The sequence below is a fragment of the Alosa pseudoharengus genome, unplaced genomic scaffold (assembly GCF_046254945.1).
Source record: "Alosa pseudoharengus isolate Yale_2024_CS ecotype anadromous, Long Island Sound unplaced genomic scaffold, YU_APseudo_1.1 YU_APseudo_1.1_scf_5, whole genome shotgun sequence".
Classification (NCBI taxonomy): Eukaryota; Metazoa; Chordata; class Actinopteri; order Clupeiformes; family Clupeidae; genus Alosa; species Alosa pseudoharengus.
The window spans coordinates 17,977,397-18,049,485 of NW_027468837.1; the positions used below are offsets into that span (position 1 = coordinate 17,977,397).

General features: G+C 41.3%; 4 protein-coding genes across 6 annotated transcripts in view; 1 reads left to right on the forward strand and 3 right to left on the reverse strand.

Moving 5' to 3' along the window:
* Positions 1-12,840: 12,840 nt before the first annotated feature.
* Positions 12,841-32,339, forward strand: lamb3 (laminin subunit beta 3). Its single transcript, XM_076268242.1, has 23 exons — positions 12,841-12,912; positions 13,114-13,157; positions 13,673-13,827; positions 19,293-19,407; positions 19,660-19,733; positions 19,927-20,136; positions 20,428-20,491; positions 22,088-22,275; positions 24,537-24,657; positions 24,869-25,057; positions 25,451-25,606; positions 25,866-26,059; positions 26,363-26,459; positions 26,614-26,986; positions 27,339-27,499; positions 27,799-28,010; positions 28,170-28,373; positions 28,824-28,968; positions 29,424-29,631; positions 30,145-30,280; positions 30,598-30,777; positions 30,928-31,081; positions 31,486-32,339. The coding sequence occupies exons 2-23, from the start codon at positions 13,124-13,126 to the stop codon at positions 31,623-31,625; spliced, it is 3,510 nt and encodes a 1,169-aa protein (XP_076124357.1). The 5' UTR covers positions 12,841-12,912; positions 13,114-13,123; the 3' UTR covers positions 31,626-32,339.
* A 3,846-nt stretch (positions 32,340-36,185) lies between these two features.
* Positions 36,186-42,748, reverse strand: camk1ga (calcium/calmodulin-dependent protein kinase IGa). The gene is made up of 9 exons (XM_076269164.1): positions 42,663-42,748; positions 38,976-39,101; positions 38,760-38,834; positions 38,083-38,345; positions 37,751-37,826; positions 37,435-37,547; positions 37,051-37,129; positions 36,770-36,857; positions 36,186-36,497 (listed from the first exon to the last, which is right to left on the reverse strand). The coding sequence occupies exons 1-9, from the start codon at positions 42,746-42,748 to the stop codon at positions 36,186-36,188; spliced, it is 1,218 nt and encodes a 405-aa protein (XP_076125279.1).
* An 8,954-nt stretch (positions 42,749-51,702) lies between these two features.
* On the reverse strand, positions 51,703-66,295 carry LOC143104414 (inositol 1,4,5-triphosphate receptor associated 1). Of its 2 annotated transcripts, XM_076268462.1 has the most exons (14): positions 66,020-66,295; positions 64,591-65,024; positions 63,698-63,761; positions 63,509-63,581; positions 63,229-63,259; positions 62,457-62,597; positions 61,765-61,896; positions 54,974-55,118; positions 54,767-54,807; positions 54,403-54,453; positions 54,122-54,204; positions 53,771-53,896; positions 53,251-53,391; positions 51,703-52,885 (listed from the first exon to the last, which is right to left on the reverse strand). In XM_076268462.1, the coding sequence occupies exons 2-14, from the start codon at positions 64,603-64,605 to the stop codon at positions 52,744-52,746; spliced, it is 1,185 nt and encodes a 394-aa protein (XP_076124577.1). In that variant the 5' UTR covers positions 64,606-65,024; positions 66,020-66,295; the 3' UTR covers positions 51,703-52,743. The 2 variants fall into 2 exon arrangements, with proteins under 2 accessions (XP_076124577.1, XP_076124578.1); XM_076268463.1 differs by lacking the exons at positions 63,229-63,259; positions 64,591-65,024; positions 66,020-66,295 and having other exon boundaries at positions 63,698-63,743.
* A 3,972-nt stretch (positions 66,296-70,267) lies between these two features.
* Positions 70,268-72,089, reverse strand: part of pparda (peroxisome proliferator-activated receptor delta a) — a 24,987-nt gene continuing 23,165 nt past the window's right edge. For both annotated transcript variants that reach the window (XM_076269034.1, XM_076269033.1), the window contains exon 8: positions 70,268-72,089. This exon is cut by the window's right edge and continues 1,281 nt beyond it. The gene's annotated coding sequence lies outside the window, so the exon portion shown is untranslated.

Below are 72,089 nucleotides of genomic sequence, written 5' to 3' on the forward strand. Positions count from 1 at the left end.
AATACATGTCTTAACTGGTATTATAGGGTATATGCTTATAGAAAATATATGGTTTATGGTGTTTAATTTGTTTTCCCTGGACAGTATAGGCCAAAATGCATCCACTTTACACTAGATTCGCCTTTACCGAATAGAGGGCAATGTATTGTGCATGGCATAGAGGAAGATGGGAAATGTCTTAAATGGTGTTATATCTCCTCCAGAGGGTATATGCTTATAGAAAATATATAGTTTAGGGTGTTTAATTTGTTTCCCTTAATAGTGCAGGCCAAAATGTATCAGCTGTTCACTTGATTTGCCTATACAGAATAGAGGAGTATGTGTTATGCATGGTATGGAGGAAGATGGGACATAAGTTGATTGATGCTATATTTCATGTACAGTGCATATACTTTTAGAATATGTATAGTTTTGACTGTTTTATGACTTCGGTAAAACCATGACCCATGCATAGGCATGCATTGTTAATTATTAATCTTAAACTATATTTATTAGTATAGCATTTTTGCCAGATGTCACAACAATAGAGTCACTTGGAGGCTAACTGCAGTTATCCCATCTGCACCCTTCTGTCGAATTAGGACATGATCATGTCCATCTTCAACTTTGCCTTCACAATTTTCCTGCATTCACTAACATAAACATACTGTGCTGTCCGATTATTGTTTTAGACAAAAATTGTGCAAAGTAAAGGGGCATCATACAGCCCCCTCTGATTGGACAGACATTATATCAGTCACCCCTGGGCAAGAGGTCAATTACTATAAGACTTGCAAAATGATGGACTGATACTTTAGTGTGATATACTGTATGTTTCAGTGACCTCTAAATCAGATTACGTAAACACCAAACCTTTCCTAGGCTGAATAATGCCTATGTGTTTGTACAGATTACACATTGTGGAACACTTAAATGCAAAAAACCCACTTGGCTCTATTTAAAGATTCAACAACCATTTCCATTGATTCAAAGGGCCACAATGTAAAAATAGACACCAATTTTGCAACAAACCAGTCTGAAATAAGCCAAAGGAATTCACTCTTTGAAAATAAAAGAATGTTCCTCAACAATGCAAGATTCTATAATTCCATGTTAAGTTAGATGGGGTCAGATATTCTTTAGAATGTGTATTCTACAACATTCTAATTACAGTTTTGTCAGTATTTGCTGAAGAATAATGCATAAAACAACCCTCATTTTAACATATTTCCACCAACTGGATTTTCATGGTCTTTTACTATGGTGTAAAGATCACCAATTGAAATATAAAAATGTGAAAATAAATTCTGTTGCAATTAGTTTTGGGTCAGACCTTTGCCTGGACTATTAGCTCCGTTGTGATATTTATACAAACTAGATGTACCGCGTAGCGGTACAAAATATGACCGCCGCTCAGTCCTGCACATCCATTCCGCGAAAATAAATCATATTAATGAATTTGTCTCCATCTTCTACTCCATTCCCCACTCTTGAAACTTTTGTGTATGCTTGTTTGAAATGTGTGTTTGCACACATTCCGCACACAAAGTAGCCTACTGGCGCTGCAAAGGTGAATAGATTTGTTTCTGGGCCAAAAAATCTGTAACATTGTTATAAAACCTTTAAAATCTCTAAACAATCACAAGTAGGGCAGTTCATCACAGTCCATCCATTCCACTGGACTGATGAAAGGTACACCTGTAGGCTACATTGTATTTGGGAAAAGCAGAAGGTAGCAGCATAATGTATTTATTTATTTATTATTAAACAAAACAATCCCTGTCAGTTCCATGCAGTTTTCAACAGCTATCAAGAAGAGAGGTCATGTCATGGATTTTTGTGAATGTTTCTTCTTCTACATATGCATAAGTTTAGTCATCTAGTTCAAATGATATTCAGCTTTATTGTCAATGCACAAATGAAATACCAGTAGTCTAAAACAAAATGCCGTTTTTCCCAGTGGTGCAAATAACTGACATGTCCAAAGGGCCTTCATGAAATGCGTTGCGAGACTGTTCATACACATTTTAACGGGCAAAGTTGAAGAGCTACTCTCCGTTATTGTTTGTGCAAATAATATGCTGATTCATGTTCCCTTGCATTTTGCAACCATGAGGTCAATGGTTAAGCTCAATCTTTTGACGCAATCTTTTGATTTTCACCCAGCCTAGTCCATGGTAGGCGCCCGATAGAAATATTGTTTAATTTTGCGATTGAGATATCCACGCACTGGCGCCCCCCCTGCGACGTGTTCGCCCCCCGGTTTTAGAGCTATTCTAAATGCAAAAATGCATAGAGGGAGTTATGACAAAACCGTGACTGTTAACAAACTATAAGCTATATAAGGTAGGCCCTATGCTAGGCCTATTACACAACACAAATTGTCGCTGGGCTATGCTGGCGACCCAAATAAAATCTCCGTTGGAACCAATGGCTTACACCTTACAGTATCAAGCTGCCACCTCTTGGCGAAAAAGTTAATAGTTTTGCATATCAGTAGTAATACATTTCACGTAGCTGTGAATCACGGAAAGGGCGAATGAAGTGGACACTTCTAAACGGAACCCAACCCACTGTACAGTAGCTCAAGGTCTGTGGCTAAAGCAGCCATAATGAAAGCGTTATCATTGTTTGGATACTTCACACACACGTGTTTTTTTAATCGCATAGACTACAACTACCAAGCTGGAATCAAAGCACATCGACTCCCCTCTCACACCCTAAACACGCACTTCGAACAAACAAAAAGCGCCTCAGTCTCACGGAATAGCCATAGGCAAAACTGTATCTGACCCTTGTAACGTTGGTACTAAATCATTCATCGCAAAGAATGATTTTTGTAGCACGTGCAACAAATATGTGTAGGTACAGCCCTGCCCTGAATACATCTCAACGTGCGCTCTAAAACATCTGGTTTAAATGGAGATTGTAGATCATCACGGGATCATAGACAGGTTATCTTTCAGGTAGCCTATATATTTTCCATTAAAAACCATCACGTAGCGAACGTGTTGTGGCTAACTCACTTAGCTCCTGTTAGTAGCCTAGGTTATGGTCATAAGCAAATGAGATGACAGTCGAAAGATACAATTAGTGCTGTTATCGATTTGCTTGGTAGCTTATAAACGCATTTATGGTTTTCTACAAATACATCAATAATCAAATTGGCCTCCATCACTCAACCATGCTAACGGTAACATTATTTTACCTACGTTCTGCTATTGATAGGATTAACGTAGCCTACCTGCAGTAAAAAACAAGCATGTCCGATAAACATTCTCAGATTTATTTCGGCTTCAAGAGGAAATGGGAATTACATGTCATGCAGAAATCATCCTACCCTTAGACGTTCTCTGCGGTAAACTACTGTAGCCTACAGTCTTGTCCTTGTAGGAAGCATAGTGTCTTTCCAACCCATTTAAGATTAACTTCCAACAAAATTACGTCTCACTGCAACGATGCGCCATCTAGTGGACAAACGACTACTTATCGCCAATACTGGAAATGCAGCCATGATGATGATGATGAATATTTATTTTGGTTTTCTTTTAATCCTACTGAATTTGTAATTATGTATCGGCCGTTCTAATACCGATAGTATGTGGGTGCCTGTGTGTGTGTGTGCATGTGTATATGTGTGCACCACCATCTACAGGCCAATGAGTGTAGAGTCACTAAATGTACACATAACTTAATTTTTTAGACCCCCCCATGGATGAAATTCTACGAAACTTGGCATACCCCCAGAGAATGTCAGGTTAATCATACACATAAAATTTGGTGCAGTTCTGAACGTCTTTACTGAAGAGAGGGGCGATTAAAGCAGAATGATATTGCATTTTCATTTTTTACCGGGGGGGTGCAAATCACAAATGAGTGATTATGGGCTAAGTTGATGTGGGCCCTTGAGACCAACATACCATAAAAATTTCTTCATCCTCGGTGCCACGGTTCAGGTAGTTATTGAGGAAAAACTGCATTTTTTGGGTTTCGGGGGGCCCAGCGCGGAGGGGGAGTGGCCCCCGGGGACCAAACGAAATTTTTCCGTAAAAGTCTAGTGGGGCTACATACCCACCAAATTTCATGTGCCCTGGTGTTTCGGTGCCCCGGGTATCGTTGACCAAAATTTCAGGAAGTAGATGACGGGGAAAAAAAAAAAAAAAAAAAAAAAAAAAACTTTGACAATCCCTATATGACCGCTTCGCTAGCTTCGCTAGCGGCGGTCATAATTAACTATATGTAGTTACATTATGCCCTGTTTGCCCATGTTAACAAACAATTTCAAAAAACTTATAATACATTTTTTGTTTGTCTTGATGTAAGTAATCAACTCAGTAATTTTCATGGTGATATGTGAAGGTTAATTTTTTTCCCCTATTCACGCGAGAAAAATACTGTATAGGCGCATGGGTCTATTTGGGTCTTTTTCGAAACTTTCCCCTATTGGGATTCTTCGGGGCTTTTTTTCCCTTACTCAGGACATATTGAGGATTCAAAATCAGTTAAGTTTGCTTGTGTTGCAATTTGTTCAACCTTGACCCCTATTTTGGCTTAAAATGACTGGACTAGTTAGGCACATTTCACATTTCAATTCCTCAACTCCATAAGTGCATACGTGAATCCATACTTCAAATATTGAGGGTCGTTTTGCCATAGGCTATTTAGCCTACCAACATGTCATAGCCTAAACATTGTCTAGGTCCGTGGCAACAACTGGTAGGCCTATTCCTATCAAAATGAAGGTCCGATATTTACGGAAGAGTAGCCTAGGCTATATTTTTGAAATTTCCGCTAATTTTCTTTTGAGATAAATCCACACATTTGCGGAAATAATAATAATAACAGAGTAAGTCTCGGAATTTTCTAAAATATTTTCTTTTCATGTGGCCCTAATACTCTTCCGCATCACAACGGCAAATCACAAAACACAAAAGCAAATAATAAAAAAAACCGCAATGACAAACCACAAAGCACAATACCATGCATGTGTAAAAATGCATCAGAAGCAGATCTCTGTACAGTGCATACAGAAAGTATTCACAGCGCTTCACTTTTTCCACATTTTGTTATGTTACAGCCTTATTATGACCGCCGCTAGCGAAGCTAGCGAAGCTAGCGAAGCGGTCATATAGGGATTGTCAAAGTTTTTTTTTTTTTTTTCCCGTCATCTACTTCCTGAAATTTTGGTCAACGATACCTGGGGCACCGAAACACCGGGGCACATGAAATTTGGTGGGTATGTAGCCCCACTAGACTTTTACGGAAAAATTTCGTTTGGTCCCCGGGGGCCACTCCCCCTCCGCGCTGGGCCCCCCGAAACCCAAAAAATGCAGTTTTTCCTAAATAACTACCTGAACCGTGGCACCGAGGATGAAGAAATGTTTATGGTATGTTGGTCTCAAGGGCCCACATCAACCTAGCCCATAATCACTCATTTGTGATTTGCACCCCCCCGGTAAAAAATGAAAATGCAATATCATTCTGCTTTAATCGCCCTTCTCTTCAGTTGAGACGTTCAGAACTGCACCAAATTTTATGTGTATGATTAACCTGACATTCTCTGGGGGTATGCCAAGTTTCGTAGAATTTCATCCATGGGGGGGTCTAAAAAATTAAGTTATGTGTACATTTAGTGACTGTACACTCATTGGCCTGTAGATGGTGGTGCACACATATACACACGCACACACACACACAGACACGTATACCATCAGTATCGGCAATTAGAACGGCCGATACATAATTACAAATTCTGTAGGATTAAAGGAAACCCAAATATTCATCATAATAATAATTTGGCTGCATTTCCAGTATTGGCGTCACGTAGTCGTTTGTCCACTAGATGGCGCATCGTTGCAGTGAGACGTAATTTTGTTGGAAGTTAATCTAAAGTGGGTTGGAAAGACACTATGCTTCCTACAAGGACAAGCCAGTAGGCTACAGTAGTTTACCGCAGAGAAAGTCTAAGGGTAGGATGATTTCTGCATGACATGTAATTCCCATTTCCTCTTGAAGCCGAAATAAATCTGAGAATGTTTATCGGACATGCTTGTTTTTTACTGCAGGTAGGCTACGTTAATCCTATCAATAGCAGAATGTAGGTAAAATAATGTTACCATTGGCATGGTTTAGTGATGGATAAACCATAAATGCGTTTATAGGCTACCAAGCAAATTGATAACAGCAGTAATTGTATCTTTCGACTGCCATCTCATTTGCTTATGACCATAGCCTAGGCTACTAACAGGAGCTAAGTGAGTTAGCCACAATACGTTCGCTACGTGATGGTTTTTTTAATGGAAAATATCAGGGGCGATTCTAGACCTAGAGCTTTGCTGGGGCACAGGCCCCCAACTCCCAATACATTAAAAAAAAGAATGTGCGCGCAATATGAAATAAATGGCTAGCCTACGGGTAGGCTACAAGCTTCAAAATCATTATTGTCACTGTCATACTATAGGACCAGCACTCTCTCCCTCAATTGTTCTAAGAACCACTAGCCAGCAACATCCAAACACATAGGCATAAGTAGGCCTATGCTCACTACATGAATTTAATAGGCTTTCCTACTAACACAAGGGAAAGCTTAGTCAAAATTGAGATATACTTCCCTCCCAGGCAAGGGTCCTATAGTCATCCTGGCAATACTGCAGTTCTTTGTATCTTAATTAGCCTACTAAAGCCTTCATATTGACTTTTGGTGATCATTTCCAAATCCTATAATCTACACAGAGTCTGTGTAGATTATTATAGGCTACATTTGCAAATGCAGCAAACTTATTTAAGTTTGCCATTAAACCCTTGATCAAATCACAGCACTTTAACATAAATGTTAATGTTACCGTTAATGAAGGCAATTATCATACCTCCCTCGTCCTCCTCATCCCTCCTCACTGTTCCTCTCCCTCTGCCTCTGTTCAGGAAGAATTTTCTGATGTCCATCTCTGAATAGTTTATCAGAAGGCTATGTTTAGTTTTACAGTAGGACAGCTTCACAAACAGTATAGGCTACTTTTACAGGACTCTCTACACCAGTGGTCTCCAACACGGTGCCCGCGGGCACCAGGTAGCCCGCGGGACGGCTATGAGGCGCCCCCAGCGCACTTTCTAAAAAATAGCCAACAGGTCACCTGCAGATCACGCTCTAAAAACACGCTCCATTGTGAAGTTTTCAATAGATATTTAAGTCTAGACCAGAACCATTTTAAGAATGTATGTAGCCATACATCTGTAACAATAAATTGATATTGGTGATACCTTATAAATTGTAGCTGCGTTAAAATTTAGCCTTTGGCTTCAAATCCGTTTCCCATTCAATCTTTAAACAACAACGGAAGCGGAGCGCACACGCTGCTCGCACGCATAGACAGTAAAGGGGGAAAAACTTGCTTGTCTGGTGTAGCCAATGAAAGCATATCTTTGCAAAAGTTCTGTGGCCATTCCATGTTCGTCAAATACGGTTCTTGCATGATTGTTCAAGGACTGAAAAACAATTGCTTTAGCTCACAGGCCTTTTCTCCTCCGTAGGCAACTGCCGTATAATAGCGCTAAAAATGTTATAGCATGCATGACTGAGCAGGACTGTGCATTACCCTTTTTTGTCAGATCATGGATCATTTCAGGTGTGCAATAACTTTAAAAGGAGTTTTCATATGTTAGGGTGGTGTGGGCGATTACTATTGAAATGTTAAAACCGAATTGTCCACTGAAATCAGAACTTAAACATCCCCTGAATTCATAATGGTGGGTTGGTATAAATTGGGTACAAATTGTAACCCAAATTATTAATTGCACAAAAAGAAAGTTTTTTTGTAAAAAAAAAAAAAAAAAATAGATTAGATTCCCCATGCAAACTTTGAAATGAACAAACTGAACAAAAATGTTGGTAGTGTTGCATAGGTTATTGATATTAAATTTGAAAATACAGTTGCTTAATATATAAAGACGTATAGGCCTGCACAAATAATGATCATTTAAAAGTAAAAATCACATAGGCCTATTATTTAGGAGGACTACCCTCGCAAAAAAGGGGTGAGGGTATGTTTGTTTTAAATGAGTAGCCCTCCATATGATTTCGGGTCTTCAGGTAGCCCTCATTCCCAAAAAGGTTGGAGACCCCTGCTCTACACTATACGTAAATCATTATTAATTGTCCGCATGTGTGCATGCAGCCTACGCATGGTGTGAGTGTGTGTCAGGGAGAGAGCACAAGCTGGTAAACTGCTAAATTTAGGCTACAAATTTGACGCTAAGCATTAGAACACGGATGCTAATTATGTGGGCAACATTCTCTAACATCGATCAACTTGTCATATTTTCTGTCAAACAAGTTGAGAATTTGTTGTAACATTAAAACAGGGGACGACTTACTCTATGCTCAAAGTGATTCCACAATCCACAGTGTATGTGTGTGCAGTACAACGAAACACTCGGAAGAATCATGTGAATGATTTTCATTGGTTGTTGCGTTCAATCTTACCCAGCTACAGAGGTGCTATTTCCTGATTGGCTATTATGGCCCCTTTCTTTTTTTCCTTGTTTGTTTTTTATTGGCTGGTAAGTGACAGGCTCGAGTCATGACTAAAGCAGGCACGGAGATGCGCTCATGAATGCCGTTTCCAGCGAGAGCAGCGCTAGAATTTTACTGGGGCACTGGAGACTTTTACTAAGGCACGTGCCCCAGTGAATAAGGTCTAGTGACGCCCCTGGAAAATATATAGGCTACCTGAAAGATGCGTGCCAGTGCGTGGATATCTCAATCGCAAAATTAAACAATATTTCTATCGGGCGCCTACCATGGACTAGGCTGGGTGAAAATCAAAAGATTGCGTCAAAAGATTGAGCTTGGTCTGGCGAAAGCCAGACTAACCATGGACCTCATAGTTGCAAAATGCAAGGGAACATGAATCAGCATATTATTTGCACAAACAATAACGGACAGTAGCTCTTCAACTTTGCCCGTTAAAATGTGTATGAACAGTCTCCCAACGCATTTCATGAAGGCCTTTTTGGACATGTCAGTTATTTGCACCACTGGGTAAAACGGCATTTTGTTTTAGACTACTGGTATTTCATTTGTGCATTGACAATAAAGCTGAATATCATATGAACTAGATGACTAAACTTATGCATATGTACAAGAAGAAACATTCACAAAAATCCTTGACATGACCTCTGTTCTTGATAGCTGTTGAAAACTGCATGGAACTGACAGGGATTGTTTTGTTTAATAATAAATAAATAAATACATTATGCTGCTACCTTCTGCTTTTCCCAAATACAATGTAGCCTACAGGTGTACCTTTCATCAGTCTAGTTGCAATGGATGGACTGTGATGAACTGCCCTACTTTTGATTGTTTAGAGATTTTAAAGGTTTTATAACAATGCTGCAAATTTTTTGGCCCAGAAACAAATCTATTCACCTTTGCAGCGCCAGTAGGCTACTTTGTGTGCGGAATGTGTGCACACACACATTCCAAACAAGTATACACAAAAGTTTCAAGAGTGGGGGATGGAGTAGAAGATGGAGATAAATTCATTAATATGATTTATTTTCGCGGAATGGATGTACAGGACTGAGCGGCGGTCATATTTTGTACCGCTATGCGGTACATCTAGTTCCTTATTACATTAATCCCCCCCTCAAAATTCTACCCATAATACCCCATAATGACAACTTTAAAAAAAAGTGTGTTTGAGATTTTTTTCAAATTTATTAAAAATAAAAAACGAAGAATTCACTTGTACAGAAGTAGTCACTGCCTTTGCGATCAACCTCAAAATTGAGCTCAGGTGCATTCTGTTTCCACTGATTAAAGGTAAATTCAGTTGATTGGACATGATTTGGAAAGGCACACACCTGCCTATATAAGGTCCCACAGTGCATGCATGAAGTTGAAGGAATTGTCTATAGACCTCTGAGACAGGATTGTCTCGAGTCATAGATCTGGGGAAGGGTACAGAAAAGATGTCTGCTGCTCTTAATGAGCACAGTGGCCTCCATCATCCGTAAATGGAAGAAGTTTGAACCACCAGGACTCTTCCTAGAGCTGGCCGTCCCTCTGAACTGAGTGATCGGGGGAGAAGGGCTTTAGTTATGGAGGTGACCAATAACCCAATGGTCACTCTGACAGAGCTCCTCTGTGGAGAGAGAAGAACCTTCCAGAAGGACGACCATCGCTGTAGCACTCCACCAATCAGGCCTGTATGGCCAGACGGAAGCACAGTAAAAGGCACATGGTAGCCATCACCTGGCCAATACCATCCCTACAGTGAAGCATGGTGGTGGCAGCATCATGCTATGGGGATGTTTTTTAGCGGCAGGAACTGGGAGACTATTCAGGAATGAGGGAAAGATGAATGCAGCAATGTACAGAGACATCCTGGAAGAAAACCTGCTCCAGAGTGCTCTTAACCTCGGACTGGGGCGATGGTTTATCTTTCAACAGGACAACGACCCTAAGCACACAGCCAAGATATCGAAGGAGTGGCTTCAGGACAACTCTGTGAATGTCCTATAAAGTGGCCCAGCCAGAGCCCAGAATCCCATTGAACCTCTCTGGAGGCATCTGAAAATGGCTGTGCACCGACGCTCCCCATTCAACTTTATAGAGGTCGAGAGGTTCTGTAAAGAGGAATGGGCGAAACTGGCAAAAAAGATAGGTGTGCCAAGTTTGTGGCTTCATATTCCAAAAGACTTGAGGCTGTAATTGCTGCCAAAGGCGCCACAACAAAGTATTGACCAAAGGCTGTGAATACTTATGTACATATTATATTTTCGTTTCATGTTGTCGTTATGGGGTATTGTGTGTAGAATTTTGAGGAAAAAAGGAATTGAATCAATTTTGGAATAAGGCTGTAACATAACGAAATGTGGAAAAAGTGAAGCACTGTGAATACTTTCCGTATGCACTGTATGTTGTCTTCCAAGGTATCAAATAGAATCTATCTATTTATCTATCTATCTAAAAATCAGTAGCCTTTTATTAGTCTAGATATGAACTATTTCCCCAAATTGACCCCTGATCTTGGTAAACTTAGCCCATGCCTGTATAGACCTTTCTGAATTAGTCTACTGGGTCAGACATGTCTTCAATACAAACCAACACACACACACACACACACACACACACACACACGTGATTGGAGATTCCCAATCACCCACAGTCATCCTAAAAGGGTATACTGTGATCAGAGAGATTGAGTGTGATTACAGTTTTATTTTCAGAAAAGGAAAAACGTCCTAGTTCATACGCAGTCCTGGCTGCTTAAATTGGAAGCAAATATACAGTATGTAACTATAATTATAAACATGGCACAGTGGTATTTTTGGCAGAGCTACTGAGCCAGCTCAGTGTTGAATGCCCTTCAGTGATAAGATGTGGCTGGCCATTGTACAAACCATAGAAGTTTGTGCTGAGTAAGACCTGCATAATATGTGATAACACCATGAAGCCAAGTGACTAAGAAATTATTGAGAAAACGGAAAAGATGGTGTCTGTGAAAAGCACTCCAGAGAAGTTTAGACCTCTGTATAATGGTACTCCTCTTGGCATATTGTGTACAGTGGTTGAATATGTCAATCCATGAAATTGTTGTCAGTGTCAATTCACATAAACAAACTCAAAAATCACTTCATTGTCCTTCCAATGACATTCCTGTGTGTGCTTTGTCCTTTATAAAAGTGATGACTTGAGTTTGTGCTACGAGTTGAGGTTTGTGGCTCAATTCTGTAAGAGCATGCTTCAGTTTGGCGTCCTTGGAAATATTTCACAGCACCACCATGGGCGTGTCCAGCCCTGTCTGAGGTTGTGTGTGTGTGTTTGCGCAGACAGCTGTGAGTCAGAAACACACCTTAGACTGCGGCGTTAGTCAAACCAGCATGGAGAAAAACAGTACACAGAATCGATGGCCTGGGGCTACATGGTTTATTACACATGGGATATGATGCAGCGGGTACCACACGCAAAGGGGTGTGGACGTCTAAGACTCAGCCTCTGACCTGTCTTTACAGTCTCTGTGGTTCCTCTGCCTCCAGTTATGTATATTTGACATTCCACAGGAATATATGGATTTAGTTTACGCATGATGTAGCAGAAAGAATAAGCTGTACTGTAGTAACACATGTCAGTACATCTCCTCCATTAAGATAATTAAGGTCTTAAAGTTAACTGGCTTTGGTTCATCATTCTTTGTTCCCAAATCCATCTTCATTTTCACTTGTCATTTCACTTAAGCAGCCTATACCACAGTGGACTTAAAAGACCTACATGTATATTGGTGTTCATGGGAGACTAACTGTGTTGCTGGAGTCCTGTGTCTCATAAGTCCACTTATCTAACCAAAAACCAGGCCCCAGATCAGCCTAGACGTGGCATCTCACATGCTATCAACATCAAAGAACTGTGGACAAAACTGTGGAAATATGATTATGGGGAATATTGTTCACTATAGATTTTTATCAGTGTTTTAATTGTGTGTACACAGATGGGTTTGCAAAGTCTTAAATGTAATTTGCTATATGTATCTCTGTCCATACTAAAACTGAAAGAATCAGATGACATATGACAGTGGTGATTCATTGTGATCACTGTCATTTGTTTTAAATATATAGATTTTACAGATGGCTGTTCTCAGAAAGAGAAAGAGACTGGTTCAGAGAAGTTTTCCCCCCCTATTTCTGTGAAATTCCAGATATGTTACAGTGCGGATGTATTGCAGTGTGTGTGTGAGTGTGTATGTTGTGTGTTGATTCACGTCGTGAAGGGTGTGGCAGCAGCATGGAAGGGTGTGTTTCTCCGACACTTCTCTGACACACACCTCACTCAGCACAGGTGAGCCAGGGCATAAATAGGAGTACTCACAGACTAACACAGCAATTGTTTTCCGAGATTTTCACTGGAACTATCGTGACACAAGGATTTTATTACTGGTATGTTACCCATCTACTTTAAAAGCTGAGTAGACTAAGACCTTTAGCTGTAATGCCATTACTTTTAAATATCTGTATATGAAAATTAATGGAAAATGCTACAACATAGCATGTTTGCAAATATTGCATCCAGCAGTATATTATCACTAATGTAATATACCTGAAACAGTATGTGATCTTAATTTTGATTTTTCTGTAAAGGATTTTGCTTATGATGAAGACATGGATTCTTTTACAAGTGGCAGGTATGAATGTTCACAAATTGCTATTCATTGATGATTATGTTCCATTCTATTGCCTTTTCAGTATTATCAGAATAGTTTAGATAAAACTAAAACTCAGGGGGGGGGGGACGTACAGTCACTGTAAAATCACTGTAGTGCATAGTTATTCAGTATTAAATGTATGAAATTACTTCAATTCAAAATCTCATATCAATGTTCAGTTTCATCCGTTTTCAAGCCTTCACTCTTAAAATGAATGTGTTGAAAACAACACAACTTGTGTTGTATTTAACACATCTCTGTGTCCCGATAGGGACAACACAGTTTGTGTTGTTTCCTTTTTTTATTTGTTACACAATATGTGTTTAAAATAACACAACTTGCGTTGTTTTTTAACACATCTCTGTGTTAGATAGGGGCAACACATTTCTTTTAAGAGTGTTCCTCGAACATTCCTGCCCTATCATTCTCTGAAACTGTATAGTCCATTTTGAATATATATTTGACTTCATCTAACCCGCTGTATCTTCCCCCAGCATTGGCTGCTGTTTGCCTCGCCCAGCAGGACTGCTCCAGGGGAGCCTGCTACCCCCCAATGGGAGATCTGCTCATCGGACGTGAGCAGCAGCTCCACGCCACCTCCACCTGTGGACTCACGGGGACTGAGGTCTTCTGCACACCTTATGGACAGGTAAGCGCTGATTTTTCAAAAGAGCTGTTCAGTCTAGTTGCTGATTGTGTATGGGACTCGCTTGAAGTCTAATGAAAATCCTTAAGGCTTTGGATCAGTTCAAGAAGCTTAGTTTTTGTGTGTGACCTTTATCAAAACAATGGTCACACGACCAAAATGCTTAACTCCTGAAACAAAGGCTTGTGCAGGGATTTAAAACGTCTTTTTGCTTATGTGGGTGGAAATACACCCAATTTATGTGGTGCCGCAGAAATCCTTCGACCAGTGAGACCCTGCATGACAAATGACTGGTTTGAGGAATATTCCATCCATGGATATATTCCATCCAATATCAAAATTAAACATTTGTTTCTTTATGTTATTATTATTATTATTATTATTATGGTTTTGGTACAATTCTTGGAGTTTACAGTACACAGAGTCAAAATCAATATTTGATTAGTATACAGCAACAAATAAACTGTTGACTATGCAGGCCAGTGCAAACAAGAAAGTTGAAGGCAAGAGGGAGGACGAGGGGCAATGTTTGAACAGGCCATCAATGTGCTGGTTGAAATCTCATGAAACTGAATCTTGAGCCAATGGCATATGATGCAACTGTTGTCTCTGACCAAAGTTAAGTTCAATTGGCACTTACAGTGAAAGAGAGGGAGAGGGTGGATAGACAATGCAGATGCTGTCAGTATCCAGTCTGCAACTGATAGAGAAAAAAGATACATGCACTCTTTCAGGTCTAATTATGCATAACAAACAACAGCTGGAGTTCAGGGCTCCACACATGCCCATCCTTGGCCTGGTGCCATGCACAGTGTACAGAAATGGGCATCTGTTATGGTGTTGTCAAGGGCTTTTCAGGTGTGCCCCACCTAGTGACTGGGTGTGGTAGATAGGGTTTATAGACACAGACATGTCTGCACTGGTCAGATCCTGGTCCTCAGCACATCACCACTAGCTAAAGGAATCCTGATGCTGTACTCACTGTATGACTGTCAATAGAGTCACTGAAAGCAAGACAACTCTTGTGTCTATATATCAGCCCTACCTTCATAAGTTAGGTGTTTGCCCCTAAAAGTCTTGTGTGTGCCCTAAAACCATACATATTTTCATGTGTCTGAGAAAGAGTTTTTGCATAACTTGCTGATTATCAATAATGATCATTGTGGCTTCGCTGACTTTACACATTCAACAAGACAACATGCCATTAAATCTATGCTCTAGGCATTATGAAGGGGTTTAGCGGTGAAACATTGCACGATGTGAAATCCCATCTGTATGCCACACACAAGACAGCTTACAGAAACACCATCTGTGTTTACAAAAGCCAGAATTCCCCTCTGTAGCTCTTTTTTAATCAGGGATGTAACATCCAGAGACCATACAGAATGGCAATATGAGGCAATTGGATTTCCCCATTTGTGAAACAGCAAACCAACCAGGCTTGGATTATTATAAGACTTTAAATTGATGGTTCCATCGATTTTTGTGGAATCCACCAAATGACGTATTCGCTTTTGATAGCGTGGAATCATTGGTATACATGGGTGGTGGTTCACCCTTATGTCTAGTTGGATTTGCCTAGTCAGCGCGGGCAAGCTGTAGAGCAGTGTTTCTCAAAGAGAAGTGGTCCGCGAGCAGACGTGGTAAAATTTTTGCAATATTGAACCAAATTGTATGGAAAATGCAGACAGTTCTGCAACACTGCTTATGTAAGCTACGCCAGTTTAAATGGTTCTTCTGACACAATAAGCAAGGTGCAAATACAATAAGCAAGGTGGTTCAGTGAGTAGGCCTACTGTGTAATAGTGTTGAAGTCTACCGTTTGTTTGTTTTTTTAGCTAGGTGGTCCGTGAGGTTTTTTTTATTGGTTAAGTGGTCCTTGGTCTGAAAAAGTTTGAGAAACACTGCTGTAGAGACATGGACAAAATATGTCACAGCTCTCCAAAGCCTTTGGCAAATGGGGTTTCCAAAATAGTTCTATGAGCACTTCATTCCCCTCTGTGTTGATTAATAGGTGAGCAGGCTATTCCTGGCCCCTTGGAGAGGTTTGGTATGGAAATGCCACACACTGACAATGTGGGCTCAGCATTTCCAGACAGGTCCGCCACTGCTTTGCCAAATCTCCCAGGTGCCCTTGAACCGAACTTGATAGTCTCTGATTGGTGGCCTGGATGCCAGTGCAGCAGAGATTCTAGCCAACTCTCATGCAGATTCGACCAATCAGGAGCTAGGAGAGAGAGGCCTGTCCCAGTCCCCTTGGAGACAGCAGGGATGGAGGCAGGGCGGTAGACTAGCCTGTCAAAACCAGACTTGGCTTTTATAGGAAGTTTTTATAAATTTGCCACATATTTCAAATCAAAGAAGTCGTGCCAGGGTCATGCCACAGACAAATGGGTGAAATATTGTTGTGGTGCAACAGTGAAAAAGGCATTTGTCATTTGACATGAAGGACTTCATCCGGCATAATTATGTATCATTGTTCATAATTTATTGCATTTCAGCATCTTTTTGATTATGGTTGGTTGGTCATTGTAGTTGGTTTAGGACCAGGATTCAAGGATAACCCTGAGCAAAGCTTCGCTGGGCACACATTACCTGGTCTGCCCTTGTTTAAAACCCTACCACCCCTTCAATTAGTAGATCTGTAGTTCATTCATTTCACTTTGTGTGAACCACAACTCTCACCTATTCCAGAGTTAAAAATGTAAATTGACTAATAATTACTTTATAACACATTCAGCTTATTCAGTACCAAGTTATGTTCTTTGCACTGCATGGTTGCTCTACTACTTCATATCATAGTTATCTCTGGCTATAAAGCTTTTTTAAATGATATTTCTAAAACAAATAGCTGACTTCACTGATAGCTGGTAGGCTGCAGTGCCTCCTAGTCCCAAGGCATGCAGCATCCCCCTGTGGGGCTTGGTGGTGGGCACGTCCCCCAGGCATGCCCTGCAGTTGCCTGGTCCAGAGAGGTGACTGGCCAGAAGGATCGCTGCTGGCTCGCTGGATGCTGTCCCCCACTTAAACCCTGCGCTTGGGCCAAGCCCAGATAGCATAAGAGTCTGGAGCACATTTGGCAGAAGTCCATTCCACAGCTAGCTGCTGCTGCCAGGCAGGCACAGTCTCTCATACACACACACGCACACACACACACGCACACACACACACACACACACACACACACACACACACACACACGTGCACACACACACACACACACGCACACACACACACACACACACACACACACACGTGCACACACACACACACACACGCACACACACACACACACGCACACACACACACACACACACACACACACACACACGTGCACACAAACACACACACACACACACATATACACACATACACACACACACACACATACACACACATACACACACACACACATATACACACATACACACACACACACACAAACACACAGGTATACACACATACACACACACAGACACACACACCACACACACACACACAGGTATACACATACACAGGTATACACATGCACACAACTTTGAGCAGACACTCTCAAATACGTATTTTTGTTCTCTCTCTCCTTCCCTCTCTATCTCTCTCTCTCATACACATACACACACACACACACAAATACAACTAAAGCACACACACACACACACACACACATACATACACACCAAACCTAACTGTTGCTGAGCTGGCAGAGAAGACTGTGACCTTCACACATCTAATGCTGTGTTTTGGCCATTGTCTCTGGCCTTCCCACTGCCAACATCTTAGCTACTCAAATCTGATACTCTTCTCTCCAATATCAAACACAAAGCTTATCTTGGTGTATTTGTTGTATGGTTGTATCTTATGGGCATTCTTTCAAGCACCGTGTGAAAGTGGCAAATGTTTGTTTCTCTGCTGTAGGCGTATGTTTTGGTCTGAATGCAAATGTGAAGTGATCGGCAGAAACTGTGACTGTGGGGTTCTGATTTGACCCTTGATGATGAAAGCTTTGCTGTTACAGTAATGTCGTAGATGTTCACACCTTAGCAATAGATGTAGACTAAGGAAAAGCCATAATCATCTGGCTTTCTAGGTGTTTTTTCTTTTGGAGAAGGGTGCAATGTCATTGGAATTTCTGTCCAGTATTATATTCTAGACAGTATTTTCACATTCATCACATTTTGATTTGGTTATATATGATAAGTTTTCAAGGTTTTCAATTGCTTTGAACAAACAATCTGTGCTGATCTCTTTGCAAAGTTGACTATCAAGGCAGATAGATAATTGTGACCCTCTGATTTTGTTTCCATGACACTCCTACAAACTCTATAGACGGAGGAGAAGCTGTATGCTAATCTGTAGCCTTTGTGGGGCATCGTGCTCCTGTGGTAGCATCGAAGGTTGTTATGATCGCTATTTCATTTGTTATTGATTAAAGTAGCACATTCGGTCAAGGATTTGGGTTGTTTTCTGTCTCTAACATGAGTCTTCTGAAACAAATGTTTCAACTGGAGATGCCATAGACAGAGAGTCATTGAAATGCTTTAATGTCAAGGTTGTGAACCCTAGGCTACGTGAAGCTCATTTTGGTTTTTCATCACTCTGAGCAGTAGGGTTTCTCTGAGGTCACACACATATTTACATAATCACAGAGACACAGGAAGTGACTCAAACTGTTGTAGATTAGCAGAAGTCTTAAATAAATGAGTCGAAACCTTGATAAACCTCTTTAGCCCAGTGATGTGGCTGATGACTGATGTGACATATATTTTCTCCAGGACGAGTATTTATAAGAATTAATCATTTCTTATCTTATCTTTCTTTAAAGTCTAGCTCTCTTATTGACCGTAAAAAAAAAAAACATCTGTGTGTATGAATCTGTGAGTTGGCAACGGTGCCATTCACACACACTGGCACTTTGTCCAGTTTGTGTAATATTTGCTCTCAGGGAGTGAGCAGACAGATAGTGGTAGAGGTCACTGGATGGTGAAACCACTGGGCTTTGCAGGACCTTTCCCCTGAATTTGTGCTCAGGCCTCCACTGGGCAGTCTGGGCGGTGGCCAACACTGGCCTACACAAAGGGGTGAGGGCAGGGACATGAGGCCGAGAGCTGACTGGCATAGTGCACATAGCCAAGCCATGGGTCAAGTGCATGGGCCTCTTACACAATGAGTTTCCCATCAGCCATGCTATTGCTGGCCTGGCCAGAGGTAGGTCAGCTAATGGCAGCTGATGGCAGTCTCGACAGTGCTTCCTCATCTCTGTCATTTAGAAATTGATCATTCAGATATATAATATAATAAAAAAAAAAGTATGGATATGATCTCCATCATCATGTTTGCTCTCAGTAAAACAGATGTTCTTTTGGTTGTTTTAAAAGTCTGCTCTCTTTTTTTCATGATTTCTTCCACGTTAAAATGTTAACAATGTTAACAGTAATTGAATCCCTCTGTTCCCACTCTCTCGGTCTCAGTGGAAGATGAAGTGCTGCCCATGTGACTCACGCAACCATCAGGCCACACATGCGCACACCATTCAGAACGTTCTCTCCACAGCTGGTGAGCAGCGGTGGTGGATGTCCAGGAAAGGTGAGACAGACTTCCACAGATAGGTCTTATGTCATACAGCTGGATTCATTCAGCTCCATAGATACATCATTCACTCGTCCCTACCAGCATTACACTGTTGAATAATCTAAGAAAGGAAAACACGTGAACCTTAGTGTGTGATAATACTACTTTATTAAAATGCTACTGATGACTCTGAACTGATGATATCCAAAGATTGATGGCCCCCTAAAAACTCATGTGTTATTCCTCCTTCCCATTCCTCCTTTCTAGATACCAGTCCCGTATCTATTCAGTTTGACCTGCCGCACATGTTTCAGCTGGACAACCTCATTATGAGTTTCAAGGTAAGGTACCACATTTCCTGCCATTTTAAATCCTGGGTCTGGACAGCATCTCTACTCCACCAGTGTTTCTTATTCCTTCCTTTTCTGTTCATTGCCTGGATTGTCTGACAATATTGACAGTCGGTACTTATCCAGAAGTGCTGGAAATGCTGGTCTGACACAAATTCACGAATGGTTTTTATTTGCGCTGCAGGGCCCACGGCCTGATGCCTTGGTGATTGAGAGGACCACCGATGGAGGACGCACCTGGCAGCCTGCCCGCTACATGGCCACCGACTGTCGCTCCAGCTTCCCCCAGGCCCTACAGCCCAGGGGCCCCAGGCCTAACCCAGGCCCAGCCCTCGGAGAGGCCTCCTGCTACACACTCTCCCCACCCCCCGCAAACCCATACGTGGACCAGAAGGTGAGAGGGGACAGAGAATTAACCCTAGACACCGAAGCGATTGCATACCAGTGTGATGAAGTAAAGGAAGAGGAGGCACTATTATAGATTAGGTTAACAAAAGAAGATGAAAATTAAGTAAAGATTGTGTGTACATACAGCTCAATCAAACCATTTGATTACACGAGTTGCTATAGAGAAGCTATTCTACAGTAGGGATTAGACTAACTCCTTGACTTACAACATTTTTATTTTATTTTGCTTTATTTAGTCTCTTCTCACTCTTTCTCTTTTTTCTTGTCTCTATTGTAGATATATTTCAGTCCCCTTCGGCAGTATTCTGAACTTAACTACCCCAACAGTTATAAAATTGAAGGTAAGATTTCACCGTTATCCAGTCGGGAACAAAGACAAGCTGAATTGCCCATCTAGGCTGGTACCTTCAAACTCTGGGTTGCCTCCCACACAATGGTTCTCCATGTGCTGTACATTGGTGTGTTAAGGGTGAATGATTGTAATTTTGATATCACAGATTAATGAAGACTGAGTCAGGCAATGGTAGGAAAAATCAGAAACAGAGTTTTATTCACAATGATGCACATCAAGGGAGACAACATTAACCTGACTCCGCCAGATGGATTTGCTCCGCATATCCATCTGGGAACTTTTCATTGAAGAACTTTTGGGAAGGGGCGGACATACTGGTTAGCTGATTGGATAAACCATCTGTCTATCACCACCTTTGTTGGTTATCGACGGGCCAAATCAACCAATTAGATGAACAAAGTATTCTTCTAATGCCGTTTAACATACAATTAAGTTAGGTAACGTGACAAACGTTAAGATGTTTTAACTTACCATTTATGAACCTAATCAACGACAATTCCCATCAAGTTTTCACGGTAGGCCCTACACTTCTGAAGAAAGTATATTCCTCCATTATGAACTGGAATCAGCCGTGGAGGATGTCTGTGTCGTTCATTCCTCCCAGCTGCATGGCTGAGACTCATAGCTTCACAGTTTACCCATGAATACTTTCTAATTTGAATAAAACTTCTCTGTGGATGCCGTCATTTTGTTCGTTGCATCACACCTCAACCCGCCTCAAAGCCAACGCTGATTGGACGTTCGTTTGGTGAACTGCTCCAAATTTTCTTTAACGGAAAGTATCCAGACTGATCTGCGAGTGAAACCCTGAAGCTCGCGAGATCAGGATGGTCTCACGAGGCTAAGACAACATGACTTCCCATAAAGATCCACTAGCTGCCCTAATTAGACAAGGAAATAATCAGGGTTTAAGTATCCTTTCGAGTTGACAGGAGATGGGGTTGGTCATGCCATTTTACGTGGACCACACAGAATCTAATCTGAGTACCCAGAAGTTTGCATCATGCTGAAGGAACTTCTGGGCCAAAACCTTTCACAACCAGAAAACAGCTACTTTCAGAGACGCCCACTGATCTTTTTTTGTGTTCATGGGCAAAACAACAAACGTAACTGAAGCATGTTTAGAGTCTTCGACTTTTGAAGAAATTAAAGTTCGTAACAACAGTCCCTGATTAGTGCCAATCTGGCAATCCGGAGCAGATACAGTTGCTACTGATGCAGGGGATGCACCCATGCAGAATAGTGAAACGCTGCAAAACACAATATTCACCCTTATCTCTAAGGACATAGTCACACAGAGAAATACTCAGGGACAGTACAGGAACAGAATGAAAGAAAAACAGTAGCCTAATCTCAACTGTCGAGGAACACATAACAGCTAACATTAACTAATTCTTCTATCCAACCATAATTCTGACTGTAAACTTAAGGACACAAGAAACATAAAGACATAAACTACTTATGAATAAAAAAATCATTAAGACATTAATTCAGATTTCAATACTCTCACACATGAACTGAATCTTGATGTTGTTAAATCCATACTTAAACTGACTGAATCAACATGCACTCTGTGTGACTGCAGCCGTGTCTGGCTTCAACGGCCTTCGGATTAACCTCACCCAGCTGGGCCAGGTGGCCAATATGCCCGGCCGCTCTCTCAGCCGCTACTTCGCCCTCAGGGAGATGAGAGTGATGGGCACCTGCTTCTGCCACGGCCATGCCAACCGCTGCCTGCCCGTCACCAACAGCAACCAGCTGCCCGAAACACAGGTATGTATTTATGGCAAACTTTACCAACTTTAAAGCCTCTTATAGATACTGTATTCGTGCCCACTGTCTGCCATGTTAGGCTTGAAATTTGTGAGAAACTTTAACCGGGTATACTGTCACAGTGTATAGCAATCAGTTATATTTGATTTACATGCATTACAAATACAATGTGTGTTCTTTTCCCAGTTCATTTCCACTATGCAAATACTAAGCGCTTTCAGATATAACCTCCGGAGTACATGCGGAGGTTTGTCAAACGGAGGTCCTACCCTTCGGATGATTCAGATATGATGCTAACCTGCGGACCTAATACTGACCTTATACGGACGTATGTGTGAACGACATACACGCACATTACAGAATCTCCGTGTGGTTGTCGAGTGAGGGGTGGGGGCTTAGAGTTCACAAGATGCGAGATATATGACGCAAAATATATGCGGCCGCTGCCTGTCACAGCTGCTTTTTACAAAGTGTAGCCTATGCATTATAGGCTAAAGAGAAATATATTGTGCGTAGGCTAATACTTGAAGTAGGATAATCACGTAAGTGCGCACATACAGTATTTGTATGTGTGCTTCGAGTAAACACATTTATCTGTTTTCAACGTTATGTGCCAGAATCTGGTTTGCGTTGGAGAGAGAGCATGCACACACTTTATGGTAGGCTACCAGCCAATTCAGTAGGCTAACTCAAGACTTCAAGGCCATCATACAACGTTTTTAAGCAACAAACAAAATACTACATAACAGTGAAGTTTTTTCATGATTTATTTTTTTCCAAAAGCATACTATCCCCATGCAGGCGCGCTGGGACATATTTTTGACCATGGGTGCTGAATAACAAAATAATGGATGTCCAACGATTTCTCCCCTAGCATGATATGATTTGAATTTAGACAGCTACGCCATTTCAACGCGATGTATGAGTAGGCCTAAGAGCGAGAAGTTTTATAATGCCCTTGCCACTCCGACTCATCAATAAAAACTGCGTGCACACACACCAGACCAGCACTTGACTTTACATCATTAAACTATTTCAGTATATTGCTTTTCTGATTGTCAAAACCACACCTAACTTATGGCGTCTCCACTCCACAGCAAAAGTGTCCTAACCACGTTACAGCTGTTTCTATCTGAGCGACTCCAATAGTGAAAGGATTTCAGTGTCATATTTCGGTGGCACTAGCTAAGCTGTCGTGGAACTCGAGATGACATGTCTACAGGTCTCACCAACACGAAATTGTAATTGCAAAAGATGCATCCTACCTCATCTGTTGTACTGTAGTTATTCGAAATTGGGCTTTTCACAATCCAACGATATATCCAAAGTGCGAACTAGTTGGTGATGGTTTATGAAAACTGCAGTATGCATGCTACACGGAGTTCTGACAGGGCTGTGCATGGCCTAATAAGCAGGCAAGATATAACCCACGATCGCCATGGTTTCGTTGTCAATTCGTGTTTGTGGTAATAATGACAGCAACAATAAAACCATCTGTATCTTACGATCTTCATCATTCTTGACAGATCACCAGCCTCCTCTGGATGGTCATATGCATAATTAGCCTATAGCCTACCTTTAGTTTTCATTTAATTTTAAACACGAATCTACTGTCTTTACTGCCGGGAGAGAAAAAAATCCTGTATTCTTTTCTGTAGCCTAATTCTGCCTAAGGTTATCAATGAACAGAAAACGTGTTGGCTAACAATTTATTAAATACTCCTGTTATTGTCGTCCGTCAACAACGTCGCTGTAGGCTACTGCCTTTTCAGCGCCTTCTGCTTATGATGATTCAGTCTTTTGAATTCGTTTGGCCTTGCCATGCAGTTGTAGGCTACAACGTGCCATTCCCTTCATGTGTTTTATCAAAATGTTGCATGCCCTCATGGACAGTAGCTCCGTGATGTCTGCATCTTTCCATGTCGGAGATTTTCTGGACAGCACTATGCCACTCCATCATAACACTGGCATTTAAGTCAGATTTAACCACATGGACGCACAAAAGAAACGTCACCAACATGCCCTCTCACTAGGTGTGATTTTAACCGCATGTTCTACGCCTCGTTCAGACACAGCACATTTACATAATGTCCGGAGGAAATACTAGGTCGGGGGTAGTATAAACACCGGGTGAATTCGGACTTCCATATGACCGGTTATGTCGTTCAGATATACGGCCCCACCGTTTAACATCGGCAGAACCTCCGGTCTTACACGTATGTCTGAAAGCGCTTACTGTAATGTGTGTGTGTGTGTTACAGGTAAATGCCAGGTGTGAGTGCCAACACAACACTGTGGGCATGAACTGTGAACGCTGTGCTGACCTGTTTAATGACATTCCCTGGAAACCAGCTGGGGAAAACAGTCCTAACATCTGTCAACGTAAGCGCTCCCTAGTCCATATGTGCAGGGAAAAGGGGCTTAGCTACTGTATGTACAGTATTTAGCTAATGTTTTCTTTGTTCCCTTGTCAGCAGTTGTCGTTTATTGAACATACATTTGTTGAAACTTTTCTTATTCTTATCATCACCTTCCAATATTAGATCAGTCTAATCAGTTCACTTTTCTGTTCTCTCACTGTTGCCCCCTGCAGGCTGTGAGTGTAATAACCATGCCCAGCGCTGCCGCTTTGACCCGGTCCGTTACGAGGCCACCAACAGGGTTAGTGGAGGAGTGTGTGAGAACTGTCTGCACCACACCACCGGATCCAACTGTGAGCGCTGCGCACCCAACTACTACCCCAACCCCTACAGCAGTATGGACCGACCGGACGCCTGCCTCCGTAAGCCCGCACAGTGCTCCACTCCACCAAATGTTTTTTTTATATTCTGTAATTTTACTAAGCTTTGTTAAAACCCTCTTACTCCTCTTCTCAATCTGTGTTATTGTGGTGGTGAACATATTTAATCCACTGGCATAAAATCAACGCCATCTAACGAGTTAACGAGATGATAACCAATGATTGGACTGAATAGATAATCCAGTGTGCGTTAACAACTGATATCAGAAAGGTTCCTTTCCTTTGGCAGTGTTGTGACCCAACACCTTCTACTATAGAGTATAGCTAATATAACTTATACTGTACAGCTGTTGTATGTCTGTTGTCTGTCTTTTCTGTTTTGCTGTATTTTATGTTAACCTCTTCAATTCCCCTCCATTCCTCATGGGGGCGCAGGTTGCAGCTGCAATGCAGCAGGCTCTGAGAATGGAGGCCAGTGTGGTGGTAATAATGGTGCCTGCCGCTGCAAGGCCAACGTGGAAGGACCCAACTGTGACCGCTGCAAGAGTGGCTACTACGGTCTGAGTGCCAGTAACCCCCTGGGCTGCTCCAGTGAGTCTCCTTCAATATTCACGAAAAGTCTTTGGTTCTGGGTTGATCTCTCATAGATAGGCCTACTGAGAATCATCTATGTATGTGTGTGTGTGTGTGTGTGTGTGTGTGTGTGTGTGTGTGTGTGTGTGTGTGTTTGACTTCCATAAATGTAATTAATATGTACATGTCTGTACGTTTCCATGTATGTTAGTGCTAGTTTATCTCTATGTACTATATATGTTTGCTTTCATACATTGACACTATTGTTTGTGTTCAGAGTGCGACTGTGCTGTTGCGGGCTCCCGCTATCAGTCCTGTGATCCGGTGACAGGGCAGTGCCCATGCCTGCCCAATGTCCAGGGCATGAACTGCGACCGCTGTGCTGTTGGCTTCTGGAACCCCAACTCCCCCAGCGGCTGCCAGCCCTGCGATTGCCACCCCACCAACGCCATCGGAGACACCTGCAATCAGGTAAGGAGCTGTCTTCACACACACACACACACACACACACACACACACACACACACACACACACACACACACACACACACAGACACAGTATAGTACAGTAAAGTGTGTATAGCACAATAGCTCCATAAAGTGGATGTAAATATTTATCACAGAGTTATGACAGCATATGTCAGTATTCTGTAACTCTACACAAATGTTACGGAAATCAGTAACAGAATGATATAGCAAACAGTATTGCTTGGGTTGAATATCTGTGTTTTGTTGTGATTCCATCTTATTCTTTTTTTGTGTGCTGTCCCACAGCTGACTGGTCAGTGCCAGTGCCGATCAGGTTTTGCCGGCCGCGCCTGCTCAGGTTGCCCAGACTTATACTATGGTGATCCCAACACAGGCTGCCGAGGTTGGTAACTATGTCAACGTTACTTTTGAACGGCTACTTACAACGGCTGAAGTTTACAGCACCTGTGTACTAATTGAATATTGGCCTAGGAGATTGGTAAAAACTCTCTCCCTCTACCTCTCTCTCTCTCTCTCCCTCTCCCTTTTTCCCCCAGCTTGCCAATGTGACCCACAGGGCACTGCCAGCTGTGACCAGCGCACCGGCGCTTGTGTGTGCTTCCCCGGCGTGACTGGCGTGCGCTGCGACTCCTGCAGCCGCGGCCGCTGTGAGAACTTCCCCAACTGCCCCGCCTGTCCCTCCTGTTTCTTTGACCTGGACGCCCAGCTGGGTAACCTCTCCCTGACCGTGCGGCGGCTTTCCGACTCCATCCCTGGCCGAGGTGACAGCTCCGGGCCACTCCCGGGAAACCTGGGTCTGCGCTTCAGTGCCCTGGAGGACTCCCTGAGGGTCATCCGCGAGCAGCTGGCCCTCCCAACCGACTCCACAGACAAACTGGACCGGAACCTCAGAGAGCTGAGCAGACTCAGGTGAGTTCAGTGACTGTAGATAAACTCTGATTAGTTCTAATGAGGTTGGACCTTGTTACCTTGACCTTGCCCCTGGCCATATCATGCAACCCCCACCCAAAAAAAAAATCTAAACAAACTGCTCCTTATTTATTAATTATTACAGGAGAACATGACATTGAAAGGCATTGATTTACTTGAGTTGGTTGCAGTCTCGTTGATGTAGTTGAAGTGCATGAAAAAAAGTTACATTTTGTTTTTACAGATATATGTATATGTTTTTTTCCCCACTGTGGCAGTATGTGTGAGAACACCAACTCCTTTTATAAAACGTCTCTCTAAATCTCTCTCTTCTCCCCTTCACCCTCCCTAGGGACCAGGTGAACAGGCTGACTGGGGACCTCTCTGGCTCCTGGCAGGGCATCGACCTCAAGCCCCAACTGGACGAGCTCCAGCGTCTGCTGGACTCCCTCAGCATCCTCTACAACGCCAAGAAGAACGCCCTGCTGAACTCTGTCACAGACAACAGCAAAGGTCAGCACTGACTGGGCGGTTGCAATGGGGTTTTAACCTTTGGTGAAATGTCTCAGTTTAAACTGTGTGCAACCATTTTGATATTTTAAACTCTTAAACGTAGACATCCTCAAAGCATTTTGTTTGACTGTGGTCAAATTAACCGTAAATACAATAAATGAAAGGAAAAAAAATAGTTGAAATGACGGTAAGAAAAAGGTCTTAGTGACACGATAACTTTCAGTAGTTATGCAGCAGTGTAATTCCAAATAAACAAACGTGCATACCTGTTTACTGAAATTGAGATGCTTCTCTTATAGGTGCTTTTGATGCCATTAAGAAGGCCTATGAGGACTCTAATGATGCTGTAAAGCAAGCCGAAGCCACAGGCAAGACGGTCAAGAACTCATCTGACCTGCGCCAAGACGCTCTGGACATGCAGAACAGGGTCCAACCAGCCAACACCAAGGACCTCAACAAACTGAAGGAGCAGCTGGCTACCAAGCCCAATCTCACCCCGACCGCTGTCCAGGTTAGACCCCTCTTACTATCACTATGGTGACAGTGGTATCAACCCTGTATTTGAACAGATATGTATGTGTGTAGATGAATTCTGCAGGAGGCTCATTTATAGAATAGATCAGAACACTCAGTGGAATGGTACTAATGCCCGTGTGTCTTGTATCTGCAGGTGTGTGGCAGCAAGCGGACTGAGTCCTGTACACCTGAGCAGTGCGATGGCGAGCTTTGCACTCCTGACTCTGCCCGCTCCTGCCTGCTGGGGGAGGTGTGTGTGGGCGCACTGCCCACTGCAGGGAAAGCCCAGAGGGACACCGAGGATGTGAAGGCCAAACTGCAGGAGCTCAGCCAGAACCTCACCGAGGCCAATGCACAGGTGGGACATGCTTCACCTTTACATCGCTGTTGAGTAAAGAGAGTTTGAGGGGTAGCCGTGGCCTACTGGTTAGCGCTTCAGACTTGTAACCGGAGGGTTGCCAGTTCGAATCCCGACCAGTAGGAACGGCTGAAGTGCCCTCACGGGATCAAAAGAGTATTTATACTTATACACACTTAACTATATATATATATATATATATAATAATGAGTGAACCTACACACATTAGATACACAGACCAAATCACTGTGTGACTGAACTAGGAGAGACACCCAGGGAGCCCACATACTGAAGGAAATTTAGAGACAATGCATATGTGACGTGAATGAATGTATGAATGGACTATAGTGTGACCTGTAGAATAAGCTTTGATGTAAATAAGATCAGAAAGATCAGATGTACAGTAGATAAAAGGCAAAATAACAAATCCCTTTTCTTATTGGCTAACAGATGCAAGACACCCAGGAGAAGGCCAATCAGGTGCGACTGACAACTGACGAGATGACTAACCAGATCAAAAAGGCTCGTGACGACCTGGAAGTGGATCTGCAGGAGACCAGAAACTTTGTGAGGCAGCTCAAAGATTTTCTGTCAGGTATGACTTTGTCTTTCTTTGTTTCTGAATTTTCAGAGGAAAATGGCCGAAACGTTAATAAAATATACATTTGGAGCCAGTTCGTGACATTTTATCACCAGAGGTCAGCACCTCGTTAATAGTGTTTTGGTGTGCGTTACACTTTGTCTATATCTGTTTTTGAATCTATCCGTCCATGTGCCATTTTATGATCTATCAATCTATTGATCTGTATGTCTGTCTGTCTGTCTATCAATCCTCTTGCCCAAGAAAAAGAGTCTGTATGTCTGTATGTCTGTCTGTCTGTCTATCAATCCTCTTGCCCAAGAAAAAGAGTCTGTATGTCTGTCTGTCTGTCTATCAATCCTCTTGCCCAAGAAAAAGAGTCTGTATGTCTGTCTGTCTGTCTGCCTCACTGTCTGCCTGCTTTTTCACTCCATTCATGTATCCACCATTGTTCCCTGCTCTCTCTTTAGACCCGAGCATAGACCCCAACCGCATTGACGAGGTCAGTGAGGAGATCCTGAATGCCAAGCTCCCTCTCAGCCTGGACGCCCTGAAGAAGAAGCTGCAGGAGCTCCAGGGTCTGGCCGCCGGCCTGCCCGACAGCTCCAAGGTCCTGGAGAAGAGCCAGCCCCAGCTGGACCAGGCGAAGAAGCTTCTGGAAGAGGCCCAGAATGCCAGGTAATGAGCCAGGCACCGTCTAAGACCCTGCCATGCCACATGTCTTGATATCTTTCCAGTACATGGCAGTGGCTCTGTGGGCCCTTATTTGAATGATGTGCAAAGTGCAAAGTCTGGAGTCTAAGTGAAGTTTTTTAATAACTAGGCTAAATCAATTTTCAAATGTAACACCATAGACAAGACGTTAACCTGACCTTTAACTGACCATTGATCATTAACCATTGAGTCCACTCAATGTTCCCACATTCATGCAATAGAGTTTTGTTGGTTGATGATATTGTACTTTGCCCACTATTTAAATAAGGACCCTATGAGTGAGTCTGTCTGTGTGGGTTGCTGTGATACTAGATGTATACAGAAGTCACACAAACATGTACTATGAGACACGGTACTGTATAGAAAGAATGAATAGAGTTTTTACAGAGATTTTATAGGCCTGAAAGGACTTAAAGGGTTTACAGTAAATGCTTTAGTAAAGTTGGATGTGCTGTTTTTCTGCCTGCTGTAACTCAGGGATGCAGCCCGCGGGGTGAAGGACGATGTGGCTGGGTTGCTGGATGGGCTGGCAGAGGTGGAGAGGTCTCTGGATGAGATGGAGGAGAAAGTTGCACAAACCACGACCATCCTTGACGGTGTCAACCCCGAAAAGGTGAGAGATGGCACCATGATTTTAGTGCACCGACAATTGTACACAGAATTGAGTGAAGATCCTGTTTTTTGATGAGTTTAAAATAAAGTTTTGATATACTTAATTGAGTTCTGTATTCCTATGGCTCAGCTTAAAGATCAACTGGTACTGTATGTACAGTTACCTTAGATGTGTATTTAAGTATATGTCAATATATATTCATAGTGTTAGTGTTTTATTTGTATCTAAGCGTATTATTAGTATAAGTTTTTTTGGATGAGAACGGTTGCTAAATGGATGAATGTTGTAAGTAAATGTGATGTTCAATCCCCTGTCAGGTTAAAGCTGATTTGGATGAGGCTGTTGGTGGCTTAGGAGAAGTGACTGATACTGTCGGCACCAGTATCCCTAAGGAAATGACTGACCTGAAGGATCTGGCCAAGCAGAATGATGAACTGGCACAAAAGGGGCTTGAAGATGCACAGAATGCTCAGGAGGCAGCCGATGACATCACAACGGTAAGGGAGAGGTCACAAGACACAGACATAGTTCACAGGTCAAGCAAATTGCTAAAATAATGTGTGTATTAATTCCTCTGTGTATGTGTGTGTGTGTGTGTGTGTGTGTGTGTGTGTGTGTGTGTGTGTGTGTGTTTGTGCTATGTGCAGAACCTTGTGGTTTTGGAGGACAAACTCAAGGAGCTGTTGAAAGCAACCGAGGATGCTGGGGATGCGGGCGAGGCCGGGAAGACCCTGCAGAAGCTCAAAGAGGACACCAGCAAGCTGCTGAATGAGACGGCCCACATCAAGCAGACCTTAGATGGTAAGCTAGTGCAGCCTGGACAAGCCCCTCTGCATTGCTGTCTGGGAGTCTGAAGCAACACAGAAGAGACTGGTCTTAAGCCACGAGAATATATAATGATTGATGGTGCTTTTTTTGAGGGTGGAATTTGTTTTCCCAAGACTTTTTTCAGAACTTCCTTAATATGATGAATAAATATGGCACAGTCACATACTGTTCTTCTGTATATATAATTCTTACAGATTACAGTGACAAGAGAGGTTATAGTGTCTATGTTATGCATATTTCTTGTAACACTAACCATCTCCTTCTTCTTACCCCCCCCTTTCATTCTCTCTCTCTCTCTCTCTCTCTCTCTCTCTCTCTCTCTCTCTCTCTCTCTCTCTTCTTCACCTGTCCTGTTCCTATCAATCTTCTCCCTCCAGAAAAAGAGTCGTCCATCAAACAGGCTGTGGATGAGTTCAATCAGAAGTCCTTGCTTCTGCCTGATCTGGAAGCAAAGGTCCAGAACCTCATTAAAGAAATCCGGAGTGAGGCCGACCTGCACAGCATATGTATAGCATAAGCTCCACCACACCCGCCCTGCCCTGTCCCATCGTCTTGGGTTGGTTGGTTGGGTTGGTTGCAGTGCTAACCTATGCCCAGTGCAGCCACTACATGGCGCTACTTTGCACACCTACGAGGAGCCATATATAGAGAGAGTTTGGCCAACTGGCGCCATGTTGGATTACCAACGTCAGATGACTTTACAGCGTTACCCTATAGGGGCGAATATGCTATGTTGAAATAAATAGCTTATTTTCACCATTATAACAGCCATATATATGTTATCATCAACGTTTGTCAATGTGTAAAAGGCCCTTACAGAAATATTGGTCTCCAACATGGTGCCCATTCGATTAGTTGGCCAAACTCTCTCTTTAAACGGCTCTGCACCTACGTACACTCTTCTGCCTGTTGTCCTTTGGATGGAAGAATGTGGATTGTGCTGTCTGTTGTTCTGCCATGTTGTCTATAATACTACCATTTATAATAAATAATGTTATCGGTTATTTATGTCACCAAGGTTTTTGGTCAATCTGTCTGGAAAACATTTCATTTGTTATACCATTTTCAGTACTATTGCTGTCACTTTAAACAACCACTGAAACAGAATTCAGATGTTACCTACAGTATTTGTTACTTTTATATGTCCTTGAAATCATTCTAATTAATATATATTCTGTAAATCTGTAATGAGCCTTTTGTGAACTACTCAATAAATGATTATCGTTTGTCATTATGCATATCCTGTCTGTCAGATATTAACATTTTCTCAGTCACTTTGGTGGATTTTTTCAGATGAATCATTATTAACATTTCCAGTAACAGTAAGGGTGCGAGTTTGACAGCGTATTTTGCCAAAAGTGCATGCACACTGGCCAGACCAAGTCAGATTCCCCACTAAACATTAGACGTCTGATGGACGTGCAGATCATGTCTATATTGCGTCCGTCAGTCCAATTCTGGACGTCTACACGACATGCAAACTAGGTCCGCAAAACAATTTGTACACACAGCGCCACACATAACTAGTAGGGCTGCACGATTTGGGCAAAATATCTAATTGCGATTTTTCTGACAGCTATTGCGATTTGCGATAAGATTTTTGAATGTCAATTAATGATTCAGTTTAATATTCCAAATGTCTTTTTAATTTGTGCCACCCCTGACTGGTGAGCACCTGGTGCACAAGAAGCACAGCACCCCTGATCAAATATGAAGCTCACCAATCAGAACTTCTGTGCCCCTCACACACTCACACCCACCAACCAGAAGTGGCATAGTCAGGGAGGATGAAATGAATATAAAAGTAATGTGACAAAATGAACTGTGCACGATTATTTGTAGCTGGTTCATATTGCGATTACGGTTGCGATTGCGACAATCGTGTATTCTCAGCATCCTTCCTCTACTTTAGGCACAAGAAGAGACCTGGGGCTGTATTCACAAAGAATGTTAAGGCTAAAAGTAGCTCCTAACTGGCGAATTTATATATATATTATATAGTTATATAGTTATATAGTTCATTTATATATATATATTATATAGAATTTATATATTAATGAACTGTGCGCGATTATTTGTAGCTTTTGCGATTAGGCAATTGCGCTGGTTCATATTGCGATTACGATTGCGATTGTGACAATCGTGTATTCTCAGCATCCTCTAGGCCTACTTTAGGCACAAGAAGAGACCAGGACGGGAAGTCAGTCAAACATACTCCTCACACTCCTACTCCTCTCACTCCTTAGCCAGTGCATTTCAAGTTAGTCTATAATTAGTTGTACTGATTTATTAGTTTACATATACGTAGTTAAGTATATTGTTCCTCTTTAACCTCTTTAAAATGTAATCTTGCAAGATGCCATGATGGTAGTTAAAATAGAGACTTGTTTGTCTTTTACATTCAGTGGTGAGAGCTGCCAAGAGTACTGCCCAATAGGGCACAGGAAAGGACAAAGAGGGACAGGAGGTAGTTACCTGATTCTGAGATCTCATCCCAGTAAGGAGAATGGAAGGCGTACTCTGCCTTCATGATCGATCTTGGAGAACAGCTTGGTCTCGTTGTCCTCATAAAAAAGAGGATAGCCACAGAGCCTAATATACAAGCAGACAGAGAGAGAGAGAAAAAGAGTGAGAGTAGGAAAAACAAGAATCATTATAAAGTAATTTATCTGAAGTGTTTTATTTTGTGTGTGTGTGTGTGTGTGTGTGTGTGTGTGTGTGTGTGTGTGTGTGTGTGTGTGTGCCATGATAACTAGCTCAAAATGATTAGTTTATGTCTCAAAGGTAAATATATGTGCCAATCAACATGTCAGTGCCATGACCATCAGAATGAAACATTTGTTTGTCACTGAAGATAGTGAAAATACAGGCAGGAATGCATTTCAGGCGTGAAACGTTACTCATTACTGTATGTGGAAGATTGTGTAGAGTCTGTAGAGGACTGTTTGTGCTGGAGTTTGCACAGGCTACTCTTTTACAGTAGTTATACGTATATAATAGTATATACAGGAGTTCTTTATCTTTATCCAAAAATAAAAAAAAAATCCAAAATTATATCTGATGGTTTTACACTTTTGCAAATAATGACTCATGCCATGCAAAAACATACAGTGTATGTTTTGGGGGGACTGTAAAATATATTTGTAAGTGTGAGGCAAGTTTGTAATTTCTTTTTATTTATTTTTTTGTAAATTATTTTCACAGTTGAAAATAATTTCTAGAGTTTCGAGTTGTAATACACAAACACTAAATTGTTACTATAGTACAGTACATGCAGTACCGTTTCCACTTTTTAATGCATCTCAGTGGTGCTACATTGGGTGCTTTAATTAACCAGTATAAAGACACAAGGTATTGGAGATCTGAGAATAAATATGTTTAATGACAACAAAATGAGTCCTTTTGTTCCATACAATACTGGGTTTTTTACACATCACTGTGATCTGTCCACAGTGTAAGGAGGAGTGCTCCAAGACAGGTCCAGCCTTCCGCAGAGTACCACTACAGCAAACATTCTCAGCATCCTCTACTGTTGCACTCCCCCGTTGAAGAGGTCTGTGATAATCTCATATGGAAGCATATGGAAGCCATATGTATTGTGTGCAGTATCTACTGTGCTGTCAGTCACACACACTATACAAAAACACACACAAACAAACACATTCATGCAGAATATAGCCACAGGTTGTCAGCCTGTGCAAAAAACTTGTAAAATTTCTGTACACAGTAGCAAAACTGCAGAAGCCTATCAGCAGTCTTTACTGTAGAAGTGGCACATATATTATCATCCCTCATCCCAAATATGCGGTTAGTTTTTCTCACACGACTATGAATGTTTTCGACCAACACACAGTGGTGTGGCTTACATTTTGCCTTGTTGATGAATTACAAACATTTAGACCATGCTGAAAAAGTAACAGTCACTGCGCTCGGTGTGAGTATACAAATAACATAAATATATATCATAAATAACAAAGAAGACAAATGATAATGATAAAAATACAACATGCAAATGTGTAGCATTATGAAAATAAGGTCACAAGCCCTGGAGGGCCACTGATACTTGGTTAAATGACTGAACATTCAGGCATTTGTGTGCTCTCTTTGTTTGCCCTGTTGCCTGGGAAATGAGCTTACCATCAAGATGTGTGTTACAAGAATGACACACTGTCTGGAACAGACATGAAAACACTCATACAGTAAATAGAGCACCAAAATGTTCTCAGCCATAATATGGATCAACACAGTTCAGTTCAGCCAACCTTGTGTTAAAGACGATTCTTTTTCATTCAAGGCAGCTTCAAACACCTGGCTGACACTGAGCATGCTCTGTTATATTTGGGAATGTTCAGCATTGCAGACAACTTTCCTTCCCTTCTTCGGCATTTACAGTAAAATTCAGTTTATACCGTTTACATTTCTCTAAAAGCAGTGTGACGTGTCACACGTTAAAGTGCATATCTGTGTGAAAGCGTTCAAATGGACTGAGAGTCTTTTGTGGAGCGCCTGAATTCATTCTAGAGTGTTGGGACTGAGCGAACTCCAAATAATTCCTCAAGTTGACTTTCAGTGGATAGTCACTCAGGAGCTTCAACAGCTTAACCACAGGGGCTGCAAAACAGTAAAGAAAATGAATTAAAAACAATAGATGGTGAAGAAAAAAAACTTTGGGTTTAGGGATGGGTGAAAGTGACTTAATAATGTTATTATTCAATTATAAGGTAATGTAGGTAAATTCCAAAGCTAATATGTATTCAGACATGTTAACGTTAACAGGCAACCAACCTGTCAATCAAAAGTCACATGATCCAGTTTTTGATGATCACATAACAGAACATATCCCTGTCTGCAGAGGTTGACCTATTTGATTAGTCCCTCTCTTCCCACTGCAAAAACAGAAAAACACAATTACCAGTTGTTAGAAAATAATTAAGCAAAGGAATATGGTAGACAATGAATTTGAAATATTATACTGGATTTTAAATATAACATTGCAACACCAACTACCATATGTGCAGTCTAGCATGTTACAGGCAAACAGCAATCAAAAGTTAGATATCCAGTAGGGGGTGCAACACTACCTCTGAGCACTGTCCAGTTGAGGCTCAGACTGGTAAGCGTGTTTGCCGGTCTCAGTGACGACCAGGGCATGCATGGGCTCTGTGTGGCTGGGTTTGAGTGGACACAGGCCCTTTGACACTTCCCCGCTCAGCGGCACACTGACGTGTGGGTTGCCGTTGGAGTCCAGGTGGCTGTCGCGTGGGCCGGGACAGCACATGTCCACCACCTCAATGTCGGGGACGTCACCCGTGGGGGACATTGGGGGATCGTTGTGAGCCAGCTGAAGCTTCTTGAGGTGGTTGACGGCTGTCGCTGCATTAAAGGCTTTCTGTGGAGCCCCCCGACACACACACACACACACACACACACAATTCAGTGCACAATAATATGTATACATAATGTAATCCTGCATCAGTAAAAACTGCAAACACACATAAACTTGGTCATGTCTAAAATGTATGCTTTCTGCTTAATTATATAATGCTGTTTTCTTAATGCTTAATGCTTAATTATATCAAACTGATACAGAAGGAAAGAAAGAAAGAAAGAAATTAAGAAAGAAGAAAGAAAGAAAAAAGAAAGAAAAGTTTGCTGTCTTACCCTCCATCGCGACTGAGCAAAGTTTCTCTGTATCTGCTCACAGACTGACTCGTAGATGTCATTAGTACTCGCTGTCTCTCCAATGATCCTGCAAACACACCACAAACCATAAACACACACCATAAACTGGAGGCTTACCATGCTTAAGCCATGCATGAATACATACACACACACACACACACACACACACACACACACACACACACACACACACACACACACACACACACACACACACACACACACACACACACACACACACACCACCACCACCAACTCACCATGGGTGTAACAGAGCCTGTTCTGTGGTATAGCGTTTTTTAGGATTTTTCTCCATCATGTGTCGGATAAAATCCTTTGCTTTAGGCACAAGAAGAGACCAGGACGGGAAGTCAGTCAAACATACATCTCACACTCCTACACCTCTCACACCTTAGCCAGTGCATTTCAAGTTAGTCTATAATTAGTTGTACTGATTTATTATTTTACATATACGTAGCTAAGTATATTGTTCCTCTTTAACCTCTTTAAAATGTAATCTTGCAAGATGCATAATGGTAGTTAAAATAGAGACTTGTTTGTCTTTTACATTCAGTGGTGAGAGCTGCCAAGAGTACTGCCCAATAGGGCACAGGAAAGGACAAAGAGGGACAGGAGGTAGTTACCTGATTCTGAGATCTCATCCCAGTAAGGAGAATGGAAGGCGTACTCTGCCTTCATGATCTTAGAGAACAGCTTGGTCTCGTTGTCCTCATAAAAAGGAGGATAGCCACAGAGCCTAATATACAAGCAGAGAGAGAGAGAAAAAGAGTGAGAGTAGGAAAAACAAGAATCATTATAAAGTAATTTATTTGAAGTGTTTTATTTTGTGTGTGTGTGTGTGTGTGTGTGTGTGTGTGTGTGTGTGTGTGTGTGTGTGTGTGTGTGTGTGTGTGTGTGTGTGTGTGTGTGTATGTGTGAGAGAGGGAGAGAAAGACTCACAAGATGTATGCGATGACTCCAATGGACCAGCAGTCGACTGCCTTATTGTATGGTTTCTGCGCCAAGACCTCTGGGGCTGAAGGGTCAAAAGGTCATGCAGGTCAGATGGTGTAAAACAGCCAGACGGAAATATAAAAATATTCCAAGCAGCAGTGATCCAATATGAACATCCCATGAAATCTTACTCTTAATGTCAGGCCCTTAAATTGTATGTTTATGGTTTGTAATATCTGAAATACTTGTTAAACATAACAACACTCTTTACCGTAGGCGACTATTGAAATCTAAATGCTGCTGCACTCTACATATTTAGTCTCCTAGTGTATTCGTACCAACGTATCCAGGGGTGCCACAGCGAGTAGACATCACGCCGTGGTCAGACATCTTGGACAGACCAAAGTCGCTGATCATGATCTTGGCATCTTCGTCAGGGTTGTGGTACAGCAGGTTCTCTGGTTTCAGATCCCTGTGAACTATGCTGTTCTTGTGAAGGTAGCTGACCGCTTCCAACACTTGTCTGATGACATGACTGGCATCCTTCTCCGTGTACATGCCCCGGTCAATGATCCGGTCAAACAGCTCTCCTCCGGAAACCCTGTGGGATGGACAGAGGGAGACAGAGGGACGGTCACCCCAGAAATATACAGTTAAGATGCTCAGAGTTGCTCAGTTGTCAGTTCTTGACTGCTTAGGTATGAGCTACACCAGGCGCGTAACTGAAGCGTTCCGTTCGCGACGCGTAAAATCCATTTTAGATGAATGGTCTATTTTTTTCGAACGTACGCCCCACTGTCACGTCTGATGTAGCTACATCCATTGATTATAATGGAAGCTAATTGTTGCAGCAGACGCAACGCGAACAGAACGCTTCAGTTACGCGCCTGGTGTAGCTTAGCCCTTAGAGTGATGGCCTTTTGTGGCCACTGCTTAGTGGTCACAGTGTATCCACAAAAAGAGACCTTAAGTGATTCAGAGGCTAAGGAGGGGACTATGATTGAAAAGTACTTACAGCTCCATGACGAGGTAGTAGTGTGTCCGGGTCTCATAGAAGTCATGCAGACCAATGACATTGGAATGCTTGATGCTGAAAAACAGTCAGACAGTGCCTGTCAAGCCTCCACAAATCTGCACCTGTACTCTGTACATTGTGACGCACAAATGTAAATAAGTGTTTTGGGCCCCTTTACAAGACCCATTGTAAGACCCATTTGTTTGTCCTATTTACCTTCTGAGCACGTTGATTTCATTCTCTAGGTTGCTGTGATGGAGCAGCTTCTTTTTCACACACTTCAGTGCGTAGAAATTTCCAGTCTTCTTCTCTCTGACCAGGAACACTTGAGAGAACGAGCCCCTGCACAGACACATTAGGAATGGAGGCAATCAGCGTCTCGTGAAGAACATCAGGCAGACATGCACAAAAAATAGAGACTGATGGATATTAGTCCATTTCAGATTGTATAATAAATTTTATTTGAATGGGGTCAACAGAAATGGATGTTAACTCAGGGTTGGGATAAATCGATTTGTAATCTAAATTTTGAGGGAAGCCAGGCTCAAAAAGAGGTAAGAGAATTAAGGAGAGGTCTGCCTTAGCTGTCCCCATTTTGGTCATATAAAGACATGTAAGCCTTTTAGGACATTCGCTAAGAACACACTGAGGAAAGCCTGTTAAAGGGATACTTCACCGATTAGCATTAAGCTTTGTATCAGTCAAATGATCGTTCTTCCCTCCCTCATGTCCCCCGAGACGAGAGATATCTGTATTTTTTGTCTGGAAAAAAACCTCCAATGATGCAAAAATCATAATTTTGCATCATCTGAGTTTTTTTTGGCCAGAGGCTGGAGACTACATTGGCTACTTTCTGGGGGAGTTGCTTGGTAGGGCAGCGAAGAGCACTGAAAGGCAGGGAATTCTGGGAGTTGTTGGCTTTAATCCGCATGAACCAAAAATACATTTTTGGCTTTATCTCGGTCAAGAAGGCACCGACTTCAATGATGACTCCCCATTTCTAATACATAAATACATCATCTTCCCAACGGTGAAAGTCATCATTGATGACACTAATAGATAGAGTTTAAAAAAACTCTATTAAGCCATAATTTGCATTGATGTGGGAAGTGGACATATAGCACTGGGCAGGCTGCATGCGTGATGACCCTCCCGGGAACATTGTGACATGTTTTCCAGGTAAGTGGGCCAATGAGGCTGGTTCTATCTTTGGTCACGGCTACAAATACCTGTTCTAAGGGCAGGATTAGCGCTCAGGGCATGTCTGTTATACAACGGTAGGCCCTGGTGGGGTCAAGAGTTGCGCATGGGCCATGTTACTCTGAAACTTAGTCATGTTGATTTCATTTTGTTGATCTAAATGCATGAACTGTGAGCCAAAAACGCTAAAAGAGTATTTGGCCCCCTTAAATGTAAAATTAAGAGTGTAGAAAATGCAAAACTCTGAATGAACTGATATCTGTTCATAGATGACTTGACAGGCTTTCAGTTGTCTTCAGCACCACCCTAGTCTTTTCATATGGAGGCATACAAGGTCCTTTGGCCCCAAACAGACCAGCATTCCCTCATACTCTTTCTCATACATAGACACACACACACACACACACACACACACACACACACACACACACACACACACACACACACACACACACACACACACACTCACACACACACACACACACACACACACACATATAGATAAACAATCATGAAAACATCATTTAATACATCTATGATAATGCGGATAGCTATGCATCCTTACAACTGGTATCTTTTTCTCTCTGTCATATGTATACAGTATGTAAACATAGACAAATGCCTGGACAACAAATGGCCTGGTTTCCACAATAACACACTGCCTGCTCCACTGCAGAATCAGCTGCTAACTGACCAGCAGTCAGTTTGTTAGGGTTGTTACCAAGAAAAAGTAACAAATTACTCAATACTAACATAAGAAACAGCAATGCATGACTTTGGCTACTTTCTCCTTGTGGAAAGTAATTTCATTACACTTCCTCTTATATTACTTTTGCATTATTCCACAACATTGGCTAATCGACAATACACAAATTCCATCTTTTATGCTAGTTGGTGAATGAAACCCAGCCCAAAACATAGTAGTGCTCTTACATGTGTATAATTACTAGAGTGATTTTTAAATGAATGTGGCAATGTAAAACAAATGTGATGTGATTAAAGTAATGCATTGCTTTGTAATGTTTTGGCCTACACCCAACACCGACACCAGTGTGTGTGTGCTTCACCTCACTGTGTGTTCACTGTGTGTTCACTGTGTGCTGAGTGTGTTTCACTAATTCACGGATTGGGAAAAATGCTGAGACCAAATTTCCCTCACGGGATCAAAAAAGTATATATACTTATACTTACCACACACACACACACACACAGACTTTCTTTGTTAACTCAGACTTTCTTTAAATTCCTCTGTTTTCACACATACAGATTTGAACACATGCACACACACACACACACACACACACACACACACACACACACAGACTTAGAGACACCTGAGTAATCAGTGCTAGGATGTTCTTCCCTTGCTGGCTGACGTCAGAGCTCACAGGTCCAGGTCATGCCTCTCATTCAAAGACAGACAGACTGGATCTGTGGCCAGCTCTGTCATCTAATTCTCATATCTCGCCAAAAACCAATAATACTTACAGTATTGTATCTCTACTGTATCAATGAATAATCTATACTATTAAAACTAGAATTTCTCAAAAAATGTAATACACTCCTTATAATAATTGAAAAGATTTTTGATCTAAAATCTAAAAACTCTAAAATGATCTCACTATTGTTCTTCAGTGATGCACACACACACACACACACACACAGACAGGGAAATATAATTTGTTCTCGCCATTTGCTACAGCTGAATTCAACACTCATACACACATCCTTAACGACCCATTCCAAACACAAACACAAACACACACAAACACACACACACACACACACACACACACTGCTGTAATCCCCTCGTTTATCAGTGCTAGGATGTTCTTCCCTCCCTGAGTGACGTCAGCCTCCACAGGCACGGGTCAAGCCTCTCATTCATCCCTGAGTACTGTGAGAGGTATGAGCTGTGCTGAAGGCTATAAGCTGCTTGGAAGGGGGCAGAGAGAACCGTCTGCTTGCCCCCAGACAGCATGGATAGCTTTGAGATGGCCTGAACCTGAACACTCTGAGCCTAGAAGGTGTCGGCTGTCCCAGAGGGGTCAAAGTATTTTGTGATGTGTGGCAACAAGGCAACAATCCATTGGTCGTAGTAGTCCTCTTATCTGCCTGTTTTTTCTTCTTTTTTTTCTTTGTTGTTCTTTTAATGTTGATTAAATATGTCTTCTATTAATTAAGTTTTGTTCATCTTGTTTTGAGAAATGTGTTTCATTGGAAAAAGACTTCTTTGAAAGGCTCCTGTACATTCTCAAACTGTTGTGATACATCCAGTACATACTGTACCTACATAACACGGTTACATGTTCCTCTCCACTGGTGTCCCATCAGGACTGTGAATGGATCGATTCAGGGCATCATTGACAAAAATGGCTGATCTGCTAATCCCAATTGTAGCCATGACTAGGGATTATCCAGCTGGCAAAGAAGGCCTCTATCCTGTAAAGAGAAATGGCTCTCACGGACACCCAGCCAATCTGGTAAGGTTCTCTGGCCTTTTGTAGCAGAGTGCAACCTCAAGACTAATCCATGAATTAATTGAATTGAATGACTGAATTTCCAAGAATGTGAGAACAACCAAGTGTCTGAGAAGAGCAGCAGATAAAATACTGCTAAATAGCAGATAAAATATACTGCTTATAACCAAATGTGAATGGCTTTCTATTCAAGGACCCCAAGAGAAAAGAACTTGGTACTTACGATCCCAGAACTTCTCTGAAGTCAAAGAGGTCCTTGATGTTGTTGATGACTTTTTTCCAGTTGCCGTGAATCTCCTTACGACCCATGGTAGCTCAAAGATTAATTTTGACTCCTGCAGTGATTAAACATGGTGTCATGTTGTTGCATTACTGTCCAGATTTAGGCATGTTGTGCCTTATCATGTCTCTGATATACCTGCTAACTACCTGCATTTCAGTGAAACATTATCTTGAGTTACCTGCAGGGTATGACAGTAACAGTGGGCTACCACTAAAATATTCACATCTGGAGGACTATGAAATCTACCATGAAACCCTAGTGTTATATAAAATGTCTTCCATGAGCAGCTAAGGGAAGCTTTTTTTAACCTCTCACTTAGGGAAAGCGGAACGGAGAGGATAAGCCTTTCATATTTGACTCTCCTCCAGTTTCTATGCCTCCCTCCCAGTTTGAAACAAAGATTAGGTGTAATCTGGGTTGCTCTATACTGGCACAACCCCCTGGGTCGATGACCCGAAATCTTCACCAACCAGTCAGTCACTCTTAGTGTTAAATAAGCAACTTATGTCATATTTAGGTATCACCGTCACCATCAAAAGCATATGAACAATATTTGCTGTTATAACCATTTCCTTAAGAGAACTGGCCTTTTGTGACAATCTAACTTATTGGAGGACTGATTATCATTAATTTACACTAGCCTTTCTTTATGCAAAGCTGACATAAAACCTCATAGGCCTATGGAATCTCAGACTATGAAAAAAGACTAGCCCAAACACATTTCAAAGACAACCATTAGCCTACATTGTGGCTTGAATAATAAAACCAAAGCTGACATAATTCCAATAAGAATACAAAAGACATGTAAACTCTCACATCTATCTTGACTATCATTTCTTACTTTAGGCTACTATACTTAAAATAAAAAGAACACTGTACCTGCGGTTGTGAAGGAGCGGCACTGGCTGAGGCAGGCTATAGATGTAACTACCCAATGTTCCAGGGCAGCCGCTGCCTCTTCTCAGCTTGCAGCGGGGAGGAGTCACCTGAGATGATCTTACCACATCGCTTATCAGATGCTGACCTGTCCATTAGCCGTCTAAATCCAGGACAGAAATATCTCTCGCGTGAGAAACATCTGTATCGTGGGAAAGTTTCAGAATTTTGATTAAAGTCATTCTGATTAATGCCTTTACGGATCTGAATGAATAAATACAATTTCACTTTTTCCTAAACATGGTCCTAGAGGAGATATGTATATTCTCATCAAATTGATTAATTATTTCCCTTAATTCATATTTTAAATAATTGACTCGTGGCGTGGCCAATTAGGCCTACACGCGTAGCAATTATCTGTCTCACGCGAGTTATTAGGCCTATTTGCAGACAGGTCAGCACATTTTGCTATCATATCAAGGTTAGGTGCTTATTCATCTAAGCAGTGTCCTTACTTAGATTGAAGTTTCCGGGCAACAAATTGGTCTGTCACGACATTTCCATATTCCCAGTTTTATTCACAAGATGAATTTATACGGTCTAGCCTACTTTATGTAAATATTGACTGCCATGTGTTTTCAGTGAAACCAATTGTGCAAAAATAAAGTGAATCAATCAAAACCGATCCAGTGCAAAAATAAAGTTAGTTGTAGCCTATTGGCTGCACTGTATCACTGCCTAAAGGTCTATAAAGGTTTCAACACACGCAACATCAAAGACCGTCTGTGTGCACGCTCAAGTTAGGTTAGGCTACTTGTCTCTTCTTTACTTCCCTCAGTAATGTAATTTCAGGTCAGGTGTGACAAAAAAATAGGCTACTTTAACCTGCATCTGAGTGCAACAGAGTTTGTTTTCAGTGGACATGCGTCCCAGGGGTTAATGCTGCATTGTTGGAACATTGGCGACGCAATTAGACTCGTGCAGGACATTGATAGCAGGCTTAAGGAGATAATCCTACCCTGGATCAAGATGAGAGCCTCTCGGCACACACTCACTGCTTAAATACAGTATGACAATATCTGATCAGCGTTCTCATTGTGTAATATTAAGTAATGTCAGCTACATCCCACAACTGTGTGATGACTGTGTTTGCAACTGTGCAAAATGTCGATGCGATTGAACAGCGCGTCCTGAAGTGAGACAGTTGGAACCGACTAATAGATCTGTGATGACGGTATGTGCACATGACCCATGGGAAAGGGTGACTTGGCACTTTGGGATGTATGCTCAGACAGTATGTCCATACTGCCGCATTGCTTGATTGCTTGTCTACAGCATGTTGGACAATTAATATTCAGTAAATATACAAACTGCCCCATATCCAGTCCTGCACATGATGCACTGTAGCAACGTGGTAGTGTGTACTGCTGTATGGAGGATTCTTGCATTATCTAGTGACTGTCATTTGGGATGCAAAAGGCCTGTTGAACCACCAACGTTTAGTCATGAAGCAGACATTATTTGTAAAGCTGTTTGGGTAAAAGTGCATGTTATGTTATGTCACCTTAAGTGACATTTTTTGTTTATTTGAGCCTTCATATAAACAAACATGTCCTGTACAATTCTTTATTACCTTTATGCAACAGCACACTGCATATTATACTCTGAAAAAAGGCATTGCATGCATGTTTGCATTTGTTGACATTTGTGTCGATTGCATACTGTATGGACTGCAATGCATCCATATAAAAAAAACTGTAAATGTCCATTTGGTGTTTCTTTACCCTCGGTTTGTGCCGTTTGACAATGCAAAAGACTGGCTCTGCACATGTCCTTGACTTTGTTTACTTCACAGCATGTGCAAGCCAAGCCCCAGCTCACTGAAAGATATCGCCTAAGGTGTTACTGTTTGCTGCCTGTTAAGTTGAAGGCAGCCAAGTTCTGTAGACACCTGCACCTCTCACCCTGACAGTCCAAAGATAAAGAACATCACACATGAGCTGCACTCAGAGTGTGCCTTCTGTGTAATGACCTGTTCTGTAACATTTTCAAAGTGTTGTCCATTGGAATCCCTCTGATTTTAAAGGAACTCACCAACTTTTCGGGAAATTATCTTATTTGCTGTCTACCCCAGCCAGAGTTAGACAATCCATACCATTTTCTTCTCTGTGCATGCAATAACCCAGTCTCTGACACTCCCACCATTATATTAGCCTTGCTGAGCATAGCTCACTGGAAGCGGGTTAGCCCATAGCTCCCAAGAGTGACAAAATAGACTTCTTAAGAACTCCAAAATGTTCTTATTGACATGGTGTGACTTCCGTATTAACCATGTGTAGAACTATGTAAAATGAGACAGTAATTCTCATGTTGGCACGATACCTGGGTGCAGTGATTACACACAGCAGCACTGTTTGCAAAGGTAAAGTCTATGTTATCACCTTTGGGAGTTATAGACTAACTGGCGCAACCCACTTCAGAGGATCATGTTGTCAACACAAGCATTTCAAATACTTATTGCATTCCAAATGAGTGCAACAGATATGTGAAGCAGTCTTTTCACCAGTCTCAGGGACATACCATGATTCTGGGCACAAGATCATGGTCATGATCATACATTTTGGGGTAATTTTTGGAGAAAGAGTTTCGGTCACTATGTAATATGAATGTAAACAATGATTTTATTATATTATTATTTTGTTTAATATAATTTTATTTCATTCAGTCTTCATCCATTCCTCTGTTAATGTAATGGTGAATGCTTAACATATTAGGATTTTAGTTCCCCATACATTTGAGAGTTGGGTGTTTTGGTTCCGGGGGGAGTGATTTCGCCACAGGACAGTTTTTAGAAGAGAGTGAAGCTGGGGAGAAGTGACCGCGCGTTAGGCTGTGTTGTCTGTCTAAGTTGGTTGTGTGAATAAAAGAAGTTATAACCGAAGTGTAACCTGTCTTCGTCTTGCCCACGTCTGAGAGACTGGAGAGTGTGAACTCTGCAAACCCACAAATTATCAGGTTACATGAAAATATAATATAATAGAATAGAATAGAATAGAATAGAATAGAATAGAATAGAATAGAATCAGGCTTTATGCAAGCTACACTTTTGGGTGGGAGTGGGGGGGGTGGGCTGGTTGAAAAAGAAGTGATGATGTAATTGTCTTACATTTGTCAAAGGACTCTGGGGGAAATACTTTAAAACTTAACTAAAGCCTGGGTGGGAATGAGCCCTCTTATCTTCAACAGGCACAACATACAGAATAGAAAGAAGAATATTCCAGATAATTTACTTAACCTCACTGTTGCTAAGCCCATTGTAAAGCTCCATGATCACAAAGTGATCTAAGGGGATGATCCACAGAGGCAGCTAGAGAGAAGAGCTGTGGTTTATGTAACTCTTCTAAGTATTCATCAAGGCAGCAGTAAGGAGCCATGGCTCTTAATCCTGTGAATCAACAGTCTGCTGTGGGCATGCACAGTCAGCTTGGCATACTGTAGCTCCATCTTCTTCCCATATTGCATAAAGAGAGACTAGAGTGACATAAACTAAACTTTCTTTTATGTAATGACATATAGCCCTCCAGCACGTCATTGCACATATCTGAAAATCAGAATGTCTTTATTTGGTAAATATATAATGCACATGGAATGTGGTGATGCTTTGATATACAAAAAGTGTAGGGGGTTCCCCAGTGTCCTGGCTATTCCCAAGATTGTCATCGGATCATTGGATCTGGCCTGCCAATCAACACCCAGTGTTATTGGCTCATTCATTCATTCCCTCAATTTCCACCTCAAGCTGGTTCTTGGTGAGCGATCTGGCACATAATGGCTGCCATTGCAGGGGTAAAACACTAGGTCTGGACTGGTTGTCACCTAAGTGGCCCAGTTAATGCGTGTTCTGTATTATCCGGTGCATTATCCAGAGGTGGTTTTAAATTAGAGTAATCTCTTGACCAATCTCACTCCAAATTTATGGCAATTATCTAAATAATCCAAATAATCAGTAATATGCACCTCCAGAAAATGTTTATTTGAAATCATAGAGTCCAACTACGACAAGCAGTTGTTCTCAGTTCAGTGACTGACGGTATTACACTAAGTTCTACTCAGTGACTCTCTATAGTTTGACTGCGGCTTGTTGGTAAACTTATGTACCTATCTTAGGGACTATACGGTTTGGCTTAGCCTTCAGGGATTCATGCAGTTTAACTAGAACAAAACACTCTGCCCAGTTAGTACCTGATTAACTAGTTCCCTGAAAGCCAATAACCTCTAAAAAGCAACAGATGAATGGCTAACATAACAATTTATTGTAATGCCAGGAGTAATCAGAATACAATCAATCAATCAGTGTTAGAAACAATCAATAAGTCAATTAAAATTGAGCATTACACTGCAATACAACAGCCTATTTAAAAATAGGCTCAATAGAAGTCAAAATAGCAGTATTGCATACCTGGCATATACGGTACACACATAGGATGTGGGAGCTCTGAGAAGCAGATCCACTTAAAGAAACAAAGACACTCTTTACTTACATATCAAATGGAAATATACTGTACATGAAGTCGCTATCAGAGACAAAATGACAACTTACACAACAGCTTCTCACCTCACATTCAGAAACAGAGACACATTAAATACACTCTGGTGGCGGGTGCTACACATTGGTGGTAATTAGTGAGGTTCCCACCTCACTGTAAAGCACTTTGGGTGCCTTGATAAAGCTTCATCAACTGTCAGCACTAACAGTTTTTTCACATAACTATATATTTATTCTCTGCCTACATTTCATCATTGATGTATGGACTTTATTTAGTTTTTCCTTTCTGAATTGTTTTATGTAATGTCTTCTATTCTGATTTGTATTTTGCCAAAAGCTAATAATTGTCAGGGCAAGGAAGGGTATGTCTTCTGGTCTGAACAAAGCAAAAAGCTACTGAGGCATCCACAACATTCCACAAAGAGGCCGATTGTGTAGTAGAGTGTCCATACTAACATCTGTCCATCATCATGCACCACCCTACAGTGACCACACAAGCCTAAAAAATGGGTCTTGGAGAAATGGAAGAGAGTTGGCTATCTGGGCTCATGATTATCAAGCTGATTTCTACACCACTGCACCATTCAGTAGGGGAAGTGAAGGTACTGGGATGCACTCTGTGAAGAAATAAACCAGGGAGCAGGGAGTGAGTCAGTGTGAACCTTGGCTCTGACATTTTCGATGCACAATTCCTTGATAATCATTTTGCAACTCAGCAACGAAAAGAGAAACATAGGCATACTACAGTGGGCATTACTTTGAAATGGCCACTTCAGTCGCGCATTACGTGACGTGAAGCTGCGTGAAACTTTAGTAGCCTACCACTTTCAGCCTCTGTGCGTCGCTCTGCCACTGCACGTCGCTCTGTCAGTAGCCTGCCTGCCGCCCCTTCTGAAAAAGCAGGAGGCTACCTTTAAACATAATTGTTGCAGAGAGGAATCCCAGCCTACGAATTCAATAACAAAATAAATCATGCATAATTAAAAATGACCTCGATTTAGACGGTATGGCATAAGGATTGGCTAGTGGTTAACGAAAATCGAAATCTGCTTTTGAAAGCCTACCAGTGCCGCTCCACAAAACGAAAAAATATCTTAATTTGCTGTCTACTTATTGTCAGTGCAATTCAAATTTCAGTAATTCGTTACAGTTAGGCTACTGAATAACTGTAACGTCCATTCCTGCGTTACTCTTGATATCTCTAATATATTGACTTATTGTTTCCATAGGCATGCAGTGATTGCTTATTGAAAATATAGATTAGCCTAGACACATTATTTCATTGTAGAGATATTCGATAGAGCACGCATTCTCTCCTTGCACCGCTCTCCCTCAAACAGGTTGGCTTCAGCCCGCACCTCCCCTATGCAAATCAAAACAGTGTCTTCAAGAACTGTTCATGCAGACTACAACTGGCGCGGTGTAGCCTACACAACTTTGTTCAGAATTGATGCATTCAAGTTAACTTTGCAAAGCCTACTTATCACAACGTTGTCAATCGCAAACGCTAATTTATTCTAACGTCTCTCTACGGAACTAATTTGCGGAGGACAAAGAGAAAGCACCTTTTTGATAATTTAGCCAGTAGAGAAATAACTGTTCAGAACTAATCTGTAGCCTAGGGTAGGCTTCTGCAGAAAACAATGTTGTTGGCGATTTAATACTATCTAGCGACGTTTTTAACAGGCTATACGGTCGTTTACCGTACTTTGACCCACGTTTTGGTTTCGTAAATTAATTTCCCCTACTTCTTGACTGCAATGTAGTCAATTGACAGCTTGACCGGTTTTTTTTTATTTTTCTGTACAATAAACAAATACATCTGCTTTATGCCGCAGAATTATAGATTACTAAAAGACTTCTGCAGATGCAAACGGGATTAATACATTGTATAAGTGCCAGTAGCCTTAGCAGACCTTGGAAACTGGGATAGCTGGTGTAGGTTAAATCATTACCAGCTTAGTCTGTTATGTCATCATCTCAATAAGAGGCAGAGAGCAGGGGAACGTTGTAATGGATAAACGTGTGAGATCTCCTGTGCAAGAAGTTCATCAAACCTTTAATGTATGAAGTTTCCCTCCAACATCATTCATGGCACATAAGTATAAGAACATGGTTCTGAATTTAGAAAAGCCATCTTGGAACACCTACTCTTGTTCTTTGTGGTATATTTGATATGTCTTTCATATTAACATAACGACGTATAGGAAACCCATGTAGGGTCACTTCATGGTCTCACTTGAGCATTTAGAATAGAACAGAGCATTTTTGAAAGGGATAATCAGTGTATGTCTAATTTTGAGTTTCATTTCCATGTTCCCAATCAGGCTTATAGTTAACAGAAAACACCATCTGTTTCCCATAATTCAAGTGGTTGAAATAAATTATAACAGCCTTCTCAATACAAGAGCCTTTCAAATAATCAGTTGATGAATATTCAGATACCATTGTGTAACTGTTGTATAAAGGAACATTGTCCAATAATATTACCATGTGATAAATATGGATTGAAGAAAAATGAGACCAGGATATAGTGAAATGGATTCTCAAATTATCAGATGTTTACATGTTTTTATGAACAAGACTGTTCAAAAATAGCCTACTTAAAATAGAGGTGATAGGGTCTACTGTACCTGATTTACACTGAAGTAAGCAAAGCACTATAAACCAAAGGACATCCACCAAGTTCACATCCCTACACTGAAACAGAATATAAAGCTACTGTAAAAGAAATTATATCTAGACCGCAGAAGAAAGGAAATTTCATTAAAGGTCATTCAGAGGTCCTAAGTTTCCTTGCAACATGTGCCCACTGCATGGTGTCCTCCACTGCCACCTGTTGGCACTGGGTAAGTAATGCATCTTGAAAATGTAGTCTCTCTCTCTACTTATGACACTGACAGTTATGTTAGTTTGAAACCTGTCACTCAAACACCATAACCCCACACCAAATCTACAAAACCATACAAAACCGCTTTTTGCAAAATACCACACACAACTACCTAACACACAAAATCTAACAGGAAGTTGCTTGATTTCATTCAAAATGCAACACTTATTCACCACTCACAACTACTTTTCTGAATACCATCTGATCATTGTCATATAGACCCTTTCAATCTGTTCCTAGAGGATTTCCAGTTGAAATGGTCAGAATCAATGCACATACTTTGAAATAAAAAGGAATCAGACTTTAGCCGATTTAACCCCCCAACAGTGTGTAGGCTAATGTATCCAAAATGTCAAATTATGACAAAAGTGTTTATACTGTGAGGCGAATGGTTGCTTTAGAGATGTGTTTATGTAATTTTAAATATGTTGGTGTCTGCTGTGTCATTTTGCTGAAGATTTGAGGCATTTTGCATTTTGTGTGAGCAATAGTGGGTTTTGTGTTGCCTGAGCCTGCCCATCCTAGATCTCCTTTGAGGGAGATACTAGTCTGGGACACAATAATTCACTCAGTCAAAAAAAAAGTCAGACCAATCAGTGACGAGAGGGGAAGGTGAAACAGTAAAGATAAACAGTAGCAGCAACACCTGCAAATATCATAAAATGCAGTTGGAAAAATGCAGACATTTATTTACAGAAAAAGTAGACCCATATACATTGTTTCCCGACTGTTGATGCTGTTTATTGTCAGTTTGTAAAGTTTAGGCGAAGTAGGAAGTAATGAGGAATCTCTGATGAATGTGATTGGTAAGGCTATATTGGCTATATAATGTGATTGGTAAGGAGACCAATGATTTGATGAAGTTAGTGCCCACTGCAATGCAGGTGTTGGAAAAGAATCCCAACCATGAGTCACTAGACCCTATTTACTTTATGAATGAGTTTGGATTTTTCCAGGCTAGGTTTTTTCTGTGTGTAGAGTTTTGAAAAATAGTCAGAGTTTTGAAAATGTGTGTAAACAGCACAGTAATATTTGCACAGTGTACATCATCACACTGTGGAAAATAAAGATGTCAACAGGTCAACAGTTCATTATATTTAATATAAGACCAGAACTGTGTTTTTTTTTTGTTTTCTGATGTTTAACAGAGAATGGCATCCTGTTTATTAATGTGCATTTGATTGTTGTCCTAACATGAACTCAAGATGTAACATTCCTATACAAAACTAAAGGTCTTGATATGCCTGGACTACACTGTGCATAATTATTAAAGAACCTGTCATTGATTGACCTGTATATGAACCTGTAATTTTTGACCTTTTCATTGATTGAATTTAACAGCTGTTTATCTTGGGACAGACCAATAAAAACCTATAAACTCCCTACATCTTATGTCCCATTTCACAACCATCACCTGTCATACAAAGACCTGTCAGAAAAAGGCATCCTTAACAACCTTTTATAAAAGCCTTTTAGTTAGTGTATGTCACAGACTGTGCCGTGATGTGCTCTCACAGCACGCAGCCAGACAAATGCCGGCACTAACAAGCTGACTTGCTGCTATTCTCTGTGTCATATCATTATCATTACTGTTACTGTAGGTCTGTGTTATATTCCTGGTTCACTGTTCATAATGTCATTTACCACCGTTTGCCATAAATGAATTATCATCTGACATGCAATGTTGTTTTAAAGTGCAGGGAAGTTGCTCAGCTCAGCTGTATCAGTATCATGAGTAACATCCAGAGGAACACCACACAGAAGATGGCTCCCAGAGTGAGTATGTGGATCACAAAGCGACTGGTGGAGACCCACTGAGGCAGGGAACGTTGGACAGAATATAGACAATGCCTACAGAAGGAAGAAAAAATTGTTTCAGAATTCTATTCTGAGAATTCTGTCCCATAGGCTTTGTCTTTTGCCTTCACCTGGACACAATGCATTATTGTACTTTACGAACAAATACAGTAAGATAGAGTTTCATGGAACTTTAGAATTCAACTTAATTTTTTTAATCAGATCTATCAATTTAAAATGGGCCTTAATTGATTAATGAAATGTTAGGGGACTACATCTACATAAGGTTACACAGCAAACTATTCTGAGAACTGCTGTACACAGAGACAGCCATCTAAAGCTGCCCAAGGATCCTAGTGAAAGTGAAGAGGGGACGGAGGATAACGTTACAGAAATGTATATTGCTGATGCGCTCTTACTGCTCTGGGGTGGGGGGAGCAGAGACAGGGGGGCTCTGCTCACTCGTTTCCCTGGATCCCTCATTCTCCTCCGAGCTTTCTGTCCCCTCCTGCTCGACCAGGGCCGATCTACGACGCAGTCGCAGTGCTGGGGGCACGGGACTGCAGAGGAATGCGAGGACAGTGGGTGAGATCCCTCCACAAACAAACTGATCGACTGGTATCAAAATGCTTTTGTATTACTGAAACGTTTTTACAATTGCACATTGTTTTCTAGAAGATAATACCAAACGTGTGTCATGTGAAGCCATATATTTCGATAATATTTTTTGCCCATAGGAATAAGTCCTTATTCTTAATTGTTTTAATTGTTTTAATCATAACTTGCAGTCAGTTGAACTTCTACAGAATTTGTAGAACACAAACTCTTCATAGTTGCATACAGTACATAAAATAAACATGACATAAATACTGTTTGTAGATACAAAACACATAAAAACGTATAGTTGACTCTTCCAGAGGTTCAAAAAGCCAACTGTACCTGGGGACTGCGGAGGATTCTGAGTCCTCGTCCTGACTCTGGGTTGATGCCTGTCTTAGAAGAGGGTTGCGTCGATGTCGGGGAGGAAAAAAGCTTTCAGGAGAATCGGGTTGGCCATCTTTTTCCCTGATAAAGGAGACATACAGTAGTTTGCGTGTCTAGCATGTTTGAGAGATATATCAGCTGTAAAGAAGGTTACAGAAACACACACACACACACACACACACACACACACACACACACACACAGTGGTCCTCATTGGTAGCAGAGAGTTTGGAGAGAGATTGGAGTTCCCTCTCTATTTTCAATGTCCACACAGTGGTCCAGCTGTGAGCACAGCCACAGGCCTACCTGCTGTCACCTTCTGGTTGTGGGCTTCCAGTGTCCTCGCTGGTCTTTAGCCCCTCTGAGAACTTAGTCTCAAGATCTTTGAGCTGTTGTGGACATTAAGGGGAAATTCAAAATGTTTAGTTGCAGTTTAAGCATTTTTAATTTCGTTGTATAGCCTATGCTTTGTGAGATATATATAAAAACAAAACATTAACAAAATTAGAATTTACTGAATTGAAAGTATGTGTTACCGGATATCACCGTATATTCCCATAATGTAACACAAGTGCTGGTTTCTGTACCTGAGCCAGATTTGGAATGAGAGTCATGCTCACTCTCCTACGGGCAAAGTGCTGCAGATGAGGAGACCAGAGAGAGAGATGGGAGAGATGAGAGTGTGAGGCAGATTGGAAGAAGGGTGAGAAGCAGTCATCGCACACAGGCATTTTTCTTTAGCTCTTTAATGGTTGATAAATGACTCTGCTACACTGGGTTAAGCAACACCTCCAGTATAACCAGATGGCCCTTCTGATGTGCTTGGTGCACTGATACTACTGTATATGGTTCTTATAGCCTTGAACATTCTTTTTTTTTTTTTATCATAGTTCACAGTGATTGCTGTATGTATGTTATTGCTTCTCTCTACATCCATGAAAGCCTGATTACCAGTTGTGCTGAGTGCCTCACAATTCTCACATCACCGTCATCTGCAAGAGAGGAAATGAGGTAGAATCTTAATTCATTAAAGCGGACACTATCCATTTTTGAAGGTAATACTGTACACACAGGTAATGCATTCGATTTGATAGACTTTCACACAGCCATTTGAAAGCAGTGTATGATGCATTGGCATGATTACAGATCCTTCCTGACCAGTGTTGTCACTCAGCAGCCGCCCACGGGTCTTCTGCAGGAGCCTCCTGGCCTCCAGGATCTCAGCGCTATCCAGGGTGTGTCGTCGCTTCAGATGGTCCACGTGGACCGACATCAGTTCCACTGCATGGCTCACGCGGGCCTCCTAAAGTCATGCCAACATAGGTGGCAACAACAACAACAACAACAACAACAACAAGAAACAGTGAGAGGTCACTCACATCTCAAAAGCCAATTTGGATGGGTGCAGGATCTAAAGCATACATGGGCAACATACTTTCCCTGACCGGCCCGCGTAAGGTCCGTGAAAGAGCCTAGCATAGAGATAATGCATGCAAATCAATATCGTTGTTTTTATTTTGAAAGCGACTGCTATTTGTACGCCCATACATTTGTGCGTGGATGCACGACGTAAACACCCTCACTGATGTGCTGGTGAATTTATGCTTCTGCGTCGACACAATGCAGTTGCCTTTACGTCGGCGTAAACCATTCAAAGTTTTGTGTCTCTGCGTCGCTCACCACCGCAAAGGTTGTTAGAACGAACTCCTACTGCTGCTCGTTGGCGATACGAAGTGTTCATTTCAGTTTACAGTTTACAATCGGATAACCCCGTAATTGTAACCAAAATATGTCTGAGTTTATTTGCAAAGCTTATGTTAGCGAACTATGATGCTACTAGGCCTAGTGCTCGTTGGCGATACGAAGTGTTCATTTCAAAAAGTTACTGGCAGATAGACAGTTTACAATCGGATAACCCCGTAATTGTAACCAAAATATGTCTGAGTTTATTTGCAAAGCTTATGTTAGCGAACTAGTATGATGCTACTACCCACAGGTTGCTTGAAGCAGCCGGCTCAACACACAGAGCGAGTTGACCAATCACAGTTATGTGCATAAAGTTAAAGCAAAAACATAGCCTACATTTTTAAAATAGTTGTCTTTGTGCATGTTGATTAACTAATGACAGCCTACTATTGTCTGCTCCACATTTTCGTAGTCTAATTCTGCATAGAGTTAATTTAATGATGGTAATGATTTAATGATGAAATATTGCTGAGTGTTGATGAAATGGTGGCACAGGCCTATCGGTTGTACTGACTCCTTCACATTTTCATGACCTAGCCTAATTATATAGAAATTGTAGTACTTTTTTATATCAGTCTTTGAAAACTGAAAAAAAATGTCAATGTCAAAAAATCATTTTCGAGAATGAGGATTAAATACTGGACATAGATTAAATATTGCTGTTTTTCCTTTGTCTCCCTCACATTTTCATCTGTTCTTACGACTAGTAAACAAAACCATATGATTTACTTAATGTTATAAGAACAGAATAGAATTGAACAGAATTGAGTTCAGACTTGAGTTCGGTATTTTGGGTCCGGCCCTCCTCAACAGTCCCAGTTTGTCATGTGGCCCCTTGGGGAAATTAGTTGCCCACCCCTGATCTAAAGCATAGTGGACAAGAGAGATGAGATGATCTGCACGCTGAGGAGCTCCCATTTAAGGTGTTTATTTTTATTTAGCAGTTTGACGTTTCCAGTCCATGATAGCTTCAGCGAAAGTTCTACTAGAAGACTCGTAGTGTAGCCTTTACTCCTCCTATGCTTACATGGAGCCAATCTTAGCTTTGCCTACTTTTCGGGAAAGCCCTGCAATCTGATCATTCACTCATTCAATCAGCGCTAGCCTATAGAAATTCAGTGGGCTCTTTAAATATGTACCACTAACACTGCTTCTGCTTCTCAGTACGTACGCTGACTTTGACATCCCCTCCACCTCCCCTCCAGCCACCTCTGCCAGCAGTCCACGTCAATTGGGCATGGTCTGCCTACCACATCATCTTCCTTCAGCCACCGCCACCAGTTGGTCCCCGTCTCGTCGTGGAGGGTAGGCTCCCCGCCCCTGCCATCATCCATCGGCAGGAGACGAGATCCGCTCATCGCTGGACGGATCCGAGACGGGGCCTACGCCAAAGACTGTTACCTATTCAGGACTCTATCATGCTTGTATCCAAACCGTTCCTTTACTAATTAAATTGTTAACTGATTCTTTTCTGTCTACTGAGTCTTTCTGGTAGAACTACGGCTCTTCCTCAGGTTTTGAGTCATAGGGGCTCGAAACGTAAAAACTATATCGGAGCTCTTTGGTGTGCAGATTATCTCTAACAACAACAACCAAGTCTGTTATTGGGCAGTTCCAGCGTAATGGATGTGACAATTGGACTCATATTGGTAAACAAAATGCCTTAGAGTGGGGGCAAAATTAGTATCAGTGAATTAATTTGCATAACTTTTAATGCAACCTCTGTCCTCTGAATACTGAGAAATCCTCAAATTTCATATAATCAATTTCATCCTAAGAATACAAGGCATTTTATCAGCATTATGGATGTGACATGAAATGGACACATTTCTGTGATAGATTACAGGTTTTCTACAAACTCTGTGAATTTTGAAGGAAACTTCCGAAACTATGATATATGTACCATGAAGGAGACTTGAATGAACACAAAAAGTGTGTTTTTGAAACTATACGTAATTTTTGTAATGCATTATGTAGGAAAAACTGGCGTTATGGATGTGACGGTTACACGTTATGGATGTGACGTGTCTGAACCAGTCCTCGACAAACTACATAAAACACATAATTAAGTAGTGAATTTTGATATGAAACAATTGAAATAGTAATCATGAAAAACTAGCGATGAAATTATTGCTTCCTCAGTGCCCACTAAGATCCACAGGAAGAATCAGGACAACAAGTAATTTAATTTGACAAGCTTCGGGCTTGCCGATTTGATCCCCGACCAGTAGAAAAAATGTGGGCGGGGGAAATGGTTGAGCACTGCTCTCCCATGCCCACATCCACGGCTGAAGTGCCGTTGGTGTGTGCTTCACCTCACTGTGTGCTCATTGTGTGCTTCACCTCACTGTGTGTTCACTGTGTGCTTCACTAATTCACGGATTGGGAGACCAAATTTCCCTCACGGGATCAAAAGAGTATCTATACTTACGTACTAACTTATTTACTATTGGGGCAGGTCTCTTGGCACACTGCCTGATCTTTTCCTCCTAATCTTAATGTAGCCTCTTGTTTTAGTGTTACCGTTTACTTTGAGAAAGTCACCAGGTCCCCCTGGTTGAAAAACATCCCAAAGGAATAATTTTCTCACCCCCACAATAGAAATGGACATGGTGTCATTCAATCTCAGGCCATGTCCCTGGGTCAAAAAAATCCAGCGAAAGCTAAATGCATTGTCCAGGTGTGCCCTTATAAAGGTTAAGCTGAGTTGTGCATGTTTGGAGAATAGTGATCCATGATCACATCCATGATGACTAAGTGATCAATTTTGGGATGGGGTGAAAATTTCAACCACCAAAACACCACCCCCAAAGTGGAGAATAGGTTTAGAAATGTATAAGTTTTGGGTGTTTTTCAGACAATGGGACCTGGTGACCTCAAAGTAAATGGTAACACTAAAACAAGGGGCTACATTAAGATTTTTGGAGGAAAAGATCAGTTAATTCACACAGGAATGCTTTACTCAGAGCAAAGAGATTTCTTAGATGTAATGAAATAATAAAGAGAAAAATAGAATGAGAATTCTTTCATCAATTCAGTGGTGGTGTCTTTTTCTTAAGGGACATATTTATTGAAGCAATCTTAAAGTAATCCTAAAGTAATCAGATTATGTTACATGTTTTTGGTAATCCAACTGATTACGTTAGCCTACTGATTACAAAAATTGCCAAGTAATTTGTAGTCAGTAATGGATTACATTTTTAAGTAATCTGACCCAACCCTGACAAACACCCACCCACATGAATGCAGATACATAAACACACACACACAGGCACGCATACACATGTGGGCATGCAAACACACACGCACACACACACACACACACACACATAAACACACAAACACAGGCACGCATATGCACAAGCACACACTCAGACACACACACACAGACACACACACACAGACACACACACACACACTCTTATAAACAAAAGCAAACTCACATATGCACACATTTGCATGCACATGAGTTGCAGGAGTAGGAGATAGAGACAAACTGACAAGCGTGATTTATTTTTGCGAAGAGAATATGCAGGACTGAGAGGCGGTCATATTTTGTACCGCTATGCGGTACATCTAGTTTATTGCTGCCCTTACTCATGTTACTCTGTGGGTATTAGCTACAGAGGACCTGACACTTCAAATGCTGTCATATCGCGTCACATTTAAAATTAAACTGTGTTAAGCAGACGTGAACGGCAGGCTGAACAGATCTGCAACAGAACGAGGTTGCTATGTTAACTCCAGCTGTAAAGTCAGCCATCTTCACCAGCTAACACGATAATCCAGTTACTGTACAACAACAGTATGACGGTTACAGGAAGATAATCACTCAGATTTTCGTTATTAGGCCACTTGAAAATAGGCTATGGCTAGGCTAATCACTGGAGGTATTTTAATATTATGTTTGTTTTGCTAATGGTTAGGCAAGGCCTCCCTGTGGTTTTGATCAACCTAATAATCTTTGAAATGTCAATTATAAACACTAAGTTGAAATGCGTTGAAACTGACATGCCACCAGAACAGACGTTTTATCGGCTTTGAGGTACAATATAATAAAGTCCCCAGTCTTGTAAATTCAAATTCAAATTATGTAACATCCATAACGTCACATCCATAACGCACCATTAAAGGTTTTAAAAGTAAGAAAGGGGCACAATTTGGTCATCACACTTTACATTGATATAAATCAGCTTTGCACAGACACTATGGACATTGTCGCATCAACACTGTATGTGTAGCATAAACTTTTCCTATAAAACGTTATGGATGTGACATGGCCATGGAACTTGCTGACTTAAAAACAAAACCCTTACAAATGTAAGGAGTTGTGCTCTTAAAGACAAGCTGAGCATAGACATTTCTCTACCATTCCCTTGTCAATCTGGAATTTGTCAAATGACACAATTTGTTTGAACATTGGGTCCATTTATCCACTTTTGAAATATGTATAATATTACCATGTGAAATATGTTGTTTCTGTATGGTTGCACACAGGGGTGAAAGTAAGCCGGTACTGGCCGGTACGGAGTACCACTAAAATATTTGGAGAGGGTACGCCGTACCGGAAAGAAAACTATACTGCCGCTGAAAAATATAGCACTTTCAGCATGACAACACAACTGCTAACGTCAAATTACCAGAAGCAACACGTTTCCCCCAAAATATATTTCATATTCATCGTTCTGAACTGTATCTGAATTGTGTCTAAACCTCCCGTGCAGCTGGACAGACAACGAGCAAGCTATAGCGCGCGTACAGTAGCCTACAGTAATTGCGCCAACGTGCACTGGTATCCAAAGTGTTTTAGCAGACGGACGTTTCTTGGAAAGTCTCCCAAATAAAAAAAAACATACAGGCTAAAGAAAAATATGTTGATGTTTAATAGCCTATTCTGGTTTTATGTGTGCAGTGTTTTGCTGGAGAGACAAGAGACAGACAGCGCGTGTACGGCTTAACCAGATCTTGCGCAGCAATAATGAAAGTGTTTTAGCGGACAGAAGTATGTTGCAGTCTCCCAAATAAAAAGGCATGACTCAAAGAAACGTGTTTCATGATATACAGTAGTCTATATAAAACAAACGATTGGAAGTGGGAGCGAGCAGAGTAAATAGGCTAAATAAATAAATAAATGTTGAAATTAAGTGCATCAGTGTGCAATTTATTCATAATCAAAAACAGATACAGGTGGGTTAAAGAGTGATACTAGAGTGATAAGAAGTCCTAGTGAATGCTTGATAAGTAGACTATAATACAGTATATAAACAAATAAATAAATAATAAATAATTAGGCTAAGTTAAATTTTCGGCGCGTGCTCTGCGTGCGCATTATAACTCTATATCATGGTACCACCAAGAAATAAAAACTACTTTCACCCCTGGTTGCACACCATATTTATGATGTAAAAAGAGTGTCATTCTCCATCAAATTCAATCAGATCAGTTACAAACAATAAAATATAGACCTAAATGAAGATTTTAACAACAGTTCTATTTGCGTATGCACAACTTTTTTTTTCCATGGTAAGGATGACCTTTGCATGGAATTGCCCTATTTCTATAGAGACACTTTATTAGCCAAAGGCTCTTAAGTAAGTAAGTATAAGTATATATACTCTTTTGATCCCGTGAGGGAAATTTGGTCTCTGCATTTATCCCAATCCGTGAATTAGTGAAACACACACTGCACACAGTGTACACACAGTGAGGTGAAGCACACAAAATTTTAAAGTGATATTTTTGGACTTTTTAGTATTTAATGGAAAAGACAGTAAAGAGAGGACAGGAAATGAGTGGGAGAAAGAGTTCAGGTCAGACTCAAACCTGGGTCCCCATAGGCACTGAGCCTGTTTATAGTACAAGACACTAATGCGACCGCAGCCCTATGGCTCCCCACAAGATGTTTTTAACACTTTATCTTACTTTACTTTATCAAGAGTTTATTGTTATAAATCTAGGCCACTGTTTACTGATCTTACCTCAAGACTTACTGTACATAATTGTTGTCATTTTTGACACCATGAAAAGTACAAACTCTACCTTTAAATGCCCAACACACATTCAGTGAATGATTACATGAAAGTAAACCGACCTATGATTTGAATCCACATTCTATTGATATCACACACACATTATAAACCTATGTCAGTGCCTGTAGGTAGCCTATGGAGGTAGCCTATAGCTTTACGTCCTCATATACATACCTGGTGAGCAGCCCCCAGCGTCTCAGCAGCTGTAATGATGTCATCCATCGCTCTGCACAGAGTGTCCAAGGAGGTCTCCATTTTGTCCAGTATTTCTACCACCTCACTGTCCACACACCGGGCTTTCAGCAGCTGTTTGTCAACACAACTCACGTTAATGGATCATTCAAAAAGACGTCTATCACATCTATTCACATGCAGAAAATCCATGTTTATGTATGTAGGATATATTTGTAATGGCTGAAGAAACATAGATGATATACAATATGCATAAATATTGTGTATATACTGTAAACATTTTAATAGCCTACATTAAGTCAGTTTAAAGTTAACATAACTTAACTAAGTGCCACAATTTAGTTTTTTTTTATTATTGAAAGCACGGTAGAATGTTTTTCTTAAAAGGGTTTTTATGGCCTTTCCCCATCTGTGCCACACTACCACCGCCTATATTTGGAGATAGTCTTCAGTCTCGGGAATTAAGCGAAGCACAAACTAGAATGAAGTAATAGACACTGTTTGCTGCTGAATCCTTTAGTTGCAGGAGATGTGGGGAGGGGACCAAGACAGAAATAAGAGAGACATCACAACATTATAGGATAACTATGCTAGCAACAGTAAGGTGTTGGTCTGACTGTGCAGCTCAAAGTACACAGTGTAATCTCTGGAAATGTCTGCGGTGTAGTATTGACCTGCAGGGTGTCTTTGGTGTGGTTGAGCTCCATCTGCAGGTTCTCCTGTGCCACTGCACGGTCATGCTCCTCTGCCTGGAGCCTCTGGGGAAGGGTGTACTGGTCACAGCGGAACGCCATGGCGAACTGGAAGAAGGCGCTCTGTGCAGAGGAACAGTCATACTGTTATACATGAGGTCAACTCACCATTCTAAAGATCTATTGGCGGCTTTCACAGCAATGCACATTTATCTGGCTAGTCCTATTTGGTGTACTTTCACATATACATCTGAATGGAGTTTCCATAAATGGACACCACATACATGATTGCTTATCTTACCTAATTTGTCCACCTCATACAAACAGCCAGTATGTATTGTGCAGTTCTACACTCTTAAAATGAATGTGTTGAAAACAACACAACTTGTGTTGTTTTTAACACATCTCTGTGTCCCGATAGGGACAACACAGTTTGTGTTGTTTCCTTTTTTTATTTGTTACACAATATGTGTTTAAAATAACACAACTTGCGTTGTTTTTTAACACATCTCTGTGTTAGATAGGGACAACACATTTGAGTGTGTGGATTTGTGATAGTGTGTGTATCTGTGACATACAGTGTAGCTGTCAGAGGTCAAAGTCTAAACAACGTGCAACATTGTACAGAACAACAAAAGTAAAATGTAACAAAAGCATGTTAAATGTGCATGAACAAATTTGATGAGAGAGATTGGCAGGTGGGCTGTTAAAGTGTACGACTCTGAATGGGTGAATAAAGGGGTTAATTTCATACCTCAACTTCTTCTTCTGTCATTTCGTCACAACTATGAGACAAAGATGAAATTAGAAATGGAAGGAAGGAAGGAATGTTTCAATATGTCCTAATTTCACTCTTAAAATGAATGTGTTGGAAATTACACAAACTGTGTTGTCCCTATATGGACACAGATGTGTTAAAAAAAAAGTTGTGTTGTTAAATTTGCTTTGAAGAGTTGGATTGCTGGTTGTTAAATTTTCTATAAAGAGTTGGATTGCAGATCGTTGTGCCGTTTTCAGCGCATCAGCTGACCCACCTGCTGAGACCCAGTCTCTCCATGATGGGCAGGTCCTCCCAGGAGGTGGCCAGCAGCTCCTCTGGCCTCGGCTCTGGGGGGCACAACTCCTCACGGTCATTCCCACACTATACTATTCCATGTGATGTGCAGTTAAAGATTGGTTTTCAGACAGTACATTTTGTAACACCAAGCACAAAAGTAGACTACCTTCATCACTGCTGTCACTGTCGTCCGATAGCCTAAATAATCCAAACGGGCCTGATGCAGGTATCTGTGGAGAGAAGAAGGAGCATGAAAGTCTCATCAAATCTGTCGGAAAGAGCATTTATGAGGGGAATTACAAAAGATTTATACTTAAGGAATGAAGCCTTGAGCCTATCATGTTTTGTGTGACGTCTTAACTTCAAAAAAACAAAATCAATCAACCAAAGTCAGAGACCAATTCAGGATTTAAAAGGTTTATGCTTGTCTAACCACCCTCTCTGCCTTTGCCCTGACACAACCCTATGAACACACTGGATGATGTCAGAGAAGGAGAGCGAGAGAGTGAGGGAGAGAGAGAGAGAGAGAGAATGATACAGGCAGAATGACAGAGACGAAGTGAAAGAGAACCTTTTACGGAAGTTTGGCCACACACTGCATGGTCTTTGTGCACTGTGCCTGTGGGCATGAGTGTATGTGTCATTCCTCTGCCTTGGCTGCTTACACACATAGCCTGTCCAAAAGCCTTCCCTCACTAATCCAGCCACAATTATTGTTATGGACAGACCATAGTCACGTCTGTATTTGTTTACAGGTGTGGGTCCGCAGTCCTCTTAAGTGTCTGTAAATATCTCCGTTATGTGATAGGTCTAATTTACCAAGTCAAGTCAAGACAAGACTGAGATTGAAGCATCTGGGATGGTTTCAGCTGTGCTACAACAACCTCCTATTCATGCCCAGGGAGAAGAGTTAATTGGAGGCTAAAAGAGAGATACACTTAAGACTTAAGTGTGTTTTGCAGCTAGAATGAGCACTAGGAACATCTAGTCTACATCAAAGCATCTTCATATCCTCCAAGGGAAAGGTGAGGTGTGAGGTGCATAAGAGAGGAGACTTACCTGAGCACCCATCATGCTCTGCGTTTACCAGTTAAGCTGGTTCAGCTACTTCCAGGAATAAAGAACCACATTCTACTCAGTACACCACACTACTGTATATGTGGACTACAGCTCGGATTTGCCCATTACTGAACTGAGATTAGCACAACATTTGTATGGAGAAGCCAAAGTTTCCGAAGAGTTGCAGAGAGGGCATTTATCAGAGGCGTTGATATGAGCAGCTCCCTGGACGACAGCGTAAAAAAGTGGCCGTCCCTCATGGTCTTTGCGTCCATCCATGAATTAGCACTCCCTAAGAGGGGTGGCATCAGAGAGGGCTGCTGTTCTGGCAGGCATGGGGCAGCCGGGGATGGCTCACCAAACAAACGACAGCCCCGGTATGCGGTCGAGTATCAATAGCGTCCCTCCTGCTTTGGGTGTGAGGCTCCTGGGTGCTGGGGAGACACACAAGAACACAGAGGAGATGAGAGGAGACTGAGTCTCTGCACACGTTGGAAGGCATTTAAAAAGTAATTTGCTAAGCTGCATTAACAGCCCACAAAACAGACAAATTACTGTATTATGGGCCGAGAAAAAACATCCGTGCAACCACTGAGTCATGCAGAGAGGCTTTTATCAAGGTTGTATACAGCTTTTAAAGAATAAATACTTCACTGAATTAAATTGAAATACAGAAATGCTTTGTTTACACTATATAAAAGTTGAAATTGGAACAGGAGGGCAGTAACGTTAAAGGACTCGAGTAAAAAGCCTGAATTCAACTGTAGTTAGTCACACTGGGAGACAGAAACACACTTAGAGGTGTAAAAGGACCAGTGTGTCTTTGAGACCAGACGACAGTAGAAGTAACAGAGCAGACGAGTCGAAAGACAAACAGAAGCTTGTAAGAGAGCCACTCGAGGAAAAGACACTCAATGACTAATACAGTGGGAACATGCCAGTTCACTTCCCTAGAGGTTAAATGTGATTGTGAATGTGACTAGTGAAGTGAGCTGGCAAATAAATGTATATATATATATATTTGTTCTTGTGGTGTCTAAGTGGTTGGGCAATAGAGAGTACGAGAGGAGAGTATTTGAGTCTTCATTAACAAGGGAGTCATTTCACCAGGGCCTGCTGATTTCCTGAATGCTTTTTCCCACAGAAAAAAACATTTCTAAAACATAACTACATCAGGGTTATAGGCCAAAAAACCTCAATAAGATAGACAAACTCCCGTGTTGTTATAATCTGTATAGTGATAGATAAACATTGAAAGTAATCCACAAAACACAAACGTATACAACAACCATGATCATTTTATATCCACTATTTTGCCTATACATTTCAAGGATTTTTTTTTTTCCAAAACTATAAAATCCCACATTTTGGTTCAACTCATCACAGCAACTGTATTCAAGCTGGAACAGACACAGAACAAATTACTTACCTAGTGAGCTATCATACATATATTTAAGTAAAAATCTTCTTTACTCCACTATATGAACTTCTGTCTAAGGCCCAGTAGTTGTGTTGTGCTGTGGATCAGCATTGCTGCAGCATAGCCCACACGGCAGTCTGACACCATACAGCCACTGCCCCGCTTGGGCTGATCTACACACAGCTGTTTGGTTTCCCACCAGCTGGGAGTTCTCTGAGAGACGCCATCGCTCACCCCAGCAAGCAGACAGGCAGGCAGGCAGCTCTCCCAACCCAGAGAACTCTGTCCAAGATCATGTTGATGTAGAGAATGAGCAGGCAGACAAGTATGCAGAGCTTGAAAACAGAACGTAACCAAGCCCACACACACTCTTCAGATGGGCGTCTACAACTCTACACTTACACACCATCATTTAAAAATGGACCTTTGAAAAGCTGATTTATGATGCTGTTGATTGGTGCATTTAAACTGAGTTTTTAAGAAATAAACAGTAATGTATGTCCTGTATTCAACCTCTAATAATGATGCTATCTGATTTCAAATCGCAGTCAACCCTTATAGGTCAATGTCCATTATGTTATTCAAATGAAATTCATTGTGGAAGGATACTGATACTCTTCCACTTATGGCTGACTTGACTAAGCATAATGCCTTTGAAAAGATTAGTCCAGACTCATATCCACAAGTACGTTAGGGGAACCTGATGCTTTTCTGGTCATTACATGGAGCTCCTGCCAGGACATAGCTGAAGGCAGCGGCTAACACTCCTGCAAGTGAAAGTATGAAAGAAGTACAAACAGAAGTTTTCCTACCTTTGGCTTTCTTGTGTGGACCTCCAATGTTTTTTCTCCTCACGGCATCGACCTCAAGATAAAGAGTCAGCCATCCCATAATCCCATTACGCCTCGTAATCATGGCCACCTGTCAGCCAACCTGTTCCTAAAGGGTGATCTCTCTGCACAGCACCGTTTCTACATGCAAAATGCAAAGGCATAACTCACAGTGATGGCCATAGGAATAACATTCCTGGATATTACCAGCAGACACTTCAAAATGGTTTGCATTGCATTAAATCACTGCAATGTAGACTTTCACTTTGTTTACTTTACTCCTGGTTTTTTAATTGTACAGTGCCATGGTCACTTGATTGGCCCCAAAAGCAGAAGAAATGTATCTTAACTGACCAATGAATGAATGAATGAATGAATGAATGAATGAATTGAATGGGTGGATGGATCAATGGATTGATGAATGGATGGATGACTGGATGAATGAATTAACTCTGTAACCCACAAGATTTTTGCAAGACGTCATATTTAAGTATTAAATGCTGTTTCCTTTCTTGGAAGGACCAAGAGGAAGTTGACAGGCAAACCACGAGGAAGTTGGCTGCCAGATGTTACAACCCTGGCAGACAATGATGTTGCAACCCTGGGTCAATGGATGGATGACTGGATGAATTAATTACCTATGTGGCCCACAAGATTTTTGCAAGACGTCATATTTACGTATTCAATGCTGTTTCCTTTCTTGGAAGGACCAAGTGAAAGTTAACAGGCAAACCAGATGGATGTTGCCTGCCAGATAATGATATTGCATCTCAGCTCTGACTCATGTTGCCATTCAAGCAGCCCCCCAGAAGAGAGAAGTCTGCAAAGATGAAGATGGAGTTGTTTTGAGAAGACAATGCATTTGTAATGTCATTATCTGTCAAATCCAGGTATCTCACACAAACTCACGACACAGATGTATTTTTTTGTCATGCTAATATCTTAGCTGCCTCTGATGTGATTTAATAGTTTGATGAAATAGGAGTTGAACTAAAAACATTTCAATTTTGTACATATAGTTTGCAGGTTACACATGCAGTAACCTAGGATATGCATAGCGTTTCAAGATGCAACAATCCTCTACATCAAAACTAGTCACAATTTCAAATTCAAGCATGGCATGGAATGTTTTATTTGTCAAAGAATAACCGAACAGATAAACTCATTCAAGCTACTGCGCACATTTTTTTTAAGAAAAATTTCCCCGTCGTCAATGTCCTGAATTTTTGGTCAACGATTCCCGGAACACTGAAACACACATAGAACACAAGAATTCACACAAGAATTCAAAGACTACTAGAATAAACCTACATTGATAAAATATTAAAAGATGAAGGGAAACATTTGACATTTTCTGTTCTTTTTGCGTGTGCCTTTTCTTTTTGACATATGAATGTGTTTTTGTCTTTCTCCACTGTGATTTCTAAGTCATTTTAAGTCACTGGAGTTCTTAACCTTCAGATTTTTAATCTCTCTCTTTCTCTCCCTCTCATCTCTCTCTATTCCTCTCCATGTCTCTCTCTCTCTTTCCCTCTCTCTTTGTCTCTCTCTCCTGCACTTAAAACTCATTTATATCTTGGAGGGAAGTCTCTACAAATGAACTAATGCCAAGACCAAACAGGTTCCAGGGGGAAGTAGTGGCAGCTTTCCAGGATGGAAGAAAGAGGGACGTCCCTGACCCCAGGTCAAACTACTAGTCAAATTGTTTCATTGTTCCTATGCAAAGACACATGGCTGTGCTTAAAGCTGTTCCCATCAACCGCCTGAGATGGGAGGGCAAGTCGCTACCAATTCCACAGTCATGAGTTCAACATGTCTCTTTGTACACATACAATTAGTGCATACAGCATCACTCTGGGTACAAATATCTGCCACATGAACAAAACAAAAATGTTTATGTTTCTTATTTCATAATTTCAGTTAGATATGCAAAGTATGCCAATTATTATGAGAGATGGAAATCTATTATGAACTGGATGAACTGGATCCACATTTCTGGAGAAAAGTTCAGAAATCTAATTTATTAGCAATTTCAAGCAGTTTCTACAGTACACATAGTCTGGCTTTCACCAGACCAAGCTCAATCTTTTATTTTTATTATTATTATTTATTTAATATTTTTTTTATCTTTTCACCCAGCCTACAGTACACATACAGTGTGTAATGTAACATGAATGTAACATGCATGCAGTTCCAGACCAGAGACAGACCCGTCTACAGTATGTTAGCTGCAGGCAGGCTGTGGGAATGTCTTGTCGGTCGCAATTTCATTTATTTCTCATTAGCGTGTGTAAACTCTGCCCTTGAGACACAGTGTACACAGTGTGTCCTCTCACAGACTTAAAAATAGTCTGGTTGAATAACTTTTATTGTGGCTCCTTGTTGTGCGAGCTAATTGCTGTTTCCTTTCGGATGTCCTGACTCTTATGATGACTTCAGGATGACTGCATGATGGAAAAAAAAACAAAAAAACATTCACTTTATCAGTTAAGAACAAAAGGCAAAATATGTGTGTATATTGAAGGTTACATTCTGTATATATTGCAACTTTTGAGTATTTAAATAAATCTTGCATATATCTGTAGTACTTATATTAAAAGTAAACAAATGAAACAAAATAACTTGAAACCAAAACTTTGATGCATATAATTCATGACAAGACTGGAATGGGAAATGCTGGCTTTTTATCACGCCTTGAAATGCATTGTGTGTATAGGTCTTGTTTAAAGTGAAAGGAAAATCAGTGTGCATGTAATATCGTCCATCCCCTGCAGGCCCAAATAAGGTTCTTTCAAGGGGGAAGCACTGACAGAAAGAACATTCATGGAGGGGAGGGTAGAGTGGTGGAGCGTCGTTCCGGGACACCCTGCTGCGATGGAGACCCCACGTGTCCGGCCCAAAAACAATAGGCAAAAGGTCAGCGCTGTACCCTTGGGGTCGCATTGTTGAGAGAGAGAGACATCTGCTGAACACATTCCTGCTGCCCAGCTCCCAGGGTTCAAACGCCAAGCAGCAACTCGCTGAGGAAATACCATGACAGGAGAGGAAACTGAGGCCTGAGTGCGCAGGGCTCTGAACAACTCACAACAACCGTCACAGTCAAGCTCTCACAGACAGACAGTGGGTTAGTAAACGTCCTTCACTGCTCTCTGCAGTAGCATTAAAAAAGATTCTGTGGTAATAAAGTTTCTCTTGATGACATCACGCTGTGAAACCATCTCTTACCACAGAACCACATTGTGCAAAGGCTGAGCAGTTACTGGGAACGACAGGTTACGTGATCTGTCCATCCATCATACACTAAACTGCAAAATGTTAGTAATTCCTGCATGCTTGGAAGCTTTCAAAAATTATTAGCGGATTGGCTTTCCAATAATATATTAATGCAGCAAAAATAATGACGGATAAATTAACACACCAGGCAATGGAAGATTGTAAAAAGTTTTACTCATTTTCCATAAAATGGATAGAAATTATACTGTGGTAATCTTCAATTGTAACTTTGTTCTATTTCAGTAACAGAAAAAAAAAACAAATAAAACAAAATAAGAGACCGCCACAGTGTCCACCACTGTGTGTTCACAGCTTGGCCTTTGTACACTGACAGTGCTCATAGAGAAAGTATGTATTTATCTGCACAGCGGGAGGCCAGGAAGGGTAACTATGTCAGCTAACATAACACAAACGATAAATAGCAGCACCATACCAAGATATCCGGAGGCCCACAAAGATAGACAATACAAGAAGTAGGTGTACATAGTATTGTCTTTGTGTAAATGTAATGTATCCACAGCTGTGCAGTGTGCATAGGATTGAAGAAAATGATGCATAGGACTGAAATGCTGAGAAAAAAAATGAAATGTAACAGGCACACCAGACTGAGGAGCAGGAAACATGCTGACAATGTACTTTTTTACGTCAACTTGGTGGCAGACTGCTGACACTACAACTGTGACACGGAACCTCAGAATCTTATTAAGCCAATCAGGAGTATGCACCAGCACCTTACTCAAGACCTGGCCTCCGAGAGTCACCATAACAACAAAACAAAACAATAGATCAATATCAAGAGATGTGAATGATTCAGCACACTGCTGTAACCTCACCTTGGCATGATGACGCATTTACAAACCAAAAGTCCTCAAACATGTCATGGCACATGAAGATAATCGCTCTAACATGATAAACTGACAACCACAAAGACCAATTTAGACAAGAATGTATGGAAGTCTACAGCTGATGAGGGCACACCTTGAGTTAAACTAAGGGAGAAAAAGCCTGAGGGGAACAGCATGTGCTGTTAGAACACGATGCCACAGCTTTAGCTTTCTTTAGTCTTTAGTCACATCTTTAGTCCTGCCTTGAGGCCTGACGCTCAGTGTGTTTAAGCCACTGAGTTACCCGTGCCCCACTGAGTAAGACCTTTGGCCTCACTTACTCATTCAATTCATGGAAGTGGATACAGTTTCGCTTGGAAGACCCTGTGAGGGAAAAAGCGATGGACCAAACCCAAGTAACGTGAGGAGGTGTGAATGTTACTACAAATGACTATGGATCTCCTTTGCTTCCATGGTGGCTATGATTCATTCAAAACTAGTTCATTTCCATACTCTGGAGTCCGGGCACCCTTGGAAAAGACACTGGTGTCAGAAAGACACCCTGGATTTAGTAAACGTTTAGTATATTCCCAAAAGGATTTTTACAAACAAATGCAGTTAGTGAATGAGAACTAAGAAGACCTATGACATATGAAAAGGAGGAGATGATGGTCATCATCAGGGCACCATTTTGACAGGGCTTGAGAGAAAGGGCCACAGAGGTGTGGAGAAAGATGGAATTGAAGGTCTAGCAATAATAGTATCTGCAAGATTTATCTCACTCCACCATCTGTTATAAATTAATTTAAACGATACGTATAAATGTTTAACATTTAAACATTTAAACAATTCATATAAGCGTTAAATGTAAGATGGTGCCCATCAGACAAGTCATTTCCTGATCTATTACATAACATTGCCAGACTGTGTTGAAAGTTAAGTTGAATACTAAAGATCGGGGGAGAATAGAAGATATATTTCATAGGGGATCTATTTTGGGGATAATAATCAAATCTACAGTAAGTATTCCAAACAGCATATTCCCATACAGCAGCTTTATGCTCTATCCAATGCAATAGTTACTACAAGTTACTTAACATGAAGGACCCAGATGTGAAATTGAGGATGAAATAACGGCAGTTCTGAGTAAAC

Excerpts from the sequence above, each read along its gene's own strand:
- lamb3 (XM_076268242.1), top strand. The coding sequence starts at position 13,124 with ATGATGAAGACATGGATTCTTTTACAAGTGGCAG. Across the intron at positions 22,276-24,536 it reads ACCAGCTGCCCGAAACACAG|GTAAATGCCAGGTGTGAGTG; the intron begins GTATGTATTTAT and ends TGTGTGTTACAG. Across the intron at positions 28,969-29,423 it reads GCTCAAAGATTTTCTGTCAG|ACCCGAGCATAGACCCCAAC; the intron begins GTATGACTTTGT and ends CTCTCTCTTTAG.
- LOC143104414 (XM_076268462.1), bottom strand. Across the intron at positions 61,897-62,456 it reads ACACCAAAGACACCCTGCAG|CTGCTGAAAGCCCGGTGTGT; the intron begins GTCAATACTACA and ends GTTGACAAACAG. Across the intron at positions 52,886-53,250 it reads GCTCCCCCCACCCCAGAGCA|GCATTGTCTATATTCTGTCC; the intron begins GTAAGAGCGCAT and ends TTCCTTCTGTAG.
- camk1ga (XM_076269164.1), bottom strand. The coding sequence starts at position 42,748 with ATGGGTCGTAAGGAGATTCACGGCAACTGGAAAAAAGTCATCAACAAC. Across the intron at positions 39,102-42,662 it reads TTCAGAGAAGTTCTGGGATC|GGGCTCGTTCTCTCAAGTGT; the intron begins GTAAGTACCAAG and ends GTGTCTGTGCAG. Across the intron at positions 37,827-38,082 it reads TGGCACCCCTGGATACGTTG|CCCCAGAGGTCTTGGCGCAG; the intron begins GTACGAATACAC and ends TTGACCCTTCAG.